The 71,498-nt window shown below is 43.1% G+C and overlaps 3 protein-coding genes across 3 annotated transcripts; 2 read left to right on the plus strand and 1 right to left on the minus strand.

The window, feature by feature from the left end:
• Positions 1 to 569: 569 nt before the first annotated feature.
• On the plus strand, positions 570 to 18,955 carry PHAX (phosphorylated adaptor for RNA export). Its single transcript, XM_053567387.1, has 5 exons — positions 570 to 707; positions 2,895 to 3,508; positions 7,045 to 7,165; positions 12,742 to 12,825; positions 18,050 to 18,955. Exons 1-5 carry the CDS (start codon positions 612 to 614, stop codon positions 18,317 to 18,319), a joined length of 1,185 nt encoding a protein of 394 aa, XP_053423362.1. The 5' UTR covers positions 570 to 611; the 3' UTR covers positions 18,320 to 18,955.
• A 5,714-nt stretch (positions 18,956 to 24,669) lies between these two features.
• On the plus strand, positions 24,670 to 27,106 carry TEX43 (testis expressed 43). The gene is made up of 3 exons (XM_053567154.1): positions 24,670 to 24,758; positions 25,306 to 25,414; positions 26,866 to 27,106. The coding sequence occupies exons 1-3, from the start codon at positions 24,670 to 24,672 to the stop codon at positions 27,073 to 27,075; spliced, it is 408 nt and encodes a 135-aa protein (XP_053423129.1). The 3' UTR covers positions 27,076 to 27,106.
• Positions 27,107 to 31,799: 4,693 nt separating this feature from the next.
• Positions 31,800 to 32,351, minus strand: LOC128568784 (ubiquitin-conjugating enzyme E2 variant 2-like). The gene has a single exon (XM_053566655.1). It carries the CDS (start codon positions 32,333 to 32,335, stop codon positions 31,928 to 31,930), a length of 408 nt encoding a protein of 135 aa, XP_053422630.1. The 5' UTR covers positions 32,336 to 32,351; the 3' UTR covers positions 31,800 to 31,927.
• Between the last annotated feature and the right edge of the window lie 39,147 nt (positions 32,352 to 71,498).

Below are 71,498 nucleotides of genomic sequence, written 5' to 3' on the forward strand. Positions count from 1 at the left end.
AATAGAAAAACCAGCCAGGCCTGGTGGTGTACACCGGTAGTCTCAGCTACTCCTGAGGCTGAGGCAAGAGGATCTCTTGAGCACAACCGTTTGACGTTGCCACCGCACCCTCCCCAAAGCGACAGAGTGGAACTCCTCTAAAAAAAAGGAAAGAAAAAGAAACAAACCTGAGTAATGTGATAGAACCTTTGCGAAGACAGGGTTTGGGAGTGGGAAAGCCTCCTTCTAGGCCCACGGAACTGCAGCTGCAAAACGCCTTTCACCTGGAGAGAACCAAGGGTGCCCGATGCAGGGCACTCAGGTGACAGGTGTGAGACCGAGGGAGGACTGACAGACAACTGGGGCGCGCGCATTTACTGTGTTTGCGCGAAAACAAAGTTTGGGAGAAGGGTGTTGCTGTTACAGGAGATTCATTTTCCCAGAACAGTTGGAATTTTAGCCAAGGTGACAGCGACCAGGCTCAGTCCCGCCATCCAGGCGCGCGCAGGCAGAGGGGCGGGCCAGCCTCCGCGCGGGGGCGCCCGAGCAGCCGCCGCCGCCCGGCCTCCCCGCCGCGCCACCGGAAGTGCTCTCCTGCCCCGCCGCGCCCCGCCGCGCCGCGCCGCGCGAAGATGGCGCTGGAAGCCGGAGACATGGAAGATGGGCAGCTTTCCGACTCGGATTCCGACATGACAGTCGCACCCAGCGACAGGCCGCTGCAAGTCCCGGTGAGTGTGATAGCCCGTAAGCGGGCGAGTGGCTGCGAGCTGGGCGCGCGGAGCCCCGGCTGCGGGAGCGCGCGGGCGGCGGGGAGGGGGAGGGGAGCCGGAGCCGGGCTGCGGGGGACGCCCGGGGGGCGGCGAGGGGAGGGCCTGGGTGGGGTTCCCCGAGCCCGGAGCGAGGAAAACCGGCTCGGGGCCTGTGGCGAGAGTCGGGGTGGGCGGGAGTCCCCCGACCCGCTCGCCGAGGTGGGGGGCGGCAGCCGCAGCGTAGGGGCTTCGAACCCCTGCAGTGCAGCCGGCGGGGGCCTGGAGGGGGGCGCTCAGCGCTCTCTCGGGTCTCCTCCGCCTACCTCGCGTCGCTCCTCCTTACCGGAGCTTACGGTTTCCCGCTCCAGCGCCGCTAGGTTTTCGAGAAAGTGCGGATTTTGCCAAAAGCGTCAAACCTGGGGACATCTGCCATTGGCGCTCATTTTCGGCCTGAGCAGATAGCGAGAGGAAGGCCCAGGAAGGAAGTCCGTTTGTCGTTCAGAGACGCCGTCTTCCACATTCCTACCGAGTCTAGCTTTGTCCTGCGGTTCGTGGCGCTGGGTTTTGTGCTAGCTTCCCAGCTTTCTAAATGGTAATTTGTCTCGACTGCCTTAGTCGTAGCAACCGCTTTGCGAGGACTGTGGTGCCAGCCTGCGTGCGTTCCAATCTGGGGTCCGCACCGTCCAGGTTTCTTTAGCTCACTGCTTCTTTCTCCACATCTGTAGAATTGGCGTTATGCGCCACCGATGAAGTTGTTGGAAGGATTTTGCGGAGCATACAGCGCACAGCAATGTCTGCCTGAAGTTAGTTGTGGTTATTATTAGAAGATAGGAAGGCTATCTTACTGAAATCAGCCCTGTTTGTTTTTTGAGACAGTCTCACTTTGTGGCCCTTGGTTAGAGTGCTGTGGGCCTCGTTTCCCAGCAACCTCAAACTCTCGGGCTGAGGCGATCCTCTTGCCTCAGTTTTTCTTTTCTTTCTTTTTTTTTTTTTTATTAAGTCAAATACACATTGTGGATACATTCATGCATATGTGGGGTACAGTATGCTGATTTTTTTTTTTTTTTTTTAGTAGAGAGGGGGGTCTTGCTCTTGCTCAGGCTGGTCTCGAACCTGTGAGTTCAGGCAATACACCCCACTTGGCCTCCCAGAGTGCTGGGATATAGGCATGAGCCACCCAGCCTGACCCCCTATTTCTAGCTCAACAAATACTTGGCTTAGTGTTTTAATACAAAAAGCAAAGGTGTCTCCTTTTGCATATAAATGTCTTACAAAATTAGCACTGAGATAGTTTGTTTTTCAGTCCTTTTCAGGGTGTTTTACGTAAATTGACCCCTGACCTGGTAAACTTTAATGCCTTAATGCCTCTAAAACTCTGCGGTTTTGGAAGTATTTCAGGCAGGGTGTGGTGGCTCACACCTGTAATCCCAGCAGTCTGGGAGGCTGAGGTGGGTGGATCACTTGCTCACCCTGAGTCCAAGACCAGCCTGAGCAAGAGATTCCCCCACCACCTCCAATCTCTAAAAAATACCCAGGCGTTGTGGCACATGTCAGTAGTCCCAGCTACTAGGGAGGCTGAGGCAAGAGATCTTCAGCCCAAGAGTGTGAGGTTGCTGTGAACTGTGACGCCAGGACTCTGGGGGAGGGGAGGGACAAAGTGAGACTCTGTCTCAAAAAAAAAAAAAAAAAGACAAAAGTATTATTTTAGAGATTTCTAACCAAAGGAGTTCACTATCTAATTGAAAAGGAATATGATTACAGAATATAAAAGAGGTATATAGGTCCCAATGCAAGATAGGTATCTTTGGAAAGAAAGAAAATATTAAATTTTTACTGCTAGTAATAATTATTACATATCATTCTGAAACATTTTGACAATAACTGAAAGGTTAAAGGCTTTTGAAGGTGAAAATGAAAAACTTTGGTTAATTTTTTAGAAAGATCTTATATCCAAGTGTTGTATTAGCAGATAAGAATCTGGCTTTAAAATTGGCAAATTCCATGTGAAACTTCAGAAAAGGACTGAATTGGTTTCAGACATGTCTTTGAAGATCACTTCTGTTTCAAAATGGTCTAGTCGCATCTCTTGATAATTTTTTTTTTTTTTAAGCACATGCTAGGTATAGTATATTTTGTGGAATTGATTGTGTTTCTTTTCACTTGCAGAAAGTACTTGATGGGGACAGTGCTGTGAGGGCCTTTCAGAGTAACACAACAGCCTATGTACCAGTATCCCATTATCGGACTGTTAAAAGTGTGGATTCCAGTGAAGAGAGTTTTTCTGATTCAGATGATGATAGCTCTCTTTGGAAACGCAAGCGACAGAAATGTTTTAACCTTCCTTCCAAACCAGAGCCTTTTCAGTTTGGCCAGAGCAGTCAGAAACCACCCGTTGCTGGAGGAAAGAAGGTTAACAACATATGGGGTGCTGTGCTGCAGGAACAGAATCAAGATGCGGTGGCCACGGAACTTGGTATCTTGGGAATGGAGGGCACTATTGACAGAAGCAGACAATCCGAGACTTACAATTATTTGCTTGCCAAGAAACTGAAAAGGGAATCTCAAGAGCATACAAAAGAATTAGAAAAGGAACTAGACACATATATGCATGATGGCAAAAAAACAGGATCAAAGGAAGAGGAAAATGGGCAAGGTCATCTCAAAAGAAAACGACCTGTCAAAGACAGACTAGGGGACAGACAAGAAATGAATTACAAAGGCCGATATGAGATCACAGAGGAAGACTCTCAAGAGAAAGTGGCTGATGAAATTTCTTTCAGGTGAGCATTTATTTATTTATTTATTTATTTATTTTTGTAGAGAAAGAGTCTCACTTTATGGCCCTCGGTAGAGTGCCGTGGCCTCACACAGCTCACAGCAACCTCCAACTCCTGGGCTTAAGTGATTCTCTTGCCTCAGCCTCCCAAGTAGCTGGGACTACAGGCTCCAGCCACGATGCCCAGCTATTTTTTTGGTTGCAGTTTGGCCTGGGCCGGGTTTGAACCCGTCACCCTCAGTATATGGGGCCGGCGCCTTACCGACTGAGCCACAGGCGCCGCCCCAGGTGAGCATTTAATTTGACCACATTGAGCACTTGACCAAATAAAATCTATTTATAGAAAATAAAATAGGCTGCAAATGCATTAATGATGGTGTTCCTTTTTCAGTTTGTTTTTTTAACTTTAGGAACTAACTTGGAGCTTACTTAGTTATATGAGTACATGTGTGTTTTCTTAGATTTGCACAGACCTTAGAGAATAATTTTGTAAACTTTATGAACTATTAAGCAGCCCTTTGCATTTAGTACCATAGAGCTCTTAAGATACAACATTTATTTCTTTGTTTTGGAGGTAAGATCTTGCTCTTTTGCCCAGACTGGAGTACAGTGGCACAATTACAGCTCACTGTAGCCTCACACTCCTAGGCTTAAATGATGATCTTTCTGCCTCCCAAGTAGCTAGAAACAGGGTCTGGCAGTGTTGCCCGTGCCTCAAGTGATTCCTTTATCTCTGCCTCCCAAAGTGCAAGAAGTACAGGCATGAGCCACTGGGCCTGGCCAGTGGCGAGAGTCAGGGTGGGTGGGACCCTGACTATGAAAATAAATTCATTTATTTTTAACAAGTTTAGGTTCAGTGCTCATAGCACAGCGGTTATGGCGCCAACCACATACACTGAGGCTGGTGAGTTCAAAACTAGCCTGGGCCAGCTAAACAACAATGACAACTACAGCCAAAAAATAGCCAGGCATTTGTGGTGGGCGCCTGTAGTCTCAGCTACTTGGGAGGCTGAGGCAAGAGAATCACTTAAGCCCAAGAGTTTGAGGTTGCTGTGAGCTGTGACGCCATGGTACTCTACTGAGGGCAACATAATGAGACTCTGTCTCAAAAAAAAAGTTCAGATTTTGATGAATATTTTCAGTAGCTCTAAGTCGCTAATGAACAGTGCAATGAATTTGAAAACAAATGTGGTTCAAGAGTAATGTGGCTGGTATGAAACAAGTGTTTCTTTCTAGGCAAGCCTATCTCAACACCAGTACGAGATTTTTAAAATACTAGGGAATTGGGGCGGCGCCTGTGGCTCAGTGAGTAGGGCGCCAGCCCCATATGCCGAGGGTGGCGGGTTCAAACCCAGCCCCGGCCAAACTGCAACCAAAAAATAGCCGGGCGTTGTGGCAGGCGCCTGTAGTCCCAGCTGCTCGGGAGGCTGAGGCAAGAGAATCGCGTAAGCCCAAAAGTTAGAGGTTGCTGTGAGCCGTTTGAGGCCACGGCACTCTACCAAGGGCGGTACAGTGAGACTCTGTCTCTACAAAAAAAAAAAAAAAATACTAGGGAATTTTGGGATTGAGTGCTGGGGAAGAACTTAAAGAGATTTTATAAACCAAAACCTTCACTTTACAGATGAGGAAACCAAGTCTTAGTAGTTATATGGCTTACCCAGGGTCACACATTCCATTAATATCAGACCTGAAGCTAAACCCTGGTACCTGTGTTCCTAGTCTAGGACTCCATCCACAATAATGCAATTCCTCCTCTTGAAAGAGACAAAGGATGCCAGGTTTGTCTCATTAGGGAACTGGTAAGCCTCTGCCCTATTAATTCTTCTCTCTACAGCAGTGGTCCTCAACCTTCCTAATGCTGCCACCCTTTAATACAGTTCCTCATGTTGTGGTGACCCCCACCCATAAAATTATTTTCGTTGCTACAGCGCAACATGAGGAACTGTATTAAAGGGTTGTGGCATTAGGAAGGTTGAGAACCACTGCTCTAGAGAGTGGGCTCTGACATTTTAAAATAGTGACTTAACATTACCTGTGTTTTTAATCTCTCAATGGTAAAATGAAAATAATAGTACCTGTTTCACAGTGTTGAGGAATTAGTTGACAATAATGCATATATGGTTCTTAGCATTGTGCCTGCCATAAGCATAATAAGCTGTCAGTAAATATTAGCTACTTCTATTTTTGTTCTGAGGCAAGGAGCCTATGAGGGAAAGGTTGGGCCAATTTTAAAGCTCCAAGTCATCTCTGGAATTAGGAGAGTTTACTTTTAGGTATAATAATTCAAAACATAGTATATGTCTATTATTTGTTTGGACAGGAGTAGACTGGTTTTATCTTCTTCAGACTTGCATTCACCTTGCTGAATGTGCGCATTTATTTTGAAACCCGCATAATATAATGCAGGTAAAGAAGTATGAGATTTGAGATGGAACTTCAAGGTTACCAGGTTACCATTACCTTGTGTGACCCTTGGTTAGGAACATTCGTCAGTGATTCCAAAGTTAAATATCTTAAGTTTTGTTTGTTTGTTTGTTTGTTTTTTTGGGGAGGGGGACAGAGTATCATTCACTCTGTCATCCTGGGTAGAGGGCCCTGGTGTCATAGCTCACAGCAGTCTCAAACTCTTGGGCTTGAGCAATCCTCCTGCCTCAACCTCTCAAGTAGCTGGGACTATAGACACCCACCACAATTCCTGGCTAGTTTTTCTATTTTTAGTAGAGATGGGGTCTCTTTTTTTCCTCAGCCTGGTCTCTAAACTCCTGAGCTCAGGCGAGTCACCCTCCTCAGCCTCCCAGAGTGCTAGGGTTACAGGCATAAACCACCACACCCAGTCAGTATTAAAGATTTAGAAAAACAAACGTTACTAGAATCAGATTTTTTTTTTTTTTTTTTGAGACAGTCTTACTATGTTGCCTTCGATAGAGTGCCATGCCATCACAGCTCACAGCGACCTCAAACTCTTGGGCTTAAGGGATTCTCTTGCCTCAGTCTCTCAAGTAGCTGGGACTACAGGTGCTTGCCACAATGCCCAGTTTTTTTGGTTTTTTTGTTTGTTTGTTTGTTTTTTAGAGACAGAGTCTCACTTTATTACCCTCCATAGAGTGCCATGATATCACAGCTCACAGCAACCTCCAGCTCCTGGGTGTAGGCAATTCTCTTGCCTCAGCCTCCTGAGTAGCTGGGACTACAGGTGCCCGCCACAACGCTGGGCTGTTTTTTTGTTGCAGTTTGGCCAGGGCATGTTTGAACCTGCCACCCTCAGTATATGGGGCTGGTGCCCTACCCAATGAGCCACAGGCGCTGCCCCGGCTTTTTTATTGTTGTTGTTGTTGTTATCATTGGTTTAGCAGGGCTGGGCTAGGTTCAAACCCACCAGCTTCGGGACATGTGGCCGGCACCCTAACAACTGAGCTATGGTCACCAAGCCTAGAATCAGATTTTGATTGTAGTTGGGGGCTAAACTGAAGACTAAGGTAGATTTCTTCAACTTTGCACAACAAGTAAAGACATTGATTTACTTTATTTATTCCAATTCAGGTTACAGGAACCAAAGAAAGACCTGATAGCCCGAGTAGTGAGGATTATTGGGAACAAAAAGGCAATTGAACTTCTGATGGAAACTGCTGAAGTTGAACAAAATGGTGGCCTTTTTATAATGGTAAGACTGCACTACTGTTTCTGTATAGCTTATCATGTGTTTGTGTTTTTGTTTTGTTTTTACAGAATTTACTTGCCTCTGTTGGATCTCTTATTTATAATACCTATTTGTTTTAGATTTAAAAAACTACAATGAAGACTAAAAAAATTCAATATATTTTTCGCAACTAATAGTTTTCCTTACAAAAGACATAGATAAATTGAAGTCTGTTAGTGTTCAGTCAACAACACACCTTTTACATAATTCATTAAAAGTAGGGCTAAAAGGGTGGTGCCTGTGGCTCAGTCGGTAAGGCGCCGGCCCCATATACCGAGGGTGGCGGGTTCAAAACCGGCCCCGACCAAACTGCAACCAAAAAATAGCCGGGCATTGTGGCGGGCGCCTGTAGTCCCAGCTACTCGGAGGCTGAGGCAAGAGAATCGCTTAAGCCCGGGAGCTGGAGGTTGCTGTGAGCTGTGTGAGGCCACGGCACTCTACCCAGGGCCATAAAGTGAGACTCTGTCTCTACAAAAAACAAAAAAAAAAAGTAGGGCTAAAAAAAATTTTTTTTTTTTTTTTTTTTTGAGACAGTTTCACTTTGTCGCCCTTGGTAGAGTGCTGTGGCATCATAGCTCACAGCAACCTCAGACTCTTGGGCTTAAGCGATTCTCTTGCTTCAGCCTCCCAAGTAGCTGGGACTACAGGCACCTGCCACAACACCCGGCTATTTTGTTGTTGTTATAGTTGTCATTGTTGTTTAGCAGGCCCAGGCTGGGTTCGAACCTGCCAGCCCTGGTGTATGTGGCCTGTGCCCTAATCACTGAGCTACAGGGCACTGAGCCTGTTTTGTTTTGTTTTTGAGACAGAGTCGCAGGCTGTTTCTCTGGTAGAGTGCTGTGGCATCATAGGTCACAGCAACCTCAAACTCTTGGGCTTAAGTGATTGTCTTGCCTCAGCCTCCCAAGTAGCTGGGACTATAGGTGCCTGCCACAACACCTGGCTATTTCTTTTGTTGTTGCAGTTGTCATCTTTTTAGCTGGCCCAGGCTGGATTTGAACCCGCCATCCTCGGTGTGTGTGGCTGGGGCCCTACCCACTGAGCTACAGGCGCCACCAACGCCCACTTTGTTGTTGTTGCAGTTGTCGTCGTTTAGCAGGCCTGGGCTGGGTTCGAACTTGCCATCCCCAGTGTATGTGTTTGGTGCCCTAAACACTGAGCTATGGGTGCCAAGCCAAAAGTATGACTGAAATTTTAAGATAGAGTCTAGGGGAGCCTGCAAGCTCAGATTTTGAGGATAGGGATTTTGGAATTTGTGTGCCTTTTTTTCTTTTTTAATTGGGCAACGAACGGCTATAGCATAGAATGAGTGTTCCTTGCATTCCTTTTTTGAGTTTTAATTGTATAACTTACTAACTGAAATTTGGCTCAGTATAGTCTCGTTGACTATAAAATGGAGATTAATCCTATATTATAAGGATAGAGGAGATGATACCCATGAAAGATTTATCACAGTTCCCAGCACTTAGCAATGGTGGACAGCACCACAATGGTGGTGCAATGGTGTTATTTTGGTGCATTTGATTCATACACATTCATGAAATAGAGGACAAAAAAAATTTCTTATGTATGAAACACAGGTATGTATACAGTATTTCTAGGTGAGTTAAAATTTAATATCAGGGGCGAAAAGGGAGGAAAAGTCTTAAAAGCTTCCTGGGGTGGGGGAGTGACAATGTGCAAAAGGGTTAAGAAACACTGTTCACTGCTTCTGAATGACAAAACTGGGGAGGCCACATCAGGAGCAGTGACAGTTACCTTACAGAATGGTTTTGCAGATCTCAATTTAGCTTTCACCACAGGGTGAGGATGAAAGTTTGAGTGACTTTCTCCATTTTTGTTACTTGTAAGTTCAGAATAGTAATATCACAAGAGAGTAGATCAATATGCTTTGGAAAAGGACAGAGAAGAAACCAGTTAGAATTGATAGCACTGGCTGAGGAAATAGCCTGTGAATGTAAATTACAGAAGCCAAAAACAGAAGTTAACAACAAAACTAATTTATAATAATCATAAATGCACTGGCAATCTACTTTGATTTTCATTTAGTTGAATACATAGTTACAGATTTCATCCGTCTTTTAATATTTTAGTAATAAAACTTCATATTACATTGAGCTAATGTAAATCTACTGAATGCTGGGATGCTGCAAGTCCAAATTCACCTTTTTATTTTTGAAACAGAGTTTCAAGCTGCCACCCTGGATAGAGTGCTGTGGCATCACAGCTCATAGCAACCTCAAACTCTTGGACTCAAGTGATCCTTATGCCTTAGCCTCCCAAGTAGCTGGGAGTACAGGTGCCCGCCACAACACCTGGCTATTTTTTGTTGGAGTTGTCATTGTTATTTAGTTGGCCCCGGCCAGGCTCAAACCTGTCAGCTTTGGTGTGTGTGGCTGGCGCCATAACCACTGTGCTATGGGCACTGAGCCCCCAAATTCACTTTTTTTTTCTTTTTCTTTTTTATTTTCTTTTTTCTTTCGTTCTTTCCTTTTTTTCTTTTTTTTTTTTGAGATGTGTCATTCTGTTGCCCCAGACTAGAGTGCCATGGGGTCAGCCCACCTCACAGCAACCTCAGACTGCTAGGTCAAGCAGTTCTCCTGACACACCCTCCTGAGTAGCTGGGATTAGAGGCACCACAATCCCCGGTTAGTTTTTCATATTTTTTGGTAGAGATAGGGTCTTGTTCTTGCCCAGGGTGGTCTTGAACTCCTGAGCCAGGTGATCCACCTGCCTCAACCTCCCACAGTCCTAGGATTACAGGTGTGAGCCACCTGGCCCAGCCTCAAATTCACTTTCTTTTGATACTTTCTTTCCTTGAGCAATTACTGAGTGCCGGCTGTGTGTCAGCATTGTTCTAAAACAGGGAGCTTATGGTTGTAGTTGGGGGTGAGAGGAAGACAGTTCTTAAAGTATAATAACCTCAACTGTGTTAGAAAAAGAAATAGATCAAATAGAGATAGAGGGAGGAGGGGAGGACTTTGCAGTAAAACTAGAATGGTGAGGGCAGACCTTATGAAGAGGGCATCGTTTAAACAAAGACTTGAAGAAGGTGAAACAGAAGAACAGACCAAGCAGAAGTAACAGCCATTGGTAAAAGTGAAGGGTGCATGGCAGGGCCAAGACTAAGGCGAAGTAAGAAATTTACTTGCCTTGGCTGCAAAATTTTTGAGGGAGTGCTAAAAAAAGTCAATAATCAAGATCAAGGATACATTTTTATTTTTATTTTTTTTTTGCAGTTTTTGGCCAGGGCTGGGTTTGAACCCGCCACCTCCGGCATATGGGGCCGGCACCCTACTCCTTGAGCCACAGGCACCGCCCCAGATAAAGGATATTTTAATGCAACAGTTTCAAAAATCAAAATTAATGCAAAAAATTCATCTAATGGACACAATCCTAAATAAAAAACAGGTTCTGACCCTGTACTTGGAAGACTGTTCTCTCTTCACCCCAGTCTCTGCTGAGTGTATGAACAGGGGGTGATGTGACAGGAGCAGGGTGCTTGAGAGAGTGAGTGGGGTGTAAAGTCAGAGAGGTAATGTGGGGTCAGACCCAGTGGGGACTTGTTTGCCAGCTTAAGGAATTTGTCTTAGATCCTGGCTTAGGTCAAGGCAACACTCTGCCTTGTTTCAGCTGTCATACTTTAAAATAGGTGTCCTTTTCAAGGTCTGTCTAGTGTCATGTTTTTTACATTTGTGCTTTTTTTTTTTTGGCAGTTTTGGCCAGGGCTGGGCTTGAACCTGCTACCCCCAGTATATGGGGCTGGTGCCCTACTCCTTGAGCCACAGGCACCACCCCATTTTTGCTTTTTTGGCATGGTGATTTTGCTGTTTAAAATGAACCTGCAGCCGTGAAGTCTGTGACATGTGACATACCCTTATGAAGAAATATGCTTGTTAGATAAGCTTCATTTAGGCATGAGTTCCAATGTTGTTGGCCCTGAGTTCAGTGTTCGTGAATTAGCAGTATGTTTTTTAAAGATGTCTTTAAACAGAAACACACATGTAACAAGGTTATATATTGAGCTCTTGACAAAATGTTATGAAGAGAGGTTTGTAGGAACCTAATCTTGTATTTCCCCGGAGCATTTTTTTTAATAGTTACTGATTCAGTGTTTGCAACAACTTTGTAGAACATAACTACTATGACCAGTGAAAATCCACTGTATGTATACAGAAGGAGCCAGAAGAATGTGTACACATTTTAAGAAAGGAAGAACAGTATTAAAATTGTAATACTCGGGCGGCGCCTGTGGCTCAGTTGGTAGGGCGCCGGCCCCATATACCGAGGGTGGCGGGTTCAAACCCGGCCCTGGCCAAACTGCAACCAAAAAATAGCCGGGCGTTGTGGCAGGCGCCTGTAGTCCCAGCTACTGAGGAGGCTGAGGCAAGAGAATCGCTTAAGCCCAGGAGCTGGAGGTTGCTGTGAGCTGTGTGAGGCCACGGCACTCTACCGAGGGCCATAAAGTGAGACTCTGTCTCTACAAAAAAAAAAGAAAAAAATTGTAATACTCAAGTCACTTTTGACAGCTGCCATTATAAGAGATACAGGTTACAGTGTACAAAATAACAAACGTTTCTGGTATATATTGTTCTAATTTTAAAATTATAATTATAATTTTTCCTTTCTTAAAATACGGGTACATTTTAGGGGTACTCTATGATATATTATCTATATTTAAATCATAAATCCCTTTGGAATATGGTACGAGGCATGAGGTGTGACTCCGACTTAAAATTTTCCTAGATGGCTCTGGTAGCTCTATCACCAATTATTGGACAGCTCATTTTATCGTCTCGTTTGAGCTAGGATCTATGTCATAGACTGAATTTGGCTTTTTTTCCTTGGGGCTTCTGCTTTTTTTATTTTTGAGACAAAGCCTCAAGTTTTCGCCCTGGGTAAAGTGCCGCGGCATCACAACTCACAGCAACCTCCAATTCCTGGTCTCAAGTGATTCTCCTGCCTCCCCCTCCCAAATAGTTGGGACTACGGGCACCCGCCACAACACCCCACTATTTTTTTGGTTGCAGTCGTCATTGTTGGGCAGTCCTGGGCTAGATTTGAGCCTGCCAGCTCAGGTGTATGTGGCTGGCACCTTAGCCACTTGAGCCACAGGCACCGAGCCTATTCTGCTTTATTGATCATTCTAGTTTTATGTCAATACTATACTATTTTAATTATTGAGGCTTTATGATATGTTTTCATATCTAAAAGATATGCATTGATTTAACCAGATAAAGAGAAAATACAGTCATTTGTTTAGTCGTTTGAGCTGAGTGGCCTGTTTTTTCTTGTTAGCATGTAGATTTTATAAATCACAGGATTTGGGAGTTGAAAAAGGTTAAAGATCACCTTTGGCCCTCATTTTGTAGATGAAGACCTGAAACTTAATTATGGTGATTTTCCTCCTGTTACCTGTTTGATCATAGTCGAGACTGAACTTCACTTCTGCTGTTTGCTCTGTCTCCTTGGTGTGCCCCTGTACCTTGACTGCTCATGGGAAAGTGTATGCAGATTAATTTTTCTGCTCCTTTTTTTAGAATGGTAGCCGAAGAAGAACACCGGGTGGAGTTTTTCTGAATCTCCTGAAAAATACTCCTAGTATCAGTGAGGAGCAAATTAAGGTAATGGTGCTGGTCTTAGCTTTTAAGATCCATCATAGTTTGACTTCCACTCAGCCTCTAGCTTCATTTTCTAAGAATCTCCATTTTATGCTTTGCAGTAAATGGACCGATTTTGTCATTGCCTCATTTCAAGCAAAACTTGTGTCTTTTGTATAGCTTTGTCACCTCTTTTTCTTTCCTTTCAGAGGCAAGATCAAAATTTCATTTATTTTTTAAGGTTGTCTTTCCTGGTTTCTTAGCACATAATTGTTTTTTCTATCCTCTTAAAACTTCATTAATGAAAATTATTCCTCAGAATACAGGAGTAATAATTGAATATCTTCTACGAGGTTCAGCAGTCATTAATGAATATTATTTTGACAATCTTACTTGAGCTACACAATTTTTTCCTGTTCCAGTGTAAATAAATAGCACATATCATGACACTCAGTTCTAATGATTTCTGTAAGCATTCTACCAATAATAAGGACAGTATCCTACATAACCTCACAGCATCCATTGTCATTTCTAAGAGAAGTAGAAACAGTTTCGTAGTCTTATCCAATATCTAGGCCTTATTTTAACTTCCTGAATTGTCCTAAGAGTCTGCTTTATACCTCTATCCCCTTCTTACCAGGATCCAGTCAAGGTTTCCACATTCCATGTGTTATATCTTCTTTGATTGTTTTTAACCCGGCACTTTTTTTTTTTCTCTTTGTGACAGAGTTTTACTATGTCACCCTCAGTAGAGTGCTGTGGCATCGCAGCGCACAGCAACCTCAAACTCTTGGGCTTAAGCAATTCTCTTGCCTCAGCCTCACAAGTTGCTGGGACTACAGGCGCCCGCCACAATGCCTGGCTATTTTTAGAGATAGGGTCTCCTTTTCACTCAGGCTGGTCTTAAACTCCTGAGCTCAGGCAATCCTCCTGCTGTGGCCTCCCAAAGTGCTATGATTACAGGTGTGAGCCACCATACCTGGCCACTTCGGTTTTTTTTAAAGATTTTCTGAATTTTCTGCCTGAACATGGGTTGATACTAGACGGAAAAACTGAAAGCAAATAAAACTTTATTGTAGGTAATTTCACATCCCCAAATATGTCATAATTATTTTTTTAATCACTGTGTTTCTTACAATCACCATGTGTAGAATTTAGAAGCCAGAATTGGACTAAGTGGGTTTGTTTCCCCATTTTTTATTTTATTTGGGTACTTGGCCTCATAATTGCTTAAGTTTTGTTTTTGAAATTACATAAAGTTTATGAAAAAATAGTTAAAAGTTTATTTCCTATATCAACAAATTCAACTATAATGGTCTCCCTCTGTAAAAGAGTATGTATAGAATCAGGTTCTAACTGTATAGAGTTAACTACACATAGATATGGATGAGAGGGGGGATATCCCTGAAGTTATTTGTCTCTATTTGTTTTAACAACATGTTGCAATATTGGGTAGGGGGCATTATCCACTTCGTTCTGTACCCATGGAGAAGTTCGTTTTCAGTAAGTCTTGCTGTATTTAGAGAGAAAAGGGGAACATCAGAAGATTTACTCAAAGTTGCTGAGCATTGTACTACCTAGAATTACTTTCATCAAGATGCTTGAATGTGCTTCCACATAGAATAAAATACTTCTACTTGCAGGTGCATTTTATCTTCCCACTTTAAGGTACATAAGCTCTTGAAAAAATTGTTAATTACCACCTTTGGTGAACGCAAAGAATATTAGAGAAATCATGTGTGAGTTCATTCTTCACATCTACCTATGTTAGCTCTGTAACTGTGTGCCTCGTTTTCCACATCTGAAAACGAGGGTTACTACCAACCTCATAAGGTTTTTGTGACGATGAAATGAGTTAATATGTGTGTAAGTTCTTCTTCTTCTTTTTTTTAATCTTTATTTTTTATTATGTTGGTTGCAGTTTTTGGCCAGGACCGGGCTTGAACCCCACTGCCTCCTATATATGGGGTCAGCACCCTACTCCTTGAGCCACAGGCACCACCGTGGGTGTTAGTTCTTAACAGAATGCCTGGCACATAAAAGTGCTAAGGAGTAAATGGTAGCAAGCCTCATTTTCCTCTGAATTCACCTTTATTCTCCCTATACTCTTTTTCCATGTTTGCACCTCATTTCTTTAGCAAATACCTTTATTCTTTCTCTTCATCAAAACAGTTATATTCTGAAGATTTCCCTTACTCCTTTCATTTCACAGTCCGTTGCGTGACCGGAGACGTGAACGAACAGCAGCTTTGCCGTGGGTATAAACTCGCTCCTGTAATTATTAAGTCAAGAAACAGACTACATGATATGGGATGACGTGTAGCCTGTTTCTTGACCTAATAATTACAGGAGCGATAACTCCTTTGCTACTTCTGTGTGCTGCGTATGACTATTTAGCATAAATTTTAGGAGAGGTTCTCCTTTATCTCATCATCTGTTTGTTTTTTTTTTGTTTGTTTGTTTGTTTGTTTCATACAGTCTTACTATGTCACCCTCAGTAGAGTGTTGTGTCATCATAGCCCCCTGCCACAATGCCTGGCTATTTTTTGTCGCAGTTGTTTTTGGCTAGCTGACCTGGGCCAAGTTTGAACCCACCAACTTCGGTGTATGTGGCTGGGCCATAACCACTATGCTGCAGGTGCCGAGCCTATCCCATTATCTTTTTTATAAAACAAGAAGGAATAGCACTTTGGGAGGCCAAGGCAGGTCTATTGCCTGAGCTCACGATTCGAGACCAGCCTGAGCCAGAGCCAGACCCCGTCTCTAAAAATAGCTGGGCATAGTGCCGAGCACCTACAGTACCAGCTACTCGGAAGGCTGAAGCTAGAGAATTGCTTGAGCCCAAGAGTTTGAGGTTGCTGTGATGCCAATGCACTCTACCAAGGGTGACAAAGTGAGACTGTGTTTAAAAAAAAAAATTTCCCTACCAGAAAATACATTTCTATGAAAGTGCCTACACGTGGAAAACATAAAATAACTCCTGGGAACCTTGGCACAGATAGGTAAGTGGAAGTGTAGAGGATATAAAAGAAAGGTAGGTCAGGAGTTTAATGGAAGGACCAAAATGGCTATACAGATTGAGTATCCCTTATCCAAAATGCTGGGGATCAAGTGTTTGGAATTTCAGATCTGTTCAGATTTTGGAATACCGCATATACATGAGGTAATTTGGGGATGAAACCCAAATCAAATGAACAAAATTCACTTGTTTTGTACACACCTTACATACATATAGCCTGAAGGTAATTTTCTGCATTATTTTAAATAATTTTGTATATGAAACAAGTTTATCTTAAGTACTTATGTGTGAAATTTTCCATTTGTTGCATTATATCAGCACTCAAAAAGTTTCAGATTTTGTAGCATTCTTTTCTTTTTTTTGCAGTTTTTGGCCGGGGGGCTGGGTTTGAACCCGCCACTTCTGGTATATGGGGCCAGTGCCCTACTCCTTGAGCCACAGGCACTGCCCGCTGTTGCAGCATTCTGAATTCTGGATTTTCAGATCAGGAATGCTCAATATATACTAATACAAAGAAGGTTCAAAGGTTTGAAAAAGAAGCTGGTATAGGCAGACACATTTCTAAGGTCCTGTGTCTCTGGAAAAGGACTCATAAAAGTTATAGCCAAGCTAGCTCCTAAGACATATATATATATTAAAATATGTGTGTGTGTGTGTATTTTTTTTTTTTTTTTGAGACATTCTTCTTCTCTATAGAGTACCATGGCATAATAGCTCATAGCAACCTCAAGCTCTCTGGCTTGAGTGATCCTCTTGCCTCACTCCCGAGTAGCTGGAACTATAGGTGTGCACCACTGTACCCACGTAGTTTTTCTTTCAGTAAAGATGGGTTCTCACTCTTGTTTGGGCTGGTCTTGAACTCCTGAGCAATTCACCTAGCAATTCACCCGCTTTAGCCTCCCAGAGTGCTAGGATTATAGGCATGAGTCACCATGCCTGGCCTACTATATTCTTTAAAGTACACAAAATGTATATTCCTTTTTTTTTTTTTGAGACAGAGTCTCACTTTGTCACCCTCAGTAGAGTGCGTTGGCATCACAGCAACCTCAAACTCTTAGGCTCAAGCAATTCTCTTACCTCAGCCTCCCTAGTAGCAGGATTGCAGGTGCCCACCACAGTGCCCAGCTGTTTTTAGAGACGAGGTCTCGCTCTGGCTGATCTCAACCCTGTGAACTCAGGCAATCCACCTGCCTCGGCCTCCCTGAGTGGTAGGATTATAGGTGTGAGCCACTGCACCCAGCCTTGACCCAATTCTTAGCTGCTGGTGCTTTTGCCCCTCAGAGAACATTTGGCAGTATCTGGAGATATTTTTGATTGTCACAATCTGAGGGTGGGGTGGGTATGTGGTACTCAGGCGAGTAGTGGGTAGAGGCCAGGTCTGCTGCTAAATAAATATCCTACAGGACACACACAACAGACCCCCACAGAGTTTCCCATAAAGTCCCTTTTCTGGCATCCTGTATTATATCCTGGGCTGAGTGTATTTTCATGCTTGTGGTTAGTTTTTGACAAAGATGTACACTCTCACATGTGATTGTTCCTACACAATTCACACATAGCTCAGTGTCAGCAGGGCCAGTCACGTAGTTTTGATGACATTTCAAAGGTAGTAAATTTTTATTTCATAGATTTTTGTTGTGTGATAAATTACATTTTATTTAAATTCTAAACAACATAATTTTCCTGGTGTATCCTTTTATTTAGAAAGCTTTTAACGGGCGGCGCCTGTGGCTCAGTGAGTAGGGCGCCGGCCCCATATGCCGAGGGTAGCGGGTTCAAACCCAGCCCTGGCCAAACTGCAACAAAAAAATAGCCGGGCGTTGTGGCCGGCGCCTGTAGTCCCAGCTGCTCGGGAGGCTGAGGCAAGAGAATCGCGTAAGCCCAAGAGTTAGAGGTTGCTGTGAGCCGTGTGACGCCACGGCACTCTACCCGAGGGCGGTACAGTGAGACTCTGTTTCTACAAAAAAAAAAAAAAAAGAAAGCTTTTAACTATGGAGCTAATGTGTTATGGTGGAATAAGCGTGGGTCTAACAGTAGGTTGGGTTAGACTCAGCTTCAACCTTTACTTACAGTGAGTACTTATGTAATATCTAGGACTGTAATGATGAACCTAATAATCTTTGCTTATTTTTTATGAGAAATGGAGATAATGATTATAAAAGGCATGTCTTATAACAAAGTTGTAATAAATGGCAGTTCTTATTTACTGAAGTTCTTCCTTTATTATAGGATATTTTCTATATTGAAAATCAAAAGGAATATGAAAACAAAAAAGCTGCTAGAAAGAGGAGAACACAGGTATTGGGGAAAAAGATGAAGCAAGCTATTAAAAGTCTGAATTTTCAAGAAGACGATGATACATCACGAGAAACTTTTGCCAGTGACACAAATGAGGCCCTGGCTTCTCTTGACGAGTCACAGGAAGGACATGGAGAGGCCAAGTTGGATGCAGAGGAAGCCATTGAAGTTGATCATTCTCATGATTTAGATATCTTTTAAGTATACTTTGGACATTTTGAGGAATAAGCCTTTCTAAAATAACGTTGTAATAAACCATTTCTACTGAGATCGCTACATTTTAGTTTGCACTGATAAACCTAAGAATCTGGAAAAGAGAGAACTGTTTTCTTGTTTTAAATAAAAATTAATATATATAGGGAGATCAATATGATTGATAACATTTAAAAATGTTTCATGTCTGACAAAATACTTACCAGTACACAGGATTTGATTTCTTGGTCTGTTAACATGTGCTAAATATTGTGGGAATTATTAGCAGATAGTTTTGTCCAGGTCATTTCATTATAACATGCCATTCAAAACTGCTCTTTCTGATTTATCTTTACAGTGTGAACTATGCTTTTGTTTCACAACATTCCACTAAAAGATCATAATGGGACATAAAAGTACTAAACTGTTATAAATATATTCAGGCTTGTTTTTTCTGTGTTTAGAGTTAATATTGATGGCTCTTACCACTTGTTTGTCCAGTAAAAAAAAAAAATGTCAGAGTATTTGTTCTTAACTTTGTTTTTGACTTCTTATTAATTAACTTGGTCAAATAACTAAATACTAAATGTGATCTACACCTGTTTATTACTATGGACATTTAATAAAATTCCCAGTGGCACCCTGCCTAAGACTAATTTACCTTACGTTAAGGAAGTTTGCTATTTAATCACATGTGCATGAATTACTCGTTTTTTTTTTTTTTTGTAGAGACAGAGTCTCACTTTATGGCCCTCAGTAGAGTGCCGTGGCATCGCACAGCTCACAGCAACCTTCAACTCCTGGGCTTAAGCGATTCTCTTGCCTCAGCCTCCCGAGTAGCTGGGACTACAGGCGCCCGCCACAACGCCCGGCTATTTTTTGGTTGCAGTTCAGCCGGGGCCGGGTTTGAACCCGCCACCCTCGGTATATGGGGCCGGCGCCTTACCGACTGAGCCACAGGTGCCGCCCGAATTACTCGTTTTTATTAATGAAGAAAATAGAGGTAGTTTACTAAACATGTTTCAGGAGTTAACTATAGTTTACAGAATATATTAAGGAAGGTGTACTTAAGCAAAAATTTGTAATGGTAAGCAAATAGGTAAAATTTAACGATTATAAACTATGTGTTATGGATAATATACTTGAAGTCTTTCAGTAATTACTGAAAATATGGTCATTGGGGCGGCCCCTGTGGCTCATTCGGTAAGGTGCCGGCCCCATATACCAAGGGTGATGGGTTCAAACCCAGCCCTGGCCAAACTGCAACCAAAAAATAGCTGGGTGTTGTGGCGGGCGCCTGTAGTCCCAGCTACTCGGGAGGCTGAGGCAGGAGAATCGCTTAAGCCCAGGAGTTGGTGGTTGCTGTGAGCTATGTGATGCCATGGCACTCTACCGAGGGCCATAAAGTGAGACTCTGTCTCTACAAAAAAAGAAAATATGGTCATTGAAGCCGGGTGCTATGGCTCACGCCTGTAATCCTACCACTCTAGGAGGCCCATGTGGGTGGATTGCCTGAGTTCACAGATTCAAGACCAGTCTGAGCCAGGGCGAGACCCCGCCTCTAAGAAAAAGAAAAATATCTGGGCATTGTGGTAGGCGCCTGTAGTCCTAGCTCCATGGGAGGCTGAGGCAAGAGAATTACTTGAATCCAAGAGTTTGAGGTTGCTGTGATTTAAGATGCCACAGCACTCTACCAAAGGCAACAAAGTGAGACTCTATCTAAAAAAAAAAAAAGATCATTGAAGTTGGATAAAGAAAATGGTTATCAGTTGCTTTTTATTTATAAAGGATACAAAAACAATGTGGCGGGTGCCTGTAGTCCTAGCTACTCAGGAGGCTGAGGCAAGCAAACCAGGCTCGAACCCTTCAGCTTCAGTGCATGTGGCTGGCACCCTGCTCGCTGAGCTACGGGCACCGAGCCCAACGGACTTTTTAAATCTCAAATCAAATATGCTATGACAAAGGTAAAATATGAGAGGTGATTTTGAAGGTACAGTACGTTAAGAAAGATGATGTTCAGGCTTGGCGCCTATTGCTCAGTGGTTAGAATGCCGACCATATGCACCAGAGCTGGAGGGTTCAAACCCAGCCTGGGCCTGCTAAAGAACAAAAAAATCTGGGCATTGTGGCTTTTTTAAATCACAGCTACTTGGGAGGCTGAGGCAAGAGAATCGCATAAGTCCAAGGGCTTGAGGTTGCTGTGAGCTGTGATGTCACTGGGCTTTACTGAGGGTGACAGACTGTCCAAAAAAAGTTCAGAATATTTATGCACCAAGTATTAATGTAAATACTGCTAATTTTTCTGGTGAAAGGGCTTTTAAAGGATATTGATCTGTAATCCTAGCACTCTTGGAGGCCTAGGTGGGCAAATTGCTTAAGCACAGGAGTTCAAGACCAGCCGGAGCAAGAGCAAGACCCCGTCTCTAAAAAATAGCCGGGCCTTGTGGCAGGCACCTGAATCCCCAGCTACTCAGGAGGCTGAGACAAGAGAATTGCTTAAGCCCAAGAGTTTGAAGTTGATGTGAGTTAGGATGCCACAGAACTCTACCCCACTCAACCCCAGGGCAATTGAATGAGCTCTGTCTCAAAAAAAACAAAGAAGGCATTGATGCCTGAGGCTGCTTTATCTTCATTAAGATTGACCCTTAACCCAACCTTTGGTTCTGGGGTTTTTTTGTTTGTTTTTTAGAAACAGGGAGGTCTCACTTTTGTAGTCCAGGGGGAGTGATATGATCACAACTCCCTGTAACCTCGAAGCCCTGGGCTCAGTGCTGAGAATACAAGCATGAGCCATTGCTTCTGGCCTGTGGTTCATTTTTATAAATATTTTTTTCTTTGACCTTTGGAAACCACACAGATTTCTTCTTTTTTTGGGGGGGGGGGTCAGAGTCTCATTTGCTCACCCTTGGTAGAGTGCTGTGGTGTCTTAGCTCACAGCAACCTCAAACTCTTGGGCTCAAGGGAGTCTCTTGCTTCAGCCTCCCCAGTAGCTGGGAGTACAGGTGCCCACCTCCCAGCTATTTTTTTTTTTTTTTTTAGAGACTGGCTCTCGCTCTGGCTCAGGCTGATCTCAAACCTGTGAAGTCAGGCAATCCACCCACCTCAGCCTCCCAAGTGCTGGTATTACAGGCGTGAGCCGCTGCGCCCGGCTAACCGCACTGATTTCTGATGCGTATTGTGTCCTACTACATAGAGACCAATGCTTCAATTTTTAAGATTCTTTAAAAATGTCTTAAACCTTTCTGGCTATCCAAATCTAGATGTCCAAACTATTCTCAGGTGTATATTCAGTGAATGCTCTTCACCAAACCAGGATATCTTGCAGTAATTCTTCCTGCTCAGCCTAAGACTTTTTCTACCTGCCCAATGGTAAAATTTACACCAATAACCCTCCACCTCTCTGTTAAGGTAATTTAAGTGCTCAACCGCACGTGTAACCTTTCATTTTGTTAAAATGAGTTTCTGTAATCGAAAATGTTCTACAATACATAGGTCACTATTAGATTTTGAGACAGGTAATCTAAAATATCTACAACACATAGGTCACCATGAGAGTTTTGAGGCAGGTTGTGCATTTGTCCTTTATTTCACTTCCAAGAAGCAGTCAACAGTGTCCTTTCTGATTCACCTGTGCAGGTTTCACTTGCTCAGCTTATTAGCGTTGCTGGGAGGGCTTCATTTGTTTCTGTCTGCACGGATTTCATGTTGCTTGATTTTTGTGTATCTCAAAACTTTAGTAATGACCCACGTATAATAAACAATAAAATAGGTTATACTAATTTGGGTTTAAGCAAATTTGATTTATACTCAAAAAGTGTGTCTTGGCTCGGTGCCTGTAGCTCAGTGGGTAGGGCACTGGCCACATACACTGGGGCTGGCAGGTTTGAACCTGGCCTGGGCCTGGTAAACAACAAGAAGAAATAGACAGGCGTTGTGGAGGGCGCCTGTAGTCCCAGCTACTAGGTAGGCTGAGGCAAGGAAATTGCTTAAGCCCAAGAGTTTGAGGTTGCTGTGAGCTGTGATGCCACGGCACTCTACCAAGGGTGACATAGTGAGATTCTGTCTCAAAAGAAAAGAAAAAGATAAATATCTATTAAGATGTTTTTGCTCATTTTAAAAAACAGATTTTTTTTGAAGTTCTTTATGTATTATGGATACTAATCCCATCAGATGTATAGTTTGAAAATGTTTTCTCCCATTCTGTAGGTTGTCTACACAAAGGTTTACTGTGCAGAAGCTTTTCAGTCTGTTGTATGCCTATTTTTGCTTTTCGTTGCCTCTGTTTTTGAGATTTTATTTTGTTGTTGTTATTTATTATTATTATTATTTTCTTTTGCAGTTTGGCCGGGGCCAGGTTTGAACCCGCCACCCTTGGAATATGGGGCCAGCGCCCTACCCACTGAGCCACAGGCACCACCCTTGAGATCTTATTTAAAAAATCCTTGCCCAGTCCAAACTATTTACCTATATTTTCTTCTAATATAATAGTTTCATAGTTTTGCAGTTAAGTATTTAATCTATTTTGAGTTGATTTTTTTTTTTTTTTTTTTTTTTGAGACAAAGTCTCAAGCTGTCACCCTGGGTAGAGTGCCATGGCGTCACAGTTCACAGAAACCTCAAACTCTTGGGCTTAAGGGAGTCTCTTGACTCATCCTCCCAAGTAGCTGGGACTACAGGCACCTGCCACAAGCCCGGCTATTTTTTTGTTGTTGTTGCAGTTGTCATTGTTTTAGCAGGCCCAGGCCAGGTTCAAACCCACCAGCCTTGGTATATGTGGCCAGCACCTTACTCACTGAGCACCGTCCTTACTTTTATTTTTTTATTTTTTTATTTATTTTATTTTTTAATTTTTTTAATATTGTGAGAGATAGCAGTCTAGTCTCATTTTTCTTCACGAGGGTACCATTTATTGAAGAGACTGTCTTTTCCCCAATGTGTTTTTTCTGGCACTTTTGTCAATAATCATTTGGCTGTAGGTGTCAAGTTAGTATGTAAAGGGAAAAACAGCCAAGGGAAAATAGAGAATGTTAATGTGAGGTGATTATTTGTGAATAATTATTTAGTACAACATATTTTCTGATATGTTTCTGTCAAATTTATAATATGTCACAAGTAAGCATCCTCATTTATTTTTTATTTACTATGAATAACATGATTTTTTTTTTTTTTTTGAGACAGAGTCTCAAACTGTTGCCCTGGGTAGAGTGCCGTGGTGTCACAGCTCACAGCAACTTCAAACTCTTGGGTTTAAGGGATTCTCTTGCCTCAGCCTCCCAAGTAGCTGGGACTAGAGGCACCAGCCACAATGCCCAGCTATTTTTTAGTTGTAGTTGTCATCATTGTTGTTTGGCAGGCCTGGGCTGGATTCGAACCTGCCAGCTCTGCCAGCTCCAGTATGTGACTGGCGCCCTAGCCGCTTGAGCTATAGGCGCCAAGCCAGCATCTCCAGTTTTTAATTGCTCATGATACGAATGATGTTTTAGTCAAGAGGAGGGACTTTTTTTTTGGTATATATATAGACAGGGTCTTGCTATGTATCCCAGGCTGGAATTCCTAGGCTCAAGGGATCCTTCCACCTCAGATTCTCAAGTGGTCAGGATTATAGGCATGAGCCACCATGAATAGCCCAAGAAGATAGATTTTTTAAAGCACTGAAAATATCTCTGAGCTCAAGATTTTTTTTTTTTTTTTTGAGGCAGAGTCTTACTATGTCGCCCTCAGTAGAGTGCTGTGGTGTCACAGCTCATAGCAACCTCAAACTCTTTAGCTTAAGTGATTCTCTCGCCTCAGCCTTCCAAGTAGCTGGGACTACAGGTGCCCGCCACAATGCCTGGCTATTTTTTTTTTTTGAGACAGAGCCTCAAGTTGTCCCCTGGGGTAGAGTGCTATGGTGTCACAGCTCACAGCAACCTCAAACTCCTGGGCTTAAGCGATTCTCTTGCCTCAGCCTCTCAAGTAGCTGGGACCACAGGAGCCCACCACAACATTTGGCTATTTTTTGGTTGCAGTTGTCATTGATGTATGGCAGGCCTGGGCTGGATTCAAACCTGCCAGCTCTGGTGTATGTGGCTGGCGCTTTAGCCACTTGAGCCACAGGCACTGAGCCTGCCCCGCTATTTTTTTGTTGCAGTTGTTTTTAGCAGGCCCAGGCTGGGCTGAAATCCACTAGCCTCTGTGTATGTGGCCGGAACCCTACACACTGAGCTGTGGGCACGAGATTCTTAATCAGCTGGTAATGTAACTGCTAAGAGTTGGTGTGAAGCTAGCAAAACATCTTACATCAGAGCAGCAGTGTCATCATAATTAGTCTAGTGAGTTAGAGAAATTCTAGATGAGAATTCCAGTCACTGCAGGCAGTGATGGCTTCAGGAAAAGACACTTGTCCTACCTTACCGAAACTCACCAAGAGCTGCTCTAATGAGAGTTTGCAAAAGCCTACTAAGAATAAGTGAGGACTTAAGGGTTCTGGGGGTTTCTGTTTCCTTGTTTGCAATCTGAGCTATGTAGACAAGGACAATAACCATGTGCTTCCCTTTGACATCTATGACATCTAACTTTATGTTCCAGAGGAAAATGTGTCCAGGGAAAGTTAAGTCTGACCTAAGTCAGACTTTATATATGGGGCATATATAAACTATGAAACCAATATAGTTACTGGGTTTTTTGTGACTATCTAGAGATTTCCTTTAGACAATGGGTAGGCTTAAGACAAAAATCACTATACTCTGCCTATCCTATACCATCAGGTTAAAATGGACTTCATGGGCAAATCGTAAAGGGGAATGTGTAGTTGGAGGTGCAGAAACCCAGCCCTGACTTTTGATCTTTGTGATATGAGGGGACTTAGGGAATTGATTGCCTGTTAGGTCTCAATGGCACATCTTTCTGTCCTGAAGCTCCAGTAGTCCCAACATGTCTCCATTTCCAGGGTTGACACTAAAACAACTGTATTTAACTCATAAGACACATTTTCTTCTTGCTTTCCTAATTTTCAGGTATGAAGAGATTCATTTGCCGCGGTTTTCATTAAAGCAAGGGATGATCCCAAGACGTTATGTTATGCCTTGGAAAGAAAACATGGAATTCAGGAATGTGAATCTGAAGGTATTTTCCCATAAGTATTTAGAAGAAAAAGAAACTGTACCATTGACTGTATCTTTGACTAGACATACTTAACCATACAAAAGCTATTTTGATGTACTTTCTCATAAACTTGCGAACAAAATTTAGATAGCAATATCTATTCAAATAATGCAGTTACAAACTTAGAGACTAGAGGATTTCAGATCTCCATATCATTCTAACTTGCAGTTTTTAAGAAGCTCATAATCATGCCGTTAATATTAAAACTACTACAGGTTGGTTGCCGTGGCTCACACCTGTAATCCCAGCACTCTGGGAGGCCAAGTCAGGTGAATTGCCTGAGCTCAGGAGTTTGAGGCCAGCCTGAGCCAAAAGGCGAGACCTTGTCTCTAGTAAAAATAGAAAAACTAGCCAGGCATTGTGGCAGGTGCCTGTAGTCCCAACTACTAAGGAAGCTGAAGCAGGGGAATTGTTTGACCCCCTCCCCCTGCCACAGTTTGAGGTTGTTGTGAGCTATGACACCACAGCACTCTACCCTGAGCGCAGAGTAATACTCTGTCTCAAAATTTAAAAAAAAATTAAACCGGCTACAGAGATAGTATCAAGCTGGCCTACTAGATACAGCATGTGCCTCCTCCATGAAGGAGGAACCAGAATAGTAAACAAATTCTCATATTTTGAAAAGATCATTTATGGGAGAATGCTAGGTAGGATTCACTGGGGGAAGTAACAGGTAGCACCAAAAGTGGGTAAGGAGGGGGTTGTGGCAACTTGCTCAGCTGGGGACTGGCTAAAAGCCAGGCATGAAAAGCATTTTTCAGAGCTATTTTACTTTGGCAATTTAGTCGACAGTGTTCCTAGGAACTTTTCAAATGTAATTAGTGACTGGTATACGGAGTTACCATGAAAATTAAACGACAGCAGTGAATGAAGCAAATGTGCCCATACAGTAAATGCTAGTAAACACGTTTGAATGCTATTTGGCAGTGCTGAAGAATCAGAAGTGGGTGTATACGCAAGTCAGCAACCGCAAACAGCTATCATTTACACAGCACAGTTGTTAACAGGTGCATCATACAGAATGCCAATTTCATGCCTAATTGTTGGCAAAAGCTTTTTCATTTATCTATATTTTATTCAATTCTCAAAGAATCCTTCAATATTCCCATCTTAAATTTGAGGGATTTGAGTCTCCTGGGAGTAAATGTCTTGGACAAGGTTATATAAGGATACTAAAGTTCAATAATCTGACTCCATTTCTTTACCACCTTTATAGTCTGAAGTCCTCACAATTCTTCCCCATAGTTGGAGAACACTGAGCCACAGAGCATTGTTTTTAGAAGAGGGATTTTGCTCTGTCCACCAGACCTTCCTTTTCAACAGGGTGTTAGAAAAATTATTGGGAAATTTCCATCTTTACACCCCCCAAAATGATGTTTGATGTGATATACAGAAAATGTTGTTTCTCTTAGCTAGCAGAAGTATGTGGAATCTACACCGGCCCTTTAGAAGACTCTCTGTTTTGGTATCACAGAGAAAGGCTTTGCCACGGGGAAGACCGGAAAGTCGTCCTGCGGAAAGGACCACCGGAAATAAAGATTGCGGACATGCCTCTGCACTCCCCTCTCTCCAGATACCAGAGCACTGTGATTTCCCATGGCTTCAGGAGGAGACTAATCTGATACAAGTAGAATAAATCAGTGTTTCAATCTCTTCTCTTTTTCCCTTCCTCTCAGTCTCTGATAAAGACCATTGGACGTTTGCATTTCACCGACAAGGTCCATTTGTTTAAGGTCGTAAGTCATTTGTGTAATGTATAGATAATGGAAGCTTGAGAAAGAAAAAAAAATGTTCTGAAAACAACTGAGCTGAAGCAGGGAAGGAAGGAAAACTTCCTGGCTGATGTTAATTTCACACTAAGCAGGTCAGACTCAGCAGTCTCTCAGTCTCGCTGTCTAAACTCACCACCTCTGCCTTTCTCTCCTCCTCACTCTTATTCATCCCCTCCGATACGAAGTCAGATGAGTCATGCCAAAAGAGTGGCCGGGATGTGGAATTATTTTTGGTACTTGCTGACATCCCTGACCACCGTTCTTTCTGACCCACCCCTCCATCACACAGCCCCTAACGCTCTGGGCGCTGGTAATTAATCACCATGGCAAAAAAAGCATTCAGCAGACAACTCTGTGTAACAACATACACTATCAGCCGAGGGACAGACTTTCTGTATTAGAGTATCCAGCTGTCACTTTCCTATAGCAAAAAACCAGTTCTTGTAATTTAACTTAACAACTATCACACATAAATTGCTGCAGCTACTGTAAAAGACAGTATGTTGATTCCTCAAAAAGTTAAATGGACAATTATCGCAGGATTCAGCAATTCCACTTCTGAGCATAATGTACTTCAAAGAATCGAAAGCGGGAACTTGAACAAATATTTGTGCAACAGTGTTCCTAGCAGCATTGTTCATAATAGCAAAAAGGTGGAAACAACCCAAATGTCCATCAACTAATGAATAAATAAAATGTGGTATATACATACGATGGAATATTACTCAACCATAAAAGAGAACAACATTCTGATACGTGCTACCGCATGAAGGAACCTTGAAAACGTCATGCTAAGTGAAATAATCCAGACACAAAAGGGCAAATACTGTGTGTTGGAGGGGGCTAACAGCCACACACTAACCCTTTCTCCTCTTCCTCCTGCGTCTCTCCTCCTAAGACAATACATAAAGGATCTGGCTAGTCCCATCCCCCAGAAGTGCATGTCAAAGGACCCTAACTCCAGGCAAGCTGTGGAATTTGCCCACCCCTACTGCCCCATATGACAGTGGTCTCTAACTGCCCCCCAGGAGCAGACGCCATGTTTGCACCGCCCAGGTGGGTCACCCTCTCCTTTCAATAAACTTAGCCTGAACCCTCTGCGGCCTTGTATCTGGGCACCACTGTCTACACCTTCCACCTGGTGCCAGAACCCAGGACTGGTGGCTAACTGGAGGCTGGCTGCCACCTGCCCTGGTCACCCCAGTTTTCTCAGAACCTAGTCCAGTTGTGCCCAGACCAACTCTGCTGACCTGCCTGTCAGTCTTGGAGGATTTCGCCCCAACTGCCGTGCAGATGTGAGATCTCTAAATAGCTTCAAACAAACCCCCCTCCAGCTCACTCCCTGCCTCTCTGTCCTCACATCCCTCTTGCTTCTTGTCCACGCCCAATTAGAGGGTTTTGTCCAAGCCCTGTGCACTTTTCTGGGTTCCAGGGCCTCAAATTGTTTCATTTTTCGTTTTGTTGCTTCAAGCCCAGTGCTGGACCTTCTTTTAGGCTTTTCAAGGTCCTGGGACCTTAAGTTCTCAGAGAAAAAAATAGAGATGCCTGACCTTTCTCAGTCTTTTTTTGCGTTTCACTCCTGGTTCTTGGGAAATAAGGGACACTTTTTTTTCCACCCAGGTAAGGAAAGGACATCTGAGATGTGGGAGCTGGCCCTTTCACCCCTCTCCAAAGAGATACCCCCATGGTGTCTTCAATCTCAATACAAATTAGAAAATGGGACCTTTAATCAATATCTTAAAGAACTTAAATAATTTCTACAAAACAATAAAAAACGGCAGGTGGAGCAAAATTCCCTATCTTCCAGCCTTTGCCTCCCTCTGCTCTTGCTCTGGTAATCATGCTCAACCCACATACTATTGCTCTGCCCCCTGTATCTTCCCCTGAACTCTCACCTTACCTTCCTTACTCTATAGAGTCATGATGCTGCTATGGGCTCCAACGGCTCCTCTACCCCCTAACCCTGCCCCAGAACCCCAAGGCCCTCCCTCTTCTCCCACCCCACCAACCCCTTTACTCTCCCACCACCGCCTGCTTCCTCCAACATCAGAACCTCTTTTACTGCTGCAAGAAGTGTCCAGTGCTGAAGGAATAATCCGAGTTCATGTCCTGTTTTCCCTAGGAGACTCCATCTTCGCACTGTCCAGGCAGGTCATCCTCCCCTTTCAATAAATCTGGCCTAAACATCTCCTATGTGGCTTAGACTCTGGGTCCCATCGTTTACACCTTTCATTGTGATCCCTCTTAAATGAGCTAGTTAAAATAGTCAGCTTCATAGAGAAAGGGTTTGCAGGGGAGGAGGGAATGGGAAGTTGTTGTTTAATAGGTACGGCGTTTCATTTTGGCATGATGAAATAATTCTGGAGACGAATAGTTGTATAACAATATGAATGTACTTAAAGCCACTAAATGCACATACAAAAAGGGTTAAAATTAGTGTAAATTTTACCACAATTAAAAAAAAAAAACAGGCCAGATGCAATAACTCATGCCTATAATCCTAGCACCCTGGGAGGCCAAGGAGGAAGGATCAGGAGCTCAGGAGTTTGAAACCAGCCTGAGCAAGAACGAAATCCAGTCTCTACTCAAAATAGAAAAGTTAGTTGAGCATGGTGGCACATGCTTGTAGTCCCAGCTACTTGGGAGGCTGAGGCTGGAGGATTGCTTCAGCCCGGGAATTTGAGGTTGCTGTGAGCTAAGCTGAGACCATGGCACTCTGGCCCGGGCAATGGAGAGCAACTCTATCTCAAAAAAAAAAAAAAAAAAAATCTAGTCTCAGTGGCTCAGGCTCCTATGTGGCTCCTAGCACTCTGGGAGGCCGAGGCAGGTGGATTGCTTGAGCTCATGAGTTTGAGACCCGACTGAGAAAGAGCAAGACGCAGTCTCTAAATATACCTGGGTGCTCTGGTGGGCACCTGAAATCTCAGCTACTCGGAGGGCTGAGGCAAGAGAATTGCTTGAGCCCAAGAGTTTGAGGTTGCTGTGAGCTACGATGCCATGGTACTCTACCAAGGACATCAAAGTGTGACTCTGTCTTAAAAAAGAAAAGAAAAGAAAACCAACCACAGTGGGTATAAATTATGCTTCATCTACTCAAATGGTTATATCTCATAAAAGCAGCAAGGAAACTATTTATTATAAAAAAGAAGGTAACAGATGTTCATGTAACATCAACTTGAAGATCAGTAAATAAATAAGGTATAAAGTTTATACACACACGTGCATACACTTATACACACACATATATAACACAGGGTAAATAAACACTTTAAACTCATTTTTTCAGTAAAGTTATATACAAACATGTAGTCAAAATAAATTCATAAAAGACCCAGCACAGACATCTCTTCGTTGTTACAAAAGCTCAGCATTCCCTTCTTCCTATCACTTGACAACACTGGATATGAGGAGGTGCGCACTTGAAGTTCTCGGCATATCCTCTCCAAAAAAGCGATTTAGTGATGCATTTTTGAAGGTGTTAGATATTTGGAATCAGTCTGTACATCAGTGGGCATGTTATGAAGAATGGAGCATTAGCATGAGGGAGAGTTATCTGGTGGACACTTATTAACTTTTCAGAAACCTCCTTAGTCCTCTCAACAGAATTTGCTCATTAGCAAAAAACATTAACTGATTTTTGATGAGGGTGCCAAGACCACTTGATAAAAGGAAAGGAGCTTATTTCCTTTTTTATTGAGACAGAGTCTCAAACTGTCAGCCTGGGTAGAGTGCCATGGCGTCATAGCTCACAGCAACCTCCATCTCGGGCTCAAGTGATTCTCTTGCCTCAGTTTTTCTATTTTTTTTTTTTTTACGTTCCACATTTTATTTATATTTTAAGACTAATTTTAATCTCAAAATCACATCTCCATACCCCTATTACCTTTTGTTGACTTCACTTAAACTTAAATGCATGGTTTGTTAAACAAAGACTGTAAACAAATATTTACCATGTCTGTTACATGTAACACACAGGAACAACTTTTAACAGAAACTCATCACCACCACCCCCAACATTTTATTATAAATACAGGTATCAAAACAATCCTGAACGTATTTTTCATACTACTATTTGTCAGCACCCACACTGCTTCAAAAATTAACACAATTTGCGACAATATTCATTATACCTGCAACTTTAAACAATTTCAGCTGCAGCTCTTTCACTAAGCAAGATGGATAAAGCATGCCGTTTCTGTTTTTCCTTCTGGAGATTTTTACTTTTCAAAAACACACATGCTTCCACTGCCATCTGACACCCCTCTTCACACTTTCATCTTGTAAACCTGAATTCTATTTAGAGTGTATTCCAGGTTTATGTTTAAATGACAGTGCCTTAATAAGAGAAAAAAAATGTGCTGCATTTTTCCTCGTTACCTGAAAACATACTGGGTGTACATATGTTAGATATATTCTTACAAATGTCCAGGTCATGTTTACCAGGTGAAATTCCTTTACTTAGGGAAGCGCCTGTGGCTCAAAGGAGTAGGGCAGCAGCCCCAGATGCCGGAGGTGGCGGGTTCAAACTTAGCCCCGGCCAGAAACTGCAAAAAAAAAAAAAAAAGAAAGAAATTCCTTTACTTAATGTGTGGGTATTTTGCATTGTGATATTTAATCAAGACATTAACATGAGTAAAAGGTTGTTGATTTAAGACAAGTTTGAGATCCACTAAAATTAATTGTATGTTTGTCCTTCTGGTGGCTATGGAAGCTTCATATTTTCTTTGGACATCATTAGACGTCTTAGCTCTTGAAGTACAACTCTAATGCTATATGAATTTTGCCATTTTGCTAAAACTGGTATGCTACGTGCATCCACCATGCCACTGGAATTATTTATTCCATTCATATTAATTTTTGTTACAAATCTAACTGACGGAGGAGCTTCTGGGTATTTGGGTCCACATTCTACTTTCAAGCTATACATTCTGTTTTCATAACTTGTCCTTGGTGGCCCAATAATCATGCCTGTCCACCTTGTAAGTGTCATATCTTCGTCGTCTTCAAGGCCCCAGCTAACTGTACCATCGCCTACTCCTTTTTGTCCTTCTTCAAGTTCTTCCAACAAGTGAAAATTACGAGGAACTTTAACTCCTGTGGAGACCGCCATCTTATCTTGCAGGCCGACGCCCAGTTTTTCTATTTTTAGTAGAGATGGGGTCTCATTTTGTCTCAGACTGGTCTTGAATTCCTGAGCTCAAGCACTGCACCTGCTTCAGCCTCCCAGGGTGCTAGGATGACAGGCGTGAGCCCCCACGCCCCTTACTTTCCTTTATGTTTTCCTCCTTCCCCTCCTCCCCTTCACCTCTTTCCTCTTCCCCTCCCCTCTTCCCCTCCACCTCCTTCCTCTTATAATTATTATAATACAACTCTAGAACAGCCAAGTGGAACATGCAGGGAAGGAGTGTGGAGCATCCCTTGTTTTTGAGAGTACCCTGGTTTAAGCTTCTCAGTACATCCTTGCAAAAGAAGTCAGGTCCTCTGGAAAGAAATTAGGAGCTGTTTGTGATGTAAGGTGCTTCTCTTCTCAGGCAAAATCTCCAAGTCATGGTTCTGGAGCTGGAAGTGAGAAAATGGCACCTGTCTCTCTGCAGGACCCCCCCACTCTAGGAGTGTAGCGCTCTAGAGGGAGAGGGCAGTGCACTCAGGTCTTCTTAGCTGGCTTCTCCCGGTGTGGAACCATCAGCTCACAAGCAGGGCAAGCATGAGGAGGCCCCAGAATTCTCAGTGCTGAGCTTCCATCCCAGGGTTTGTGGTTGAGAGGAAGAAGAGAGTCATCCCCTGTCAGTCACACTTGCCTGGAACTTAGTCTTAGAAACAGGTCTGGGCTCAGTGCTGTTGTGCTGGGCTCGGTGATTAGGGTGCTGGTCACATACACTGGGGCTGGCGGGTTCGAACCTGGCCTGGGTCTGTTAACAACAATGACAACTACAAAAACAACAGAAAAATAGCCGGGCGTTGTCACAGGCACCTGTAGTCCCAGCTACTCGGGAGGTTGAGGCAAGAGAATCGCTTAAGCCCAAGAGTTTGAGGTTGCTGTGAGCTGTGATGTCACAGCACTCTACCGAGGGCAATATAGTAAGACTGTCTCAAAAATAAATAAATAAATACATAAAATAAAATGAAATAAAACAAAAAAGAAACAGGTATGGGAGGCAGGAAGAGAAATGCTGACCGTTTATACTTCCTGGAAAGAGAGCCCTCTGACTGGTGGCTGGGAAGAGGGAAAACCCTATATTCTTGGCTGCACCAGTCTGGAGAGCAATTTCCACTGTGCTGAGCTGGGAGGTGAAAGGGAAGGAGGGGGTCCTTTCTCAAAGAGTCCAGGATTTTTCTGAGCTTTAATAGATTTTCTCGAATAAATGTTTCTTCACTTGCTTATGCCCCTGAGACCATGTCCGAAGAGCTTCAGTGGTGTCCCTTAATAATTATCCTTAGTTTTGCTGCGGAGGGGTCTGCGCAGCTCCTGATATTATCACGCTAGAAGTGGAATTCTAGGCTTTTGCTTTTAAAGGTAGTTCCAGGAAATCCTGTGCTCCTTTAGATTCATGGTCTCCGGAGAACATACAGTAACAATCTGAAGAATTAAAAGCATTATGAGTATAATTCTGCCTCTTCACCTAAAGGGTGTGGGAACCTAAGGGAAGGTGAGTCAGAAAAGAATAAAGAGAAATACAACTTATATAAGTATGTCATTCTGTCTCTCAGCTCAGTCCAAGACTTGAGAAATACCTGGGGATGCCTCACAGAGGAGTTATTGTATACATCTAATTTAAGGAACTAAAAGCTAGTAGTCATGAATTTCTGAAAGGTATTTAGGATAAGTAGATTTTTACTTCCTGTAATCCCCTAGTATTATCTTACCTCTAAAATAGATCTAAGCCAATTAACCCACTTCTCCTTAAGAGAAAGCATTAATAGGACTTTGCTCCTGTTAAGAATCTTTCCATTATTTACTCTTCTAATGAAAACAAACCTAAATTTGCTTAGTTATGGGAAAATAGCCAACAAAATCATTAAGTTAAAGTTGGACCTTTTTCTTTTTGCCTTTTCTTTTTTTTTTTTTTTGATACCGAGTCTCACTCTGTGTCCTGGGTAAAGTGCCATGGCGTCATAGCTCACAGCAACCTCAAACTCTTGGGCTCAAGCCATCCTCTTGCCTCAGCCTCCTTACAGGTGCCCACCACAACGCCTGCCTAGTTTTTCTATTTTTAATAAAACCTCTTGCTTAGTCTGGTCTCCAACTCGTGAGCTCAGGTAATTCACTTGCCTTGGCCTCCCAGAGTACTAGGATTACAAGTGTGAGCCACTGTGCCTGGCCTTAAAGTTTGAACTTTTTTTTTTTTTTTGAGACAGAGTCTCACTTTATGGCCCTCGGTAGAATGCTGTGGTGTCACAGCTCACAGCAACCTTCTGGACTTAAGTGATTCTCTTGCCTCAGCCTCCTGAGTAGCTGGGACTACAGGCGCCCACCACAACGCCCGGCTATTTTTTTGTTGCAGTTTGGCCGGGGCTGGGTTTGATTATGGGGCCAGCGCCCTACTCACTGAGCCACAGACGCTGCCCAAAGTTTGAACTTTTTTAATGTTTAATACCACTCAACTACAATTTAAAATCCAAGAAAATAACATCACACAATTTCGTAGTAAAGTTTTTATACATGTCTAAGATTAAGTGGAAATAATTGTGAACAGAAGAGTTGAACTGAACAATGTACAGTGCTTGATTCTTGCCTCATAAACATCTGTATACATTGTTCACATCTAATGTTGCTGTCGAAGTTACCAGAATCAAAATGGAGTCACTAACGTAAAAAAAAAGAAATCTGTGATGGAGCCAGGGACAGCTTCGAAGAGAGGTTTCTCACCTTTGTCTACCTGATACACACACGTAACAAAAACAAAGGGCTCTGCAAAAGTCAGAATCTCACACAAAGGCCATCGCAAACTTATACAAAAAAAAAAAAAAAAAAAAACTTCAGGCCAGGTGCTATGGCTTACACAACTGTACCTCTAGCAATTTGGAAGGCCAAAGCAGGAGAATTGCTTGAGTCCAGGAGTTTGAGATAAGCCTGGACAACACAGGGAGACCCCATTCCTAAAAACAAAATTTTGTAATTAGCCAAGTTTGGGGGTGAGCTGCTATAGTCCTAGCTACATGGGAGGCTGAGGCAGGAGGATTGCCCAGGAATTTGAGGCTGCAGTGAGCTATGATGCAGACATGGTACTCCAACAATAGAGCAAGACCCTATCTCTAAAAATAAAAAATATATAAAAACAAAAACATCTATAAGGAAATCTACCTAGCAACTGCCTGTTCAGCCTTAGACTTGGTGTCACTCTTGTTACTGATCTTTGTAGAGAAGAATAATTATTTCAAAATAATTATATAATCTTCACTTTTTTCCCTTTAAAATTTTTCTTTCTTTCTTTCTTTTTTTTTTTTTTTGTCACCCTCAGTAGAGTGCTGTGGCATCACAGCTCACAGCAACCTCCAGCTCCTACAGCTTAGATGAGTCACTTGCCTCAGCTTCCCGAGTAGCTGGGACCACAGGTGCCCACCACAATGCCTGGCTATTTTTTTGTTGCAGTTTGGCCGGGGCCAGGTTTGAACCCACCACCCCTCGTATATAAGGCCAGCGCCCTATCCACTGAGCCACAGGCGCCGCCCTAAAATTTTTCTTTCTTTACCCCCCTGAATACAGACGTGGTTTACAATGGCATATTACAGTGGCATTCCCATTACAATGCTCTATACCCAGATAAACATTATTTCTTTTAAAAGAGCCTCTCTCTTGGGAGGCACCTGTGGCTCATTGAGTAGGGCGCCGGCCCCATATACTGAGAGTGATGGGTTCAAACCCAATCCTGGCCAAACTGCAACAAAAACATAGCCAGGCGTGTGGAGGTCTCCTGTAGTCCCAGCTACTCGGGAGGCTGAGGCAAGAGAATCAGCTATGTACAAGAGCTGAAGTTTGCTGTGAGCTGTGACGCCACAGCACTCTACCAAGGGCAACAAAGTGAGACTCTGTCTTAAAAAAGAAAAAAAAGCCTCTCTGTCTTTGTTATTTGGGTTGACAGTGCTAACCTGTTCACTCTCGTGTGAGATCTGACTCAGAAATAGTCTTATTACTCTATGATACCCATTGTTCTTTCCTTCTACTTAATTTTTACTAAGTTTCTATGAGCACCTCCATTCCAAGTTACTTGGAATCACAGGGAGTGATTCTCTTTCAGATTGTTCCTTATTTCATTTCACCCTACTAAATATAAATTCTAATTGCTTTGTCCCCTTGGTCAATCCCTTTCAGAGCCCCCTCTTCCACCATGTGTTAGTCTGAGATTGTAAATTTCCTCACAAGAAAGAATATTATGATTTTGTTGTGTCTTAGGCCAGATGGGTTAGTCCTGGCAGTTGTGAAAAATACCAATGGACATAGTTTTCACATACTAAGAATACTGGTGGCTCGGCGCCTGTAGCACAGTGGTTTCGGTGCCAGCCACATACACAGAGGGTAGTGGGTTCGAACCCGGCCCAGGCCAGCTAAAACAACATCTAAATAACTGCAACAAAAAAATAACCAGGCGTTGTGGTGGGCGCCTGTAATCCCAGCCACTTGGGAGGCTGAGGCAAGAGAATCACTTAAGCCCAAGAGTTGGAGGTTGCTGTGAGCTGTGATACCACATCACTCTACAGGGGTGATAAAGTGAAACTCTGTCTCAAAAAAAAAAATAATACTGGGGATCATGTTTGACAATTACTAATTAGCTTCTTGGAAGACTTAGGGGCCACCAAGAGCAGGTACATAGGTGTACTCCATGACAGGGAGTCTGGTAGACAAGGTGAGCAGAGGCTGAAGTCCAGCCAGCACCCACTCACTGAGCTGCAAGAATCTCATCACATTCACTTGGGCCCTGGCAAAGGGGATCAGGATAAAAGTAATCAGTGAAATGTCTTCTTTGACTTTGACATGACATAGTGATAGAAGCCTGGCTATCAGAAAACATCTTTTTCTTCTTTTAATAATATGGGAACAAGCCAGATGCAGTGGCTCATGCCTATAATCCTAGTACTTTGGGAGGGAGAGGAGGATGGATTGCTTAAACTCAGGTGTTTGAGGCCAGCTTGAGTAAGAGCAAGACCCTTATCAGACCCTTGCCTCTAAAAATAGCCGGGCGTTGTGGTGGGTATCTGTAATCCCAGCTACTTGGAAGGTTGAGGCAAGAAATCACTTAAGCCTGGGTATTTGAGGTTGCTGTGAGCCACAGCACTCTACCAAGGGTGGCAAAGTGAGACTCTGTCTTGGGGAAAAAAAAGAATGTGGAGCATGTGTGTGATAGAACACTGAAAAAGTCAGGATTTACCCAGTTTTGTGGATATCAAGAACACATATGAGCAGAAAACAATACCAGAATCCAGTGCACGAAAATATTTCCACTATCATTTCTGCATGGTGGAGTTATGAATGATTTCTTTCTTTCTTTTTTTCTTTTCTTTTCTTTTTTTTTTTTTTTGAGACAAGAGTCTCGCTATGTCCCCCAGGGTAGAGTGCCGTGGTGTCACAGCTCGCAACAACCTCTAACTCTCGGGCTTAAGCAATTCTCTTACCTCAGCCTCCTAAGTAGCTACAGGGACTACGGTGCCTGCCACAATGCCTGGCTATTTTTTGGTTGTAGCTGTCGTTGTGGTTTGGCAGCCCGGACTGGATTCGAACTTGCCAGCTCTGGTGTATGGGGCTGGCGCTCTAGCCGCTAAGCTACAAGCACCAAGCCATAAATGATTCTTATTTACATCTTTGTACCTTTAGAAATCATCTATGGAAAATGTGCATTTTATCATCAGAAAAGAAGCAACACTGTTTTTCTCTTGCACACGTTCCACTGTTCTACTAGTGGGAGTTCTGAATCCAACACAAATACCAACTCTTGTGTTGGACCCATTTCCTGTTTTATTTTCTCCTTTCCCTGACTTTTTCACTTTTTCCAGTTGGTTCTCTGCCTAACACTTCTGCTTCTGGGCCAGAAGAGGTCTCTGTTGCATCACTTAAGGGGGGAAAAGGCCTTCCTGATACATTATTTTTGGGGTTTTCTCTTTTTCAGTAAGAAAGAACTTTTTCTTTAGAGATATAATGCTATTACATCTCTGCTACAGATATTATGTTATATCTCTGCTCGAGACATTATGCTACTATAGCTTCGATTGAGATATTATGATATTATAGAAGTTAGAGATAAAAATTTAGCAGTGCCTCTGTAACAAGTGTTCAAAAAGAGTATTTCATCAACGACGGAGTGAACTTAGACCAGTACACTTTGGACTATTCTCCTTAGCCAGTCTCATTTTACTGCACTACGGAGGAATTATTTCTGACATGTAAAACTTTGAAAGTAGAAAAAGAGTCAAGGAGGGAGAGAATATGTAAACAAGGAAACGTAACTTTTCTAGGGATGAATTAAAAACCATCAATCAGGGGCAGCGCCTGTGGTTCAGTGAGTAGGGCGCCAGCCCCATATGCCGAAGGTTGTGGGTTCAAACCCAGCCCCGGCCAAACTGCAACAACAACAAAAAAAAATAGCCGGGCGTTGTGGCAGGTGCCTGTAGTCCCAGCTGCTCGGGAGGCTGAGGCAAGAGAATCACATAAGCCCAAGAGCTGGAGGTTGCTGTGAGCCGGGTGACGCCACAGCACTCTACCGAGGGCAGTAAAGTGAGACTCTGTCTCTACAAAAAAAAAAAAACATCAATCAGAGTACAGTGCTTCAGAATGTTTTAGCGTCCGCGTGCCCACCAGGCTTGGCAGGTTATCTTTCATTCTCACTGGAGAACTCCTCTCCTTGCACCAAGTTTCTTACAATAACCTCAAAGTTTGTCCCCTATCTCCTCCCTCACCTTTCCCATAAATAACCTGGGACAGTTCAGTTAATCCTGCATACTACTACTACAGAGATCTGTCCCCTGAGTTCCCTTCTTCTAATCAAAAACCACCCATGGAAAGCTGTGGAGGTGGATGGTGGGCTGGGTGTGCCTCAGTGTGAATGTACTGAGTGCCGCTGACCCACTCACTTTTCAAGGCTAGAGCTAGAGACTCAGAACTTCCCCTTATGACTACGGTTTTGGAAAATACAGTTAAGAGAACATTTCCAGGTCAGTCTCGGTGGTTCATACCTATAATCCTAGTACTCTGGGCAGTTGAGGCAGGAGGATACCTTAAACTCAGGAGTCTAAGACCAGCTTGCGCAACAGCAAGACTCCGTCTTTACTAAAAATAGAAAAATTGGCTCGGTGCCCATAGCACAGTGGTTATGGCACCAGCCACATACATTGAGGCTGGCAGGTTCGAACCTGGCCAGGGCCAAGTGCAATGAAAAAATAGCCAGGCATTGTGGTGGGCGCCTGTAGTCTCAACTACTGGGAGGCTGAGGCAAGAGAATCGCTTAAGCCCAGGAGTTTGAGGTTGTTGTGAGCGATGATGCCACAGCATTCTACCAAGGGCGACATAGTGAGACTCTGTCTTAAATAAATAAATAAATAAAAGTAAAAATAATAATAGAAAAATTAGCCAGACATTGTGGAAGGCACCTATAGTCCCAGCTACTTGGGAGGCTGAGGCAAGAGGATTGCTTGAGCCCCAGAGTTTGAGGTTGCTGTGAGCTATGATGTTACAGCACTCTAGCCTAGGGCAATAGAGTGAGACTGTCTCAAAAAAAAATGTGTTAAAATGATGAACTTTATGTTATGTGTATTTTACTTCCAAAAGAAAAAAAACGCCATTAATGATCCACACACCTACAGCAGAGTGTTCTATGAGGACCATCCCCATCCAACCCCAGGCAATCTTCATTAGTAGAGCATCTGGCATACTGGACAGCAAAAGGATGGGCAGATGGTTGTCTTTCTGGCACTCACTGTCTGATGCTCAGACTACCTCTCCCACGCCTGCACTGATGCTCCTTCAAAGATGCAACAACTTCCCTCCATGTCCACAAACATAACCTGGCCCATGTGCCTGGCTGGTTGCGGTGGCTCACGCCTGTAATCCTAGCCCTCTGAGAGGCCGAGGCAGGTAGATTGCCTGAGTTCCGGAGTTTGAGACCAGCCTGAGCAAGAGCAACCTCATCTCTAAAAAATAGCCGGGCATTGTGGTGGGCGCCTATAATCCCAGCTACTCGGGGGGCTGAGGCAAGAAAATCACTTGAGCCCAGGAGTTTGAGGTTGCTGTGAGCTATGAGGCCATGGCACTCCGCCAAGGGTGGCAAAGTAAGACTCTTTCTCCAAAAAAAAAAATCCATAAACATAGCCTGTGCACATCTTGGATTTGGCTCTCTTGTTTTTCCAGCACGGGAGCTAGCTATTCAAAGACCAGTTCACCTGCATTTTTTCCGTGAAGTCTTCTCTCTTGTATCTGTTGTGTTGGAAATAATCCCCTCCTTTGCTGGGCTTCAGTGGTGCTTTATAGCACTACTCTGCCTGTAGAATCGTGTTAAGGAATGAGCCCATTCCTTATCCTCTGGTATTTTCCCTCACTTCTGCACAGTGCTTTGCCCAGAGCAGATCTGCAAGGAATGTGCGTCGAATGGCTGAAGTGAAAGAAGAGCCCGGAGTATAGCTGGGATCCTTGCCAGGCTCTGCAGCCCTGCTCCTGAAGGCCCAGTCCCCAACCTGCACACACAGGTATTTAAAGGGTTTTAAGAGCTTTGGTATAACATCTTATTTTGCTGGCTTTTGGAAATGTTAGTTTTCTTTTTTATTTCATTAACCACTAAATTCCAAACAATGAAATTGTAAAACCAAAATATAACAGGTTCATAATTAATTTTCCTTAGATTCCCATAACAACCTGTAGGAAACGTTCCTTCTAATGCCACGTATTTATTGGGCGTAATAGCAGCATTTTGTTATTGGATGGATTAAGGATATAATTTCTTTCTATTTTTTTTTTTTTTGAGACAGAGCCTCAAGCTGTCGCCCGGGGTAGAGTGCTGTGGCGTCACAGTTTACAGCAACCTCCAAACTTCTGGCCTCAAGCGAGTCTCTTGCCTCAGCCTTCCAAGTAGCTGGGACTACTGGCTGTTTTTGGATGTAGTTGTCATTGTTGTTTGGCACTCTGGGCTTGATTTGAACCCGCCAGCTCCTGTGTGTGAGGCTGGTGGCCTAGCGCTTAAGCTACAGGCGCTGAGCCTTAAGGATATAATTTCAATGATAATAAATTAATCTTGATACAATTGTACATGTACCATTTTCTTTTGTTATTTTATTTTATTTTTATTTTGGGACAGGGTCTTGCTCTGTCACCCAGGCAAGAGTACAGTGACACAAGTATAGCTCACTGAAGCCTTGAAGTGCTGAGCTCAAGTGATCTTCCCACTTCAGTCTCCCAAGCAACTAGGACTATAGGCAGGTACCACCATGGCCAGCTAACTTTTTAAAAATTATTTTGTACAAAAGGGGTCTATGTTGCCTAGGCTGGTTGTGAACTCCTAACCTCAAGCAATCCTCCTGCCTCAGCCTTACAAAGTGGTAGGACTACAGGTATGAGCCACCACTCTGGTCCACCATTATCTTCTTCATGAACTCTTGCTGAGCAATTATTTTACCTTCCAGGAAAGTAAGCATGGAAGAATGAGAGGTTGTCCATATATAACTTTGCAGCATTGCCAGAAGTTAACATTATGTCAACATCTCTATTATAAAGATGAATCTTCATGGTAAGTGATTTGTCTGTGTTAAGAATGGACTCTGGGGCGGTGCCTGTGGCTCAGTGAGTAGGGCGCCAGCCCCATATACCAAGGGTGGCGGGTTCAAACCCAGCCCCAGCCAAACTGTAACAACAACAACAACAACAACAAAAATAGCCGGGCGTCGTGGCGGGCGCCTGTAGTCCCAGCTACTCGGGAGGCTGAGATAAGAGAATCGCCTAAGCCCAAGAGCTGGAGGTTGCTGTGAGCAGTGACGCCACGGCTCTCTACTAAGGGTGATAAAGTAAGAATCTGTCTCTACAAAAAAAAAAAAAAAAAAGAATGGACTCTGAACTTCTTATCCAGAGGGGAAAAGAAAGCCATTTTTATTATTATTTAAAAGTTAAATTCTTTTTTTTTTTGAGACAGAGTCTCACTATGTCACCCTCGGTAGAGTGCTGTGGCATCACATCTCACAGCAACCTGAAACTCTTGGGCTTAACTGATTCTCTTGCCTCAGCCTCCCAAGTTGCTGCGACTATAAGTGCCTGCCACAATGCCCAGCTAAAAAGTTTAATTCTTAAATAAGAAAACCAAATCACAAAACAAAGAGCTTTCAACTTCCCTGGGCCCCTGGCCTAATATGAATATAATTTCTCTATTCCAGGAGAATAGCATTCATCTCACTAAGACCTTGTAATATTTCAGTCAAATATCACATTTCCATTAATTCTGTGGCTCTTTAAAGAAAAAAAGAAAGTAAGGCCCGTGCGGTGGCTCACACCTGTAATCTTAGCACTCTAGGAGGCCAAGGCCAGTATAGCTTGTCATTGTGCTGGGTGCCTGTAGTCCCAGCTACCAGGAGGCTGAGGCAAGAGGATCTGTTGAGCCCAAGACTTTGAGGCTGCTGTGAGCTATGATCCCACAGCACTCTACATATGGCAACCAAAGTAAGTAAATCAGTAATCCTAGCACTCTGGGAGGCTGAGGTGGGTGAATTGCCTGAGCTCACAAGTTGAAGATCAAATTGAGCAAAAGCGAGACCTCCATCTCTACTAAAAAATAGAAAAACTGAGGGAAGAGGATCACTTGAGCCCAAGAGGTAGAGGTTGCCATAGCACTCTACTCAAGGCAACAGCTTGAGACTGTCTCAAAAAAAATAAAATAAATAAATAATGATCAACTACAAGTGGATTTTCTTTTTCGATAGACAGTCACTTTAAGCTTTAATGACTACAGAATGCAGAGCATGTGTTAGTAACTGAATATATATGAAAAAGAGTAAGACTAAGCATGGCTGGTGTTTTTATACCATGCTCTCACGTTTATTCAGGCATTTATGTGCTTGTTCATTAAACATTTATTGAGCGTATATTAGGTGCCACCTGCTTACTTGGAGGATTATTCTTAAATTTTCTGTTTATTTCTATTAGAACTTTTGTTCTGCAGTCATTCCCCAAATCTACAGTACATCAGAATTACCTGGAAAATATGTATTAAACCATAGATTTCTGGACCCTATCACCAGAGATTTGATTTAGTTGGAGGTCTGAAATAAGGCCCAAGAATTTATATTTTTAACAAATTTCCAAGTGAAGATCATGTGCATTGTTGCCGAACCAAACTGTGATCCTCTGGCTCGGAAAGGCGGAGCCTGACTTAAGCCAAGAGTCACCGCAGGAGAGAGCAGTTTTATTGCATGGTGTGTACAAGGAGAATGAGCAGATACTGAAGACCTGAACTCCCAGCCGGGTGCGTGGCTCACATGTGGAATCCCAGCACTCTGGGAGGCCAAGGTGGGAGGATTGCTTGAGCTCACCATTTTGAGACCAACCTGAGCAAAAAGCAAGACCCCCGTCACTATTAAAAAAATAGAAAAACCTGAGACAAGAAGATCGCTTGAGCCCAAGAATTGGAGGTCGCTGTGAGCTATGATGCTGGGGTACTCAACCCAGGGTGACAGCTTGAGACTCTGTCTCAAAAAAAAAAAAAAATGGATGTGTCTTTAGAACTAAGAACAATGGTCAGAGTTCAATTTCGTAGTTCCTCTTTATCTGTATTTTCCAGGAGAGGTTTCTGAAAAACAACTCAAGAATAAATGTTAAGATGCCATCTTTTGATGGAGACTTTACCTCTTTCATGTTTACATGGATGGAGCTGGAACATATTCTTCTTAGCAAAGTATCTCAGGAATGGAAGAAAAAGTATCCAATGTACTCAGCCCTACTATGAAGCTAAATTATAGCTTTCACATGAAGGCTATAACCCAACTATAGCACAAGACTACGGGGAAAGGGCCAAGGAAGGGGAAGGGAGGGGGGAGGTTTTGGTGGAGAGAGGGTAATGGGTGGGGCCACATCTATGGTGCATCTTAGAATGGGTACAGGCGATTGCACTAATGTACACAGCTATGATTTAACAATAAAAAACAAATAAAAGAAAAAGAGGCCATCTTTTGGTTTCCAAAGGAAATCAAAACACCTCATGGAGGGTCATGGTTATTTCCAGGCACTTTTTCTTTTTTTTTTGGAGACAGAGTCTCACTTTGTTGCCCTTGGTAGAGTGCCGGGGTGTCATAGTTCACAGCAACCTCAAGCTCTTAGGCTTAAGCGATTGTCCTGCCTCAGTTTTTCTATTTTTAGAGAGAGGGTCTCACTATTGCTCAAGCTGGTCTCAAACTCCTGAGCTCAGGCTATCCACTCACCTTGCTCTCCCAGAGTGTTCGGATTACAGGCATGAGCCACTTCATCTGGCCAGAAGTTGCTCTTTTTAGATTTGGTTAATTTTTGTTTGTTTGTTTGTTTTCCAGTTTTTGGCTGGGGCTGGGTTTGAACCCGCCACCTCCAGCATATGGGGCTGGTGCCTACTTCTCTGAGCCACAGGTGCCACCCCAGATTTGGTTAATTTTCAATACTCCTACAACCAGTCCGTCATAAGATCGTGACCTCTGTGAGTTTGTTTTCACTGAATATAATTTGTCCTTTCTGTCTTCACGAACCATTTTCCTAAAGGTTTGGGCCTCCTATCCTCAAAATGATAACTCTTTTTTTTTTTGGTCAGGATGATAAGCATGGTTATCCTTGGGTCTTTCTGGGGAGCTGAAACAATTCTTTGCAAGTACACAACAGTTCATAGTCATTGTGTTAAGGCAGCAGTTCTCAACCTTCCTAATGCCATGATGTATTTTCATTGTTACAAAGGGGTTGCGACCCACAGGTTGAGAACACCTTGTTAAGGGAAGAAAAATTATGGTTGTGCCACAGTTTTCCCAAGCAACCGCAGGTGCATTTTGTTCTAAGTGTTTGCTAGGCAACCAGCCCTTGACTGGTGCTACCTTTCAACGGAGAGAGAAGCCTTCCTTCAGGAGCCAAAGTATCAGAGCAGATTCCAAGAGAAAGTGGGATTTGAACAACAGGCAAGGTGTACAGAAATAAGAACTGGGATGGGCTTTTTGAATGTGGGAAAAGCAGAATCAAAGGCAGTGGAAAAGGGAAAAAAAAGCCTCTGTGTTTATGGGAAGGTGAGAGCATCCTGGGCAGAACCGAAGGTTCCTTTAGAGGAATAAAAGAAGATACTCTTAGACAGGAAAAGCATTTGTAAAGAACTTTAAATCCCAAAACAAGTGATTGAGACAGATTACTGTGGATTAGAGGGTGATGTTCATGATCAGAACAGGGTTTCATGAAAATTAATCTGGCAACAGTTCAAAGGATGAGTTGGAGATTAAGAGACACGGAAACTTGTTTGGAAACAGATCCAAGTAAGAAGTGCCAGATTAGGATCAGAGCTATGTGAGTGGAGAATAAGGGGCCATTTCATACTGGAATGACTGGAGCACACAGTGGAGGCCTGAGCACAGGCAGGCAGGTTTGACCCACACTGGAAGGCGAGTTACCTTTATAAAGGAAGTCAGCAAGGTGCTATCAGGACAGTCATTTTAACCTCCAAGAAAACACTTCTCTAGAAAGACAGATGGGGAGGAGGAAAAAAAAAATCAACGTGTGATGTTGGAAGTAGTAAGAGGCAGGGAGCTTTCTCCTGTGCTGAAGTATTTTAAGGAAGCTATTTAGTATGACTAATCTGTTTTCTTCTTCAGAGGTGGTTCCTTTAAGTACAGCTTCATTAGAAGGAAAAAGATAAGGCACTCCAAGTCAAGACTGGACTTGCTTTGCTACCTTCTAAAAATTCATAAAAGCAGCACTATCCAAGATCTGATGCACTTGGAATGAGCCAGGAGCTGATGTGTGGGCGTATATTTTTAATAAAAGCAGGAATGACATATCTGATCACATCACTAATGCAGATTTCGCTTGTGTGTGAATCAAATTACCACCACGGCTCTCATTTCTCCAATTATTTGTTAAGAAGCAGAAACACGAAGATCGGGGTGGAGCATGATGGTGGACAGGACAGACGTGTAGCCCACCTCTCCCAAGCCACCAGGTGAGAGGAAAGGCGGTCTGGACCTTCCCTGTGTGTGGATTATTGGAGTGGACACGTTACTGGAGACACCCAGTGAACTGGCGGTTTGCTATATATGAGGGGTAATTTAAAATCACAGACTCTGTTGTAGAGATTCTTCCCTGCTCCCGTGCGGGCCAGCAGGCCCCTCCCCTACGGAGGTCAGCAGCTTGTAAATGCTGACAAAATCCAATTGACAAATAATTAATCCTGAACTGAGGGAGGCTTCCGAAAGGAGAGCCACTCAAAACCACAGGGAGCTGGGCAAACTGTTGGACAATTGAAGGGAAGGGATCCTGCCCGGGAAACAGACATTTTAAACTACCCAAAAGGGAGGGCAACTTTCCCCCAGGCGTTGGAGGGGGCTGGCGGTTCAGGCTGCACGGCGAACTGGCGGGCACTCATCCAAATAGGAAACTCTGATCCATAAAACTCAGAATAAGTCCCCCGAGCGCTCCAACCACGGGAACTGGCTTGAAGCCTAGGACCCGGCTTTGGCTTCTGGAGTCGCGAAGCTACTGAAGCCGCGGACCCGGCTTTGGCTGCTGAAACCGCGGGAACCAGCTACAGGAGATAGAGCCAGGAGCCCGCCAACTAAAGCGCTAACTCAGCACCGCTCCCCTTATGGCCGATTGCAGTTGCCAGTTTGCAGGGGAACCTGGGAACAGAGTGGAGGGACTTAGGAAGCGTGGACACCTGCACTGAGTGGGAAAGTCGGTCGCAAGTGCTGTCTGGAAAAGAACAGACGAAGTTGCACAATTCTTAGGCGACAATCTTTTACGGAAACTCCAAAATGGCGATCAGCCATGGAAGGTGGTTACCATGGTAACGGTATAAACTGTAAATCAGGTGTAAGTCTCGGAACCACTCACAGCGCCACCTGGTGTCCAGAAAGTATATTGCAGTATGAATATATTCCTACGAAAGTTGATCCCTACAGCAGACATATAGATATTTATAGGTATATTTCTACACACAAGAATATTTTTGTAGTTGGTGCCTTTTTGTTTGTTTGTTTTGTTTTTGTCTGTATTTTCCTCACCATTTTCTTAGAGGAGATTTCAATAACTTTTTATTATTACTTTTTATATAGATATATCTTTTATTTCTATGTCTTCTAATTTTAATTTCTTCTTTCTTCTCATTTAACATTCCTTCTAACACCACTTTTTTCTCTTTTTTTCCTTTATTCAATTATTTTACGATTATCACTATTTTTATTGCAGTTGTTCTGATATTGCTGTTGTCGTGGCTGTTGCCTGTATGTCTATGTGTTTCCGTCTGTCTCTGTATCTATGGGCCCATGTGCCTGGTAACCTTTGTATCTGTTTATTTGTTCATTTGGTCTCAATGAGCTTAGTGTTACGACCTGCAACCCTGAGCTCCTAACACTCCCCTCCACTCTCACTCCGTGATCTGGAGACCTGCCCCCCCAAGAGTCCAGATTCTTGGGTGAACTCTCGAGAGGTGTAGACAGGACCTAGACTGCAGCTGGCCAGTGCTGACTCTGTAGCAAAGGAGTGAGAAGACAACAGTCAGCTGAGAGGGAATTACACTGGAGTGGTGGTGCCCCGAGGTGCAGAGCAACAGCCGTCTTTAGCAATAACAAGGCCCACCCCCAAATAACCCATAGCCTCTCCTCCTGTCTTCCTGGGCAACAAGATGAGGCCAAGCATCTTCTCAGATGGCAACCACCATGGAACAGACCTGGGACTGAAACACAGGCCCCGTGAGTAAAGGGTTTTCCTGAGACGATACCGACCTGGGTGGAACACGGGGACTAGAAAACACACCTGCAGAGCCGGGAAATTCCCAGGGTGGGGCTGATCCAGAGGACCACTCTACTGAGCCTAAGATGCACCTGGCCCTTAGGGGATCACCAGCCTATAGGCAAAGGAGGCCAAGAGGCTACAGCCAACAACTGATTGTGCTGCGAATACAAACCCGCAGGACTAAAGACAGGGCCTGAGGCACAGGGTCTGGGAACTCAAATCAGCCTCTCCTCTGCAGAGGAATCTGGCAAGGTCAGAAACAAACTCCCACAGGGTTGTTCCCTTCACCCAGTAACATAAACTAAGGGTGGGGCTGGAACTGAGTGAACACCTCCAGCCTCCATCAAGTGCCTGAGGTTGACAGGCCACACCACCCCCTGCTGGATAAAGACAGAGAATAGTGGCAAAGTCAAGCAGACACAGACTACCCTGTGACTTAGGCAGGTGCAAACCCCTGGAGTATCTGCTTACTGCAGACAACTGACTCGGCCCCTGTGGGGCTAGCAGTGACTGGGTGTGACAGAGCTGCAAGGTGGGGAAGGAGGCATCAATCTTCCCAGACTGATCTATTTACTGGTGGCTCTTCCTGACTCCACGCAGCACTGGAGCAAGCCATTTTAGAGCAGTCACCAGACCCCTGTGATCTAGTTCCCAGAGACCTCTTGAACTCTCCCACCCAAGGCAGCTGCTGACTGAGACAATTGACTTGGACCTTTTGAACTGAGTCACTCACCCGGGGACTATCCAGGTGGTGCCCTGGGTGTGTGGCTGTAGGAAGGTTTGATTTTCCTTTTCCATTTGTTGCCTGTGGTGGGTGGGGTGACTTAATTGCTGGTATTTCTCCACAGCTGAGACTTCAACCTAGAGTAACTGTTTCACTAGGGTCACATAGAAACAAGCTGAAAACAAGACAGAACCACTTAGCCCCTCTACACCAAACAGGGCCACAGTTTCTCAGGCCACAGCACTGTACGGGTCCTCAACAAAACACCAGAGGAAAATCAAAGGGAGTAAAACAATCATGGGGCAGAATCAGCAGAAAAACTCTGGTAACATGAATAACCAGAATAGATCAACCCCCCCAAGGAAAGATACGGCAGATGTAATTGAAGATCCCATTCACAAACAATGGGCTGAGATGTCAGAAATCAAATTCAGAATTTGGATGGCAAACAAGATTAACAAAATGGAATTAGGAATTCGTTGAGAAATTCAAAAGCTGTTTCAAGAATTTAACAAATTTAAAGACAAAAACACCAACGACTTAGACACACTGAAACAAGAATTTGCAACCTTAAAGATATGAAAAATACAGTAGAATCCCTTAGCAACAGAATGGACCAAGCAGAAGAAAGGATCTCCGACATCAAAGATAAAGCCTTTGAACGCTCCCAAACTCTCAAAGAGGAAGAGAAATGGAGAGCAATATCGGATCATTCTCTCAGAGAGCTCTGGGATAATTCGAAGAAGAGTAATATCCGCCTCATTGGAATCCCTGAAAGTGATGAAGTGGCCTCCCAAGGCACAGAGGCCCTTCTCCATGAAATTATGAAAGAGAATTTTCCAGACATGCCAAGAGATTATGAAATTCAGATAGCAGATAGTTTCAGAACCCCAGCATGACTCAATCCCAATAAGACATCCCCCAGGCATATCATAATTAACTTCACTAAAGTTAATATGAAGGAGAAAATTCTCAAAGCGGCCAGGCGAAAGAAATCTATTACCTTCAAAGGGAAGAACATTAGAATGACTGCAGATCTCTCTGCTGAAAATTTTCAAGCCAGAAGAGGGTGGTCATCAACATTTAATCTCCTCAAGCAAAACAACTTTCAACTCCGGATCTTGTACCCAGCTAAACTGAGTTTCATTTATGATGGAGAAATTAAATATTTTAATGACATACATATGCTAAAGAAATTTGCCATAACCAAACCAGCTCTTCAGGATATTCTCAGACCTATCCTCCATAATAACCAACCCAATCCTCTACTAAAAAGTAAACTCGCTCAGAAACTTCTGATCAAACTCCAATTTCCACAATGGCAAAAGGATTAAAAATGCCCACTGGACTTTCGAAAAACTCAATACCCAAAATTTCACCAAACTTATCAATACTCTCCATTAATGTGAATGGCTTAAACTGCCCTCTAAAGAGACATAGGTTAGCTGACTGGATACAAAAACTCAGGCCAGACATTTGTTGCATACAAGAGTCACATCTTAACTTAAAAGACAAATACAGACTCAGGGTGAAAGGATGGTCATCCATATTTCAGGCAAATGGTAACCAGAAAAAAGCAGGAGTTGCAATTTTATTTGTGGATACAATAGGCTTTAAACCAACAAAAGTAAGGAAGGACAAAAATGGTTACTTCATATTTGTTAAGGGTAAGACTCAATATGATGAGATTTCAATTATTAATATCTATGCACCCAACCAGAATGCACCTCAATTTATAAGAGAAACTCTAACAGACATGAGCAACTTGATTTCCTCCAACTCTATAATTGTCGGAGATTTTTTTTTTTTTTTTTTTGTAGAGACAGAGTTTCACTTTAGTGCCCTTGGTAGAGTGCCATGGCGTCACACGGCTCACAGCAACCTCTAACTCCTGGGCTTAGGCGATTCTCCTGCCTCAGCCTCCCGAGCAGCTGGGACTACAGGCACCCACCACAACGCCCAGCTATTTTTTGCTTGCAGTTTGGCCAGGGCTGGGTTTGAACCTGCCACCCTCGGCATATGGGGCCGGCACCCTACTCACTGAGCCACAGGCGCCGCCCTAATTGTCGGAGATTTTAACACTCCTTTGGCAGTGATGGATCGATCCTCCAAAGAAAAGCTGAGTAAATAAATTCTAGATTTAAATCTAACCATCCAGCATTTAAATTTAGCAGACATCTACAGAACATTTCATCCCAACAAAACTGAATACACATACTTCTCATCAGCCCATGGAACTTACTCCAGAATCGATCACATCTTAAGTCACAAGTCTAACCTCAGTAAATTTAAAGGAATAGAAATTATTCCATGCATCTTCTCGGACCATCATGGAATAAAACTTGAGATGAGTAACAACAGGAATCTGCATACACATACAAAAACATGGACGTTAAATAACCTTATGTTGAATGATAGCTGGGTCAGAGATGAGATCAAGAAGGAAATGCCAAATTTCTGGAACAAAACGACAATGAAGACACGAACTATCAGAACCTCTGGGACACCACAAAGGCAGTTCTAAGAGGGAAATTTACAGCACCGCAAGCCTTCCTCAAGAGAACAGAGAGAGAGGAAGTTAACAACTTAATGGGACATCTCAAGAGACTGGAAAAGGAAGAACACTCCAACCCCAAATCCAGTAGAAAAAAAGAAATAACCAAAATCAGTGCAGAACTAAATGAAATTGAAAACAAAAGAATAATACAACAGATCAATAAATCAAAAAGCTGGTTTTTTGAAAAGGTCAACAAAATAGATAAACCTTTGGCCAACCTAATCAGGAAAAAAAGAATAAAATCTCTAATCTCATCAATCAGAAATAACAAAGACGAAATAACAACAGACTCCTCAGAAATCGGAAAAATATTTAATGAATATTACAAGAAACTTTACTCTCAGAAATACGAAAATCTGAAGGAAATTGACCAATACTTGGAAGCACATCACCTTCCAAGACTTAACCAAAATCAAGTGGAAATGTTGAACAGGCCCATATCAAGTTCGGAAATAACATCAACCATACAAAATCTCCCCAAAAAGAAAAGCCCGGGACCAGATGGTTTTACATCAGAATTCTACCAAACCTTTAAAGAGGAATTAGTACCTATATTACTCAACCTGTTCCAAAAGGTAGAAAAAGAAGGAAGACTACCCAACACGTTCTATGAAGCAAACATCACCCTGATCCCCAAACCAGGAAAAGACCCAAGAAGAAAAGAAAATTATAGACCAATATCACTAATGAATATAGATGCAAAAATATTCAACAAGATTCTAACAAACAGAATCCAGCAACATATCAAACAAATCATACATCATGACCAAGTCGGTTTTATCCCAGGATCTCAAGGCTGGTTCAATATACGTAAATCTATAAATGTAATTCAGCACATAAACAAATTAAAAAACAAAGACCATATGATTCTCTCAATTGATGCAGAAAAAGCTTTTGATAACATCCAACATCCCTTCATGATCAGAACACTTAAGAAGATTGGTATATAAGGGACATTTCTTAAACTGATAGAGAACATCTACAGCAAACCCACAGCCAATATCATATTGAATGGAGTTAAATTGGAATCATTTCCACTCAGATCGGGAACCAGACAAGGCTGCCCATTGTCTCCATTGCTCTTGAACATTGTAATGGAAGTTTTAGCCACCTCAATTAGGGAAGAAAAGGCGATCAAGGGTATCCACATAGGGTCAGAAGAGATCAAACTTTCGCTCTTCGCAGATGATATGATTGTATATCTGGAAAATACTAGGGACTCTACTACAAAACTCTTAGAAGTGATCAAGAAATACAGTAGTGTCTCAGGTTACAAAATCAACATTCATAAATCGGTAGCCTTTATATATACCAAAAATAGTCAAGTTGAAAAAACAATTAAGGACTCTATCCCATTCACAGTAGTGCCAAAGAAGATGAAATACTTGGGAGTTTATCTAACAAAGGACGTGAAAGATCTATATAAAGAGAACTATGAAACTCTAAGAAAAGAGATAGCTGAGAATGTTAACAAATGGAAAAATATACCATGCTCATGGTTGGGAAGAATCAACATTGTTAAAATGTCCATACTACACAAAGCAATATATAATTTCAACGCAATCCCCATTAAAGCTCCACTGTCATACTTTAAAGATCTTGAAAAAACAATACTTTGTTTTATATGAAGTCAGAAAAAACCTCGAATAGCCAAGACATTACTCAAAAATAAAAACAAAGCAGGAGGAATCACGCTACCAGACCTCAAACTATACTACAAATCGATAGTGATCAAAACAGCATGGTACTGTCACAAAAACAGAGAAGTAGATGTCTGGAACAGAATAGAGAACCAAGAGATGAATCCAGCTAATTACCGTTATTTAATCTTTGACAAGCCAATTAAAAACATTCAGTGGGGAAAAGATTCCCTATTTAACAAATGGTGCTGGGTGAACTGGCTGGCAACCTGTAGAAGACTGAAAGTGGACCCACACCTCTCACCATTAACTAAGATAGACTCTCGCTGGATTAAAGATTTAAACCTAAGACATGAAACTATAAAAATACTAGAAGAGAGTGCAGGGAAAACCTTTGAAGAAATTGGGTTGGGCGAGTTTTTTATGAGAAGAACCCCCCGGGCAATTGAAGCTGCTTCAAAAATACACTATTGGGACTTGATCAAACTAAAAAGCTTCTGCACAGCCAAGAACACAGTAAGTAAAGCAAGCAAACAGCCCTCAGAATGGGAGAAGATATTTGCAGGTTATGTTTCCGACAAAGGTTTAATAACCAGAATCCACAGAGAACTCAAACGCATTGGCAAGAAAAGAACAAGGGATCCCATTGCAGGCTGGGCAAGGGACTTGAAGAGAAACTTCTCTGAAGAAGACAGGCGCACGGCCTTCAGACATATGAAAAAATGCTCATCATCTTTAATCATCAGAGAAATGCAAATCAAAACTACTTTGAGATATAATCTAACTCCAGTGAGACTAGCCTATATCACAAAATCCCAAGACCAGAGATGTTGGCGTGGATGTGGAGAAAAGGGAACACTTTTGCACTGCTGGTGGGAATGCAAATTAATACATTCCTTTTGGAAAGAGATATGGAGAACACTTAGAGATCTAAAAATAGATCTGCCATTCAATCCTGTAATCCCTCTACTGGGCATATACCCAGAAGACCAAAAATCACACCAAAGATATTTGTACCAGAATGTTTATTGCAGCCCAATTCATAATTGGTAAGTCATGGAAAAAGCCCAAGTGCCCATTGATCCACGAATGGATTAATAAATTGTGGTATATGTACACCGTGGAATATTATGCAGCCTTAAAAAAAGATGGAGACTTTACCTCTTTCATGTTTAGATGGATGGAGCTGGAACATATTCTTCTTAGTAAAGTGTCTCAAGAATGGAAGAAAAAGTACCCAATGTACTCACCCTTATTATGAAACTAATGTAGGACCTTCACATGAAAGCTATAACCCAGTTACAACCTAAGAATAGGGAGAAGGGGGAAAGGGAGGGGAGGGAGGGGGGAGGTAGGTGGAGGGAGAGGGATTAATGGGATTACACCTGCGGTGCATCTTACAAGGGTATATGTGAATCCTAGTAAATGTGGAATGTAAAGGTCTTAGCAAAATAACAAGAAAATGCTATGAAAGCTATGTTAACTAGTGTGATGAAAATGTGTCAAATGATCTATGAACCAAGTGTATGGTGCCCCATGATCATATTAATGTACACAGCTATGATTTAATAAAAATAAAATAAATAAATAAATAAATAAAAAAGCAGCAGCAACACCCACAGGAATTATTATTTATTTAGAAAATAAAGGTCGTTATGGACACCGCATAAGGAAGACACCGTCGCAGGGAGAGCCGGCTGCCCTCTCTGACCCCCAGCCGCCCGCTCCCTGTTGGCTTCCTTTTAGGCTGTCCCCATCTCAGAACCACCTGGAAGGCTCCTCCCTGTGGCTGCCTCCTTCTTATCATTTGGTTTTCAAATTGAATGTCCCCTCCTCAGGTCGGCAGAGCAGATGGGTTGGTGCCCGGCCCACATCTCCTTTACCTTAGGCTGAATTGATCCCCCTGCTGCTGTGGGTGTTGGCTGCTAAGGGCTCGGGCCTTATCTTTTTACAGAGGCTTATTGTTGGCTGACAGAAGCCACCTTACCTGGAGATGATGGCTGAGAGGGTGTGTCCTCCACCCAGGAAGGTGAAGGCCATGGCCAAAGACTACCTGATGAAGGGATATAGCAGCCCCCTGGCCTTTGGCTGGGACAACTCCAGTGGTGCAATTTAGGATTGAGGGCTGGCTCTGGGTGAGGTGAGACTAGACTCCCAAAGTTATATCTTTGCCTAATTTCTTCCCTGCTGCCTTCTACTTTTTTGGCTCCCAGGTTTCTCCTTAAGATCACTGAAGCAGAGCTGTGCGCAGGAGAGCAGAGCCTCTGGGGACCAAGGGAGGGGAGGATCCATTAACAAGCTGGATTTGGGTGCTGTGGAAAACAGGAAGAGACTCCCTTTCGAACCATTTTAGAACTCTCAAGATGCCTTGAATTCTTAAGTATACATGAAATAACTGACCTGTTAGATGACAACATAGAAGCAAGTGCTACAGTGATGCAACCATCTGAAAATGCTGCAGCACATGTTTCTGATGAGGATTCAAGAGTTGAAGAAGGTGGAATAATAATTTGCCAGGCTCTTTGATGTGCACAACAGCATATTTTATTCAACGTGGCTATAATGCTGAGTCTGACTCAGATGATCCCTCACATGCACCTGAAGATGACTCTCTTGATGATGAAGTTCCATCTATGTTTACTGCACAGCAACCTCCTCCATCAAAGAAAAAGAAAGTGAGACCCCATCTCTATGAAAAAATAGAAAAACTAAGGCAAAAGGATAGCTTTAGCTCAAGAGGTTGAGGTTGATGTGAGCTATGACATCATGGCACTCTACTCAGGGCACCAGAGTTAGACTCTATTTCAAAAAAAAAAAAAAAAAAAGTCACAAAAATTGTTCACAAATGGAATAAAGCTGACCTGACTGCACGGCCCATAGCAGATAGAGTTACAGAACCACTCAATGATTTCTTCACCAAAATGAGAACTCCCACAGAAATTCTTGAACTTTTTCTTGATGGCAAGCTCACTGAATTCCTTGTCTTGTACTCCAAGTTAGATGCTGCAAGTAAGGGGGTAATCTTCCCTTGAGTAATTCTGAGTTCAAATATTTTCTGGGGCTGGATTCAATGGCTCACGCCTGTAATCCCTGCACTCTGGAAGGCCCAGGCAGGCAGATTGCTTGAGCTCATGAGTTGGAGACCAGCTTGAGCTAGGGCAAGACCCTGCTTCTAAAAATAGCCAGGCATTGTGGTGGGAGCCTGTAGTGCCACCTACTTGGGAGGCTGAGGTAAGAGAATCGCTTGAACCCAAGAGTTTGAGGTTGCTGTGAGCTGTGCCAGCACAGCACTCTACCAAGTACAACATAGTGAGACCCTGTCACCAAAAAAAACAACAGGGCTCAGTGCCCATAGTTCAGTGCTTAGGGCTCCAGCCACATGTACTGGTGCTGGTGGGTTCGAAGCAGCCTGGGGCCTACTAAACAAAAAAAAGAAAAATAGCTGGGCGTTGTGGTGGGTGCCTATAGTTCCAGCTACTTGGGAGGCTGAGGCAAGAGAATCACTTGAGCCCAAGAGTTTTGAGGTTGCTGTGAGCTATAACCCAACATCAGTCTACTGAGGGTGACAAAATGAGACCGTCTCAAAAATAAGAAAAGAAAAGAAACCTGATTTTATAAATGATGTACAATGTAGGAGTGGTTTTCCTAGTGTTCCATTTTTTGGAACGCCACGTAACTGTGGAATATAATAAAAAATTTCTTCTTCCTTAAAAAAAAAAAAAAAAAGATCACTGAAGCAAGAATTCCCACCACAGGTTGGGCTCACAGGGAACACAACCTGCTGGTTAGAAATGGTCCCAGGAAGTTGACTGGATCTACATTTGGGTGTTAGATCACTCGTCCCCTAGATGGCAGTGAGAACTCCGCGTCAGTGATGGAAGACTATTGCCCGTCCTTGACTTGCCTGATGTAATTGCCGCGATGTTCACCTGTAGTTTACTGGGTGCATATAGTTGGGAGGGGTTGCATTACTTTGTGGAATGGCTCAGGCATTTGAGATGATTGGAGGAAACAGGGAATCTGGACATACAGGACCGCTTGTGCTATTTTTGCAACTTCTTGTGAGTCTGTAATATTTCAAAATAAAAAGCTAAAAAATGAAAACAAACAGCAAAACTAATTTTTTTTTTTTTTTTGCAGTTTTTGGCCAGGGCTGGGTTTGAACCCACCACCTCCGGTATATGGGGCCAGAGCCCCACTCCTTTGAACCACAGGCACCGCCCATGAAAACTAAATTGTATCCTAGGTGGAAGGGTAGACATTAGTGCCATCGTCAAGGACTTAAGGAATACAGAGACAATGATTCCCACACACATGTCCCTGTTTAATTTAATAGCTCAGTATCTGCAAAAATCAAATGAACTGTGGCAGATGAAATGGAATACCAGCAACTCACCCAACAGTAGCCCCAATTAAAGCTGTCAGACTGTATGTGGTATCTTTACTAGAACAGATTAATGTAGACTTTGTGAGGTGGTATTCTGTTATTAGACTGCATTCTTTTCTGTATCTAGGTGAATCCGAAGCAGTTTGCATTTACAAGGAATAGGCAATGGAATACATTCACGACTTCGTCAAGGGCTATGTTAACTCTCCTATTCTCTGTCACAATGCAGTCCAAGGGGACCCAGATCATGTGATCATGCCACAAAAGTTCACATTTGTCATCTATGTGGATACCATGATGTTAGGTGAACCTGCTAAAAAGGAAATGGTGAGTACTCTGGTTTGCTGATAAGACCCATGCACTTCGGGAGGTGGAAGGGAACCCTAAAAAGATGGAGACCGCCACGTTGGTGAAGTTTTTAGGGGTCCTATGTTCTGGAACATGTGAGGGCATCTTCTATCTAGTAAGGGACAAGTTAGTATACTTTGTATCTTCTGCCACTAAGAAAAAGCACAGAGTAGGCCACTTTGCATTTTGGAGGTAAAATATACCACATTTGGGCAACAGTGCTGTGACCCACTTACGGATAATGAGGAAGGTAACTTGTTAAAGTGAAGCCCAGCAGGCTCCGCACTGTATAAGAGATGCGCTACTGGGGCCATGTGACCTAGGAGGTTCTTAAGTACCAGATGGGTCTGTAGTAGATAAATACGCTGTGTGAAATATTTGGAAAGTTCAACTATGCAGGACATAGTTGTGGGGTTCTGGGCCAGGCCAGGGTCTTACTCTTTTGCCTGTGCATGAAGGCAATGGCACAATCATAGCTCACAGCAACCTCAAACTCCTGGGCTCAAGAGATCCTCCTGCCTCAGCCTTCCAAATAGCTGGGACTGCAGGCACATGCTACCTTGTCTGGCTAATTTTTCTGTTTTTTTGTAGGGATGAGGTCATACTCTGTTGCTCAGCTCTGACATACTATTGAGACCCGGAAGAGGCTATCTGATTATGAAATATCAAATGATCGTGAAATTAGAGCTGCCTATCATGACCTACTACATCATAAGATTAAATACAGCAGGTCAGGCATGATGGTTCATGCCTGTAATCCTAGCAATCTGGGAAGCCAAAAAGAAAGGATCACTTGAGGCCAGGAGTTCAAGTCCACCGTGGGCAACAGCAAAACCCCATCTCTACAAAAAATTTTAAGAATCAGTCTGAATGAACATTCTGCTGAATGTGATGACAGCACAGCAATAGTCTCAGCTACTTGGCAGGCTGAGGTATAATGGCTGGGGGCCAGGAGTTTGAGGCTGCTGTGAGCTCTGCTAATGCCATTGTACTCCAGCCTGGGTGACAGGAGCAACACCCTGTCTCTTTTTAGTGTACTAGGAGCATTCTATCATAAGATGAAAAGGGTACATCAGAAAACAAGCTCAAGCTAGTCCAAAAACCATAAATAAGTTGTATGAAAAAGTGGTTCAGGCTGCCCTCCCACCCACCACATCCCCACTGCTCCCCAGCTCATACCTACAGCTTCATGAAGTTCCCTAAGACCAGTCGATGCAGAATGAAAAATCCTCGCCTTGACATGTTATAGGCAAAAAATAGATCACAGGGGCTGAAAGACAATGGCAGAAGCAAATTCTCCTAGTGACCAGAACTTCAGATTGGGGTCCTGGTTATCTTAGTGTGGAGAGGAAAATGGGCTCACAAAAGCGTTTACATAGTTTATGGGCAGTGGCAAATGGTCCAGCCAGTCGGGGACTTGGAAAGAGCAAGATTGAAAAATATCATAAGAAGAATGTCTGGAGGAGAAGCGTGTGGGTCAACAAGAGTGAGCAAGAAATGTCCACCCGGCTAATGTCCACTAGGGAGTACCCACTGCATCCGAGGCTTGGAACAATCACAGTGCAGGGAAGGTCGCCCGGTGAATGCCGGCCAGCTTCCCTCCCCACCACGCCAGCCCTGCGCCGCTGGCAGCCGTGGAGGCTACGTGTGAGTTCAGCAGCAGGGGTTCCCTCCCACCAAAGCTGATCTAGCCACCATTGCTGTGCATCCAGCCACCAGGAGCAGAGGGGCCCCTGGAGGAAACCAACCAGGCACTGGCAGCAAAATGATTATCTCAGACCTCTTTCCGTATCCTCTGCATCCAGGAGTGACAACTCATCTTGCGTATGACTGTATTTATCACAGCCTCAGGGCCAGCGACATTAGTCAGGGCTGTTAAGTTTGTTCCACCATAAGTGCTCAGAACATCTGAAATCTCACCAGCCAGAATGCTGGGTGACCTGCAGCCAGATGGAAGGACATTAACATAAGAAACAGAGCGAGCGGTCACGGGGTAGACCCTAGCAGATGCTCTCGGTGCCCTCCTGATCTCCATTACAGGCTGGTGTGCCAGAGTTGGCTGCTAATGGTTTACACCTGTGCTTGCATTTGGCTGAGGGGAACTGCCTAAGCCAGGGATGATGGGGTGTTAATGCAATCCCCACTCACAGATAGTCAACTACTGACTGACACAGGGGTTGAGGCCCAGCACCCTTGCTTCTGGGAGGGGTCATCAACATTTGTGCTCCCCCCTCCACAGTGTCCAAAGGCAACGTCCAGTCACGGGCCAGATTTCCCAGCCTCTTTGGTAACTAGCCAGGGCCATGTGAATAATTCCCAGCAATGGACTATGAGAGGAGGCAGGTGTATTCTCTCAAGACCAAGAAGATTAAGAAGACTCTCTGCTTGTTCTTTCCCCAGCCTCCTCCCGTGTGCAGAGGCTACGGAGACCCTAGAGCACGGAAGCCACCAGCTGAAAGGAGCCTGGGCTGTTGAATCACCACACGGAAGGTGAAGACCAGTCAGGAGCGCCCTCAGGATTAACTGGATGAGAAAGAAACTTGCACTGTGCTCAGTCCCTAAGGTTTGGGAGTTGTTTTCTCACAGCAGCTGGTCGTACTCACACGAGTGAGTATATTCTCTACCTGTGAAGGCTAACAGGATTTCTGATGTAGTAGGAAAGTGAACCAGGTGTTTCCAAAGGCCTCTTCTGATACAAATTCTCTGTTATGTTTCCTCTGAAAAATGACTGAATTGCCCATGAGTTATTCTACCTGAGGATTATGTTGCTCAATAGTGTCACTTAATTATTCTATAGTAATCACAGTAGAGTTCAAAGGCCACCGGATCAGAGGAACTGGTTTCCAATTCTGGCTGCTCTACCAGCCTATACATTTTCTGGTAAAACGTAACTTTACCTCAGTTTCATCACCTGTAAAATAAAATGTGAACGGGGACAATAGGGTCACTGGAAGCCTTTCTACTGCTTATATTTAATGATTCTCTGTATTGTACTAAAATAAAGTCTCTTCAAGAACTACCCAGACAGCAGTTCTTTATAGTCTGAGAGGAATGGGAGTCTAGAACCTCAGTGCATTAAATATTCCACTAAACTTAACATACAATAAACTTTTTTTTTTTTCAAGACAGAGTGAGACTTGGGAGAGTGCTGTGCTGTCATAGCTCACAGCAACCTCAAACTCTTGGACTCAAGAGATCCTCTTGCCTCAACTTACCAAGCTGGGACTACAGATATGCGCCAGCATGCCTAGATAGTTTTTCTATTTTATTTTGTTTTTGTTGTTGTTGTTTTTCTATTTTCAGTAGAGGTGGAGTCTTGCTCTTGCTCAGGATGGTCTGGAACTCATGAACTCAAGCAATCCACCTGCCTCGGACTCCCAGAGTGCCAGAATTACAGGTTTGAGCCACTGCACCTGGCCTATAACAAACCTTTTAATCACTGAGTCTCTTTTATTATTGAATTTTAAAATTTAGAGATGAATCAAAGACACTAGGTTCTTTGCTGTTGAAGCTAGATGTAAGCAAGTTGACGCAAACAGCTCAAATACTCCGTTCAATGAGGGCAGTGATTGGGGGTGCTTTATGTTCCAGAGGAGTGAGAAATTGGGCCAAGAGAGTCCAGCGGGAAATGGCTGTGCTTGCCAACTCCAAGAAATACTCCAGGGCACCTGGCCACAGCCACATCAGTGATGCCTAGCCCTAACTGAGAATAAGGAATTAATGAACATTGAACTGCAAACTGATTAAAGTTTTGATTCCTTTATAAACAAATGGTCAAGGCTGTGTGTTCCAGTAAAATTTTGTAAATACTAGTTTCAGTAATAATTTTTTAAAAATCGACAAGCTTTAATTAAATAAATAAATATCGACAAGCTTAGGCTTGGCGCCCATAGCACAGTGGTTATGGCGCAGGCCACATACACTGAGGCTGGCAAGTTCAAACCCGGCCCGGGCCACTAAACTACAATGACAATTGCAACAAAAAATAGCCTGGCATTGTGGTGGGTGCCTGTAGTCCCAGCTACTTGGGAGGCTGAAGCGAGAGAATCACTTAAGCCCAAGAGTTTGAGGTTGCTGTGAGCTATGATGCTATGGCACGCTACTGAGGGTGACAGTGAGAAAAAATGACAAGCTTAAATGAAGTCATTCAGAAGGCAAACAATTATTAAAGGAAAATTTCCACAGATAAATATTTTCCTGGTGAATGCAAAGTCTTCTGTCACTCTGTTTCTCTGAATCACATAGATTTTCTTTTTTATATCGGACAAGATATTTAACTAATCTTTTTTTTTTTTTTTTTGAGATAGGGTTTTATTCTGTTGCCTAGGCTAGATTGCACTGGCATCAGCCCAGCTCATAGCAACTTCAAACTTCTGGTTCAAATGCTCCTCTTGCCTCAGCCTCCTGAGAAGGTGGGACTACAGGCACTCGTCACAACACCCAGCTAATTTTTCTAGTTTTTAGTACAGATGGTTCTCACTCTTGCTCAGGCTGATCTCAAACTCCTGAGCTCAAGCAATCCCCCCACCTCAGCCTCCCAGAGTGTGAAGATTACAGGTGTGAGCCACCAGGCCTGGCCTAACTAATCGCTTTCCATTTGTGTAAGTAACCTAGGCCAAGTGCAGATAAGAAATGGATTGGAGAGCAGCTGGGTTTTCTTTGACCTTTTTCTGGGCTGCCTATGTCTTACCTATTATACAATAAGCCCATTTTCACTGGGCTGACTTGCCCACGGGTAAGGATGATGTGCATTCCCCAGAGGTGGGCCAGGAGCTATCAGATTCAGTCAGGCTTTGGACTATGCCTTGCTGAACAGCCATGTAAGCTTTTAATAAGTTTTAGGGGTCAGCTGCAGCTTAAGCAATGACATCCCATAAAGCAGGGGTGTTCAGTCTTTTTTTCTCTGCCACCCATTGGAAGAATAAGCGTTGTCTCAGGCCACACGTTAAACACACAAACGCTAATGAAAGCTGATTAGCAAAAAAAATAGAAAGGTCCGTACATGCTTTACAAGACATCCAAACACCACAGATAGGCACAAAAAGTCCTCACAAAATCAGCATGTGGCCCACAGGCTGAAGGTTGGACACCCCTGCATAATGCACTTAAAGGGACAGAAAAGGGAGATGATCTCTTCAGGCTCTTTATCCAGCATTTTGCTTCATTCTACTTACTACAGACCTGGCTCCCCAGTGTTCAATCCTTGTCCTCCTATTACCGGTATAAAAAAAAAAACAGTTATTTCCTTTAGAACTGAGAGCTAAGGCCTTGCTGCTTTCTCTGCTGAGGAAAAGAATGGTCTCAAAGTCTCCTAATGGACAAACACATTAAACCTCTACAGAAGATACTGAAGGGTCCGAGGGAGACCGGGTTCTACGAGGAACCAACAGCATCAAGGTCAGGCTGCCAAAGAATGTACTGCTGTGGCCCCCAGACTTCCAACCTCGCTCCCTCTGTCTCTCCTCCCCCACCTTCTATGTCCATTCACTTGCCAATTTATGCCTGGTTGGTGTGCACAGGGTTTTCACCTAGTTCCTCCCTGAACACATCAGCTCTTACTTACCCCAGGCTCGCTCACTGACCCCACGGGGAGCCCTTTCCAGCCCCTGTGCACCTTGAGAAGGCTAGGCATTTTAAGCCATTTCCATACTATTTATTTCAGCTTGTTTCTTCTCAGTAACTACTCAGAACCCCTGCATATGTCATTCAGTATCATCTTCCCCTGGTATCCCTTAAAATTAAGCTTAAAGTTGACTTTTCCTGCATTTGTTCCCTAATACTGATTTCATACACCAACTCAACTGTGACTACCTGGACACGCTTGGGCTTTCTTACATACGTGTCTTTCTTCATGTTACATCTTCTACTCCATAGAAGGAAAGGAAGTTTTCCTTTCTTTCTTTTTTTTTTTTTTTTTTTTTGTGACAGATCCTCAAGCCATCGCCCTGGGTAGAGTACTGTGGCATCACAGCTCACAGCAACCTCCAACTCCTGGCTTAAGCATTTCTCTTGCCTCAGCCTCCCAGGTAGCTGGGACTACAGGTGCCGGCCACAACGCCCAGCTATTGTTTTTGTTTGTAGTTGTCATTGTTGTTTGGCAGGCCCAGGCTGGATTCGAACCCCAGCTCTGGTGTATGAAACTGGCACCTTATCTACTTGAGCTACAGGCGCTGAGCCAGCCCTTTCCTTTCCATTCAAATTTTATTTAAGCTTTTAGAAGAATTTATTTATTTTTCAGAAACAGAGTCTTGCTATGTTGCCCAGGCTGGTCTTAAACGCCTGGCCTCAAGTGATTTTCCTGCCTCAGCTTCCAAAAGTGCTGGTATTATAGGCATGAACCACCATGCCTAGCTGGAGACTCTTAAATGCCTCTTCTCCTTGGAAATGTTTTCCATATCAGTAAAGTCCAACTTTGATTTTCTTCCCAGCCACCACTGTTTTAAGCACTCCCATAACTAGTTTTCAGTACACTTTGGTGGAATTGAATTAGATAAATAAATCCTTTGGGGACAATTCTAGATGCATTCAATCACAGTTACCTGACCAGGGTACAGTTAGAGGGCAAGGGACGCTGAAGTGAACATAACAGGAATAAACTTCTGCCCTCAGGGATTTAAAGCTGGGGGTAGGGATAAGACAGGAAGACACTGAAGAAATAAATCAGCAACATGTACAGAATGTCACATGCGACTCGAGCTGTGGAGAAAAGTAGAGTGGAGATCGGGTAAGGAGTGCTGGGAGTGGTGGGGTAGACGGTGAAACTGTAAGTAGGGTGGTTACGCAGAGGATCCCACTGAGAGGTGACATTTGAGCAAATACTGAAAGAGCTTGTGGCTGCTGAGGGAAAAGGATTTCACAGAGGCACGAGATGTGCAAAGGCCCAGGGGCAGGAGCTTACTGTGCTGAAGTAATAGATGAGAAGAGAGTGGAGCAAGCCAGGCTGCGTGCGGGAGAAACGAAGCTGGAGGTCACGGAGGTCACAGAGGACCATAGGCCACTGCAAGGACTTCAGCTTGTGCCCTAAGCCACATGAGGAGACTTTGCATCTCCTGAGCAGAGGAGTGATTTGAATTTTTTTTTTGAGACAGAGTCTCACTATATTGCCCTCAGGAGAGTGCCGTAGTCACAGCTCACAGCAACCTCAAACTCTTGGGCTTAAGCAATCCTCTTGCCTTAGCCTCCCAAGTAGCTGGGACCACAGGTGCTCGCCACAATGCCTGGTTATTTTTTGTTTTTGTTGTTGTTGTTGCCATTGTTGTTTAGCAGGCCCAGGCAGGGCTCGAGCCCACTAGCCTTGGTGTTGCAGTTGGCGCCCTACTCACAGAGCTACGGGCACCAAGCCTTGACTTTTTTTTTTTTTTTAAGACAAAATTTCATTCATTTGCTGCAGGTAGAGTGATATGATGTCTTAGCTCACAGTAACCTCAAACTCTTGGGCTCCAGCAATCCCCTGTCTCAGCCTCCCGAGTACCTGGGACTACAGGCACCCGCCACAACGTCTGGCTACTTTTTAGGAACGGGGTCTCACTCTTGCTCAGGCTGGTCTTGAACTTCCAAGCTCAAACAATCTACTTGCCTCAGTCTCCCAGAGTGCTAGGATTACAGGTGTGTACCACCTCGAATAGATGCCTTTTAAACATAAGACACTTAATGTTGTTCAAAATAGCAAGTGAAAGCTATAATTATACAATTAAAAGATTGATATAGATCAAAAAGGATAATAACTCAGGCCATTGGCTTGAATCCAGGGAAATAGCATTCTCCATGCCTTCCATGGAGAGCAATTTGGCAACACCTATTATTATTTTAAATGCATATACCCTTTGGCCAAGTGATTCTACTTCTACCTATGTATTCTAGAGATGTCATCACATATTTCTGAATATATACAAGGTTATGCACTACAGAATGGTAAGTAATAGCAACAGATTGAAAATAACTTATATATACCACAATACTAGAGTAATGATCAAATAAATTGTGGTACACACATTACAAACACGCATTAAAAATCTGGTCGCTCACACCTGTAATCCTAGCATTTTGGGAGGCCAAGAAGAGAGAATTGCTTAACTCAGAGTGGGAGACCAGCCTGAGCAAGAGCAAGACCTCGTCTCTACTAAACATAGAAAAACTAGCCAGGCATAATGGTATGTGCCCCTGTAGTCCCAGTTACTTGGGAGGCTGAAACAGGAAGATCGCTTGAGCCCAAGAGTTTGAAGTTGCAGTGAGCTGTGATAATGCCATTGCAGTCTGCCCAGAGCAAGACTCTTGTCTCAAAAAAAATACATAAATAATAATAATAATAAGGCAGCTTTGCAAGATGTATGATTAAAAGAAAAAAGGAAAATATGGTATGTAGTAAGCTATCATTTGTATAAAAATAATAAGTGGGAGGGACAGAATATATACACATCTGTTTATAACTGCCTGGGATATCTCTGCAAGCATAGATGGGACGTTGATAAGTACGACTGACTGCAAAGAAATTGGGTGGCCGCCCTCTGGGAAGGCCTTGGGAAAGGCAGCTCCCTGCAGCTGAGGGTAATTTCCATTGGCAGTCCCCACAGCAGGGGCAGGGGTTCCTGAGTCCTGAAAATGATCTGGGTAGAGCACCTTCAAATTAGCAGCTACAAAATAACTAAACGGAATAGCCTGGTATGGTGTGCAAGGAGCTAGCACTCTGAAATTACAGGAGACTGGAACTTAAAGCCCTCTTTTGAAACTGTCTTTTTTAAATAGACTACTCGGACATCAGTGTGACCTCCTAGCCCTCCTTCCTCAGCCATTACTTTCCTTTAATACCCCCCATTCTTCCTCAGGTGACAGAAGAGGAAAGAGAAGTAACCAAAGTAACTGTGCCTTGAGAAAGTAATTTACTCTATTTTAATGTGGTATTTTATCTCCCAGTCTAATTTTAGCTAGAGATTCTGAGCCGAATCTAACTTGAATCTATTATGTTTTAAAATAAGTTTAGTATCTTTATCTTTCTCTTGTGCTTCTTTACTTACTTGATGATAAAAGTTAATAATTCATGTATTACCTAGATTCTTCAACAAACAAATGAGATTAAAGATAGTTCAGAGACAAAGGAAATGGGCGGAGCTTATTTGATCCTAAAGCAAAAGAACAAAAATGCCCCACCACAAATATTTTTGAAACAATCAGGAAAATTTGAACATGGGCTGCATATTAGAAAATAAAAAGACATTACTGTTCATTTTATTACATATAATTTTTAAAGTCTTTATTTATTAGCAATTCATGAAATAATACAATGTCTGAAATTTGGTTTTAAAACTCCAGCTAAAGAAAAGGGGGAAATGACTTGGCGTCCGTAGCACAGTGGTTACGGTGCCAGCCACATACACCGAGGGTGGCAGGTTCAAACCCAGCCCTGGCCAGCTACACAACAATGACACCTGCAGCAAAAAATAGCTGGGCGTTGTGGCAGGCACCTTTAGTCCCAGCTACATGGGAGGTTGAGGCAAGAGAATCACTTAAGCCCAAGAGTTTGAGGCTGCTGTGATGCCACAGCACTCAACCAAGGGTGACATAGTGAAACTGTCTCAAAAAAAAAAAAAAAAGCTTAAAAAAACAAAAAAGAAAAAGGAAAAAGATGAAGCAATATTAGAAAAATGTTGATAATTGTTGAAGCTGGTACAAAGCACATGGTGTTTGGTGTGCTCTACATCTACTGTCATTGTTGTGTAGCTGGCCAGGGCTGGGTATATATTTTGTATATATTTCAAATTTTCCATAATGAAAATGTTAAAAATTCATGTGTCTAAGTATACACGTTCACTGTGTCATCTCTCTGAATTATACCATTAAAAAAAAGAAAACCAACATGTGTTTAAATGATGTTTCTCCTCTGTCTGGAGGGACTATCTGTATGTTTCTCGTCTGGTGGGACTATCAGTTCTCAGTCTAGTTACCTGCTAGTTGGCTGTGTTTGTTCATAATTTAATATTTCTACCATTGCAATTTCCTGCACATAAGCATTTCATCAATGACCGTCTAGGGCCCCAGTGGTTCTTGACCCACAGGAACTGTATTAAAAGGCCGCGGCATTAGGAAGGTTGAGAACCACTGGTCTGGGCTAATTGTAGCCATGAAGAGCATGACACAATCAAGTTCAATGCTTCTGAGCACTTGTCCAAGTGAAGACACCTCATGTACTTTGTGTTTCTGTGACAGAGTCCTGTGTCCTGCCAGGGAAACCTGTCCTACTGAGTTAACTTATTCATTAATCTGAGCACCGTGAGTAGGTTGAGGGTGTTGGAACAAGTGCCCGTTCTACATTGGTGTGTTCCTTCAATGAAGAAAACACAACAACACACTGCTGGAAGCTCATTTCTAACTTATTTCTAAGAACAATTATGTTCACATATTGAGCTCTCTGTGCTTCCCAAGTTCAGAGTGTGCTTCTTGAATATTTTGATCTTTGGAATTATTTACATTCTTAAAAATTATTGAGGACCTCAAAACAAGTTTTTAAGTGAGTTGTATCTATTGATATCTACTATATTAGAAATTAAAACCAAAAGGAAAGTTTATTAAAGTTATTTGAAGATAGTAAACTTATCATATGTCATATAACATTTTATATTTTTTATTGTTTTAGCAACAAAGTCTCACTCTGTCACCCAGGCTGGAATGTGAATGCCACCATGTCCAGCTAATTAAAAAAATTTTTTTAGAAATGAGGTGTCTCCAGCAAGACCTGGGAAATTAAAAAAAAAAATAGAAATGAAATCTTGATATGTTGCCCAGGCAGGAATGCAGTGGCACAATCATAACCGAATGGAATCTCGAACTCCCGGCCTCAAGCCATCCTCTTACCTTGGCCTCTTTGGGGTGCTGGGATCACAAGCATGAGCCCACTCCATCTGTCTTCAGTTTAAAGAAAGTTAACTAGGGGCGGCGCCTGTGGCTCAAAGGAGTAGGGCGCCAGTCCCATATACTGGAGGTGGCAGGTGACAGATTCAAACCCAGCCCCGGCCAAAAACTCCAAAAAAAAAAAAAAAAAGAAGAAGAAGAAAGAAAGAAAGTTATTAAAAAAAAAAATAGAAAGCTAACAACCTCTTTTTTGTTTTGTTTTGTTTTTGAGAGAGAGAGGGCCATCGCATCGTCATTCATAGCAACCTCAAACTCTCGCACTCAAGAGATAGATCTCTTGCCTCAGCTTTCCTAGTAGCTGGCTATTTTCTTTATTTTTTAAGAGATGGGGATTTTTTTTTAATTTTTTTTGTTTTATTATTATTATTTTTTTGTAGTTTTGGCTGGGGCTGGGTTTAAACCCACCACCTCCGGCATATGGGGCTGGTGCCCTACCCCTTTGAGCCACAGGCAGTGCCCAGAGATGGGGATCTTGCTCTTGCTCAAGCTGGTCTTGAACTCTTGAACTCAAGCAATCCACCCACCTCAGCCTCCCAGAGTGCTAAGGTTATAGGCCTGAGCCACCACACCCAGCCTACATTTTTTTAAAGAAAAAACAATTTAACCAGTGGTTGACTTTGCACAGCTCTAATACTGAGTTTAATTGAAGGCAGCTGGAGTCTGACTTCTGCATTCACTGTGCTGCTCTACAACACCTTCCAAAAATACCATGGTACCCAGGGGAGAAGGAGAGGGAAAGGCAAATGATGTCTTAATAGTATCATGTAAATAATCTTGACCTCATAGACCCACTCTAAAAGTCCTCTGGGACCCTTAGGTATCCCAGAATCATACTTTAAGAACTCTGCTATATGATGTGTGTGTGTTTAGAAAAGTTTGTCCACATGGGATATCAAAGTAGCTCATACCTGTAATTCCAGCACACACACAAAAAAACAAAACCAGACAGTAGACCCACCCTATGGATCTCACACTAGAGACCCGTAGAGACCCAGTGATATCTGGCTATTGGCGATTGCTATATCTACAATTTTTACAACCACCTCAAAACTAATTCCTCAGAAATGGCTCTAAAGAAAAAATTGTACCTTAAAGATATTCTAACTGGCTCGGCGCCTGTAGCCCAGCGGCTAGGGTGCCAGCCACATACCCTGGAGCAGGCAGGTTCAAATCCAGCCTGAGCCTGCCAAACAACAATGACAACTACAACCAAAAAATAGCTTGGCATTGTGACAGGCGCCTGTAGTCCCAGCTACTTGGAAGGCTGAGGCAAGAGGATTATTAAGCCTAAGGGCTTGAGGTTGCTGTGAGCTGTGACTTCAGGGCGACGTAGTGAGACTCTGTCTCAAAAAAAAAAAAAGATATTCTAACTGATGTTAAATTAGATTTTTAAACAAATTTATTTATTTATTTTATTATTATTTTTTGAGACAGAGTCTCACTATGTCACCCTCAGTAGAGTGCCAGGGTGTCACAGCTCACAGCAACCTCAAACTCTTGGGCTTAAGCAATTCTCTAGCCTCAGCTTCCCAAGTAGCTGGGACTACAGGCGCCCACCACAACACCCAGCTATTTTTTTGTTGCAGTTGTCATTGTTGATTTTAGCTGGCCAGGGCTGGGTTTGAACCCGCCAGCCTCGAGATATGTGGCTGACGCCCTACCCACGGAGCTACCAGTGTCGCCTTTAAACAGAAATTCAAAGCACTATCATGATACAGTCTTTTGAAAGAAAAGGAAATTAATTTTAAACTTAATTAATTTATTTTTTTTAAAACAGAGTTTCACTCTATCACACTGGGTAGAGTGCCATGGTGTCATAGCTCACAGTGGCCTCATATCCTGGGCTCAAGCAATCCTCTTGCCTCAGCCTCCCGAGTAGCTAGGACTGACTAAACAGGTGCCAGCCATGACACCTGGCTAGTTTTTCTATTTTTGGTAGAGACAGAGTCTTGCTCTTGCTCAGGCTTGTCTTGAACTCTTAAGTTGAAGCAATCCACCTGCCTTGGCCTCCCAGAGTATTAGTGTGAGTCACCGCCCTGCCCCCCCCCCCAAGCTTAAACTTAATTTGTAATAGCAAAGTTTTGTTTACAGCCTGGATTATGATTTTCATGGGAAGGTATCGTGGTTTTAATTTTAATTTTTCAATGCATTATTTTCTGAACTTCTTGTTACAAGTTGGCATTTATTTCCTTGTAGTAAAACATGTTTAAACAAGCTTTGGTTAACATTGTGCTACGAATGCATTACTTTAAAAAAAAAACAACTTTAACTTTTTTCTGATTATAAGACTTACTCATTGACAAAAAAGTATGGGGTGGCACCTGTGGCTCAGTGAGTAGGGTGCTGGTGCCATATATTGAGGGTGGCAGGTTCAAACCCAGCCCCGGCCAAACTGCAACCAAAAAAAATAGCCGGGCGTTGTGGCAGGCGCCTGTAGTCCCAGCTACTCGGGAGTCTGAGGCAAGAGATTTGCCTAAGCCCAGGAGTTGGAAGTTGCTGTGAGCTGTGATGCCATAGCACTCTACTGAGGGCAACAAAATGAGACTGTCTCAAAAAAAAAAAAAAAAAAGGTAGGAAAAAAACATCAGAAAAACAAAAAGAACAACATAAACATCATGTATAACCCCAGCTTCCAGAGGTGGTCATTGCTAATGTTGTGGTCCAGTCGTTCAGATTATATTCTACACATCACAGAGCACAGTAGATGTCTTAAAATAAAATACAGCAAACAATTAAAATGTGATCCGTTTGCTTTAATGTTTAACTCAAGTATGATCGTGACAGACATTGAAACGTAAATGGCTTTAGCT

The sequence above is a fragment of the Nycticebus coucang genome, chromosome 17 (assembly GCF_027406575.1).
Source record: "Nycticebus coucang isolate mNycCou1 chromosome 17, mNycCou1.pri, whole genome shotgun sequence".
NCBI lineage: Eukaryota > Metazoa > Chordata > Mammalia > Primates > Lorisidae > Nycticebus > Nycticebus coucang.

Coding starts and splice junctions, on each gene's coding strand:
- TEX43 (XM_053567154.1), top strand. CDS start 24,670: ATGGCTTCAGGAAAAGACACTTGTCCTACCTTACCGAAACTCACCAAG. Junction 24,759..25,305: donor CAAAAGCCTACTAAGAATAA/GTGAGGACTTAA, acceptor CCTAATTTTCAG/GTATGAAGAGATTCATTTGC. Junction 25,415..26,865: donor TCAGGAATGTGAATCTGAAG/GTATTTTCCCAT, acceptor TGTTTCTCTTAG/CTAGCAGAAGTATGTGGAAT.
- LOC128568784 (XM_053566655.1), bottom strand. CDS start 32,335: ATGGCGGTCTCCACAGGAGTTAAAGTTCCTCGTAATTTTCACTTGTTG.
- PHAX (XM_053567387.1), top strand. CDS start 612: ATGGCGCTGGAAGCCGGAGACATGGAAGATGGGCAGCTTTCCGACTCG. Junction 708..2,894: donor ACAGGCCGCTGCAAGTCCCG/GTGAGTGTGATA, acceptor TTTCACTTGCAG/AAAGTACTTGATGGGGACAG. Junction 12,826..18,049: donor TCAGTGAGGAGCAAATTAAG/GTAATGGTGCTG, acceptor CCTTTATTATAG/GATATTTTCTATATTGAAAA.